The sequence below is a fragment of the Gossypium arboreum genome, chromosome 11, assembly GCF_025698485.1.
Source record: "Gossypium arboreum isolate Shixiya-1 chromosome 11, ASM2569848v2, whole genome shotgun sequence".
Classification (NCBI taxonomy): Eukaryota; Viridiplantae; Streptophyta; class Magnoliopsida; order Malvales; family Malvaceae; genus Gossypium; species Gossypium arboreum.
In genome coordinates this window covers 58,408,788-58,480,876 of record NC_069080.1, presented here as the reverse complement: position 1 = coordinate 58,480,876, position 72,089 = coordinate 58,408,788, and the positions used below count along the sequence as shown (strand labels likewise).

General features: G+C 34.6%; 1 protein-coding gene and 1 non-coding gene across 2 annotated transcripts; one reads left to right on the top strand and one right to left on the bottom strand.

Annotated features, from left to right (window-relative positions):
- The first annotated feature begins 54,728 nt into the window (after positions 1-54,728).
- On the top strand, positions 54,729-54,835 carry LOC128284696 (small nucleolar RNA R71). The gene has a single exon (XR_008275119.1). It is a non-coding gene; the product is annotated as a small nucleolar RNA R71 (small nucleolar RNA).
- Positions 54,836-62,900: 8,065 nt separating this feature from the next.
- On the bottom strand, positions 62,901-65,761 carry LOC108470864 (probable mitochondrial adenine nucleotide transporter BTL3). The gene is made up of 5 exons (XM_017772362.2): positions 65,580-65,761; positions 64,992-65,451; positions 64,506-64,809; positions 63,330-63,800; positions 62,901-63,103 (listed from the first exon to the last, which is right to left on the bottom strand). Exons 2-5 carry the CDS (start codon positions 65,438-65,440, stop codon positions 63,029-63,031), a joined length of 1,299 nt encoding a protein of 432 aa, XP_017627851.1. The 5' UTR covers positions 65,441-65,451; positions 65,580-65,761; the 3' UTR covers positions 62,901-63,028.
- Between the last annotated feature and the right edge of the window lie 6,328 nt (positions 65,762-72,089).

Genomic DNA, 72,089 nt, shown 5'->3' with positions numbered 1-72,089 from the left:
ATAAAGAAATGGAAAAAGAAAAAATGGTCTCATGCATGCCCCATTGTCAGTGTATTGAGGAAGAGAAAAGAAAAAATTTGTTCATCCATTTTTCATTCTCTCTTGATCGAAAATACTAGAGGGGAAGGGAGGAATTTTGCTTCATGCTTGGTTTGGAAGAGGATTAGGAAGAGGTTTGGCTATACTTGCATCAAGATTAAGCTCAAGAGCAAAGGGAACTAGATCCAGACAAAGGGAAGGAAAAAGTGGTCGAATAGCCATTGAAATCGTTCGACGACATCCTAGGTAAGTTCTTGAGTAATAGAGCTTAAATTCGAATTGATTAGATCATGTTTAAAGCAAATTAAAATCATGCTCTTTGTGTGTGGCTATTGAGCGAAATTGCAAGTGTGAAAAGTGCCTTGTGTTTGAGTTTTGCTAGTGAAAATGAAATACTGAATGTGTCATAATTTATTGATAATTGTGCTCGATTATTGAATGATGTCCGGGCTAAGTCCGAAGGCTTTGTGCTAAGTGACTATATCAGACTAGGATCCGAAGGCATTCGTGCGAGTTAATAAATCCGGGCTAAGCCCAAGGCATTTGTGCAAGTTACTAAACCGGGTTAAGTCCCAAAGGCATTCGATGCGAGTCACTATAACCGGGCTTCGTCCGAAGGCATTTGAGCGAGTCGTTATATCCGGTTACATTCGAAGGTACGTGATTCGAGAATGAGCGATCTTGCTGTAAAATTTTCAGTTAATACGCTTGAAAAATTCCAGCAATGAGGTATGTTCGTATGTGCTTGAATTAGTTGATTCCTTGAATAATATTCGCTCAGTCGAGTAATGAGTTTCCGGTATTTGGCTAAGATGATCCCTTATGTATGAACATAGGGGTTGGAATGTGAAATGAGTAGGATATTGAGAATTTGTGCATATGAAATTATCCGTTAGCTTTATGAATGCTATGCTTTTGTTCTGCTGGAATTTCTTGCTCAAACTTACTAAGCATAAATTGCTTATTCCGTTTTCTCTGTTTCTTTGTTTATAGATTTTGGCTCGTCAGCTATCGGACTCGGGATTTTTGGAAGTCAAAGTCTCCCACACTATCAAAGCCCCCATTTTGGTACAATTTTGGTTGAACTTTGAAATGGCATGTATAGGACTACCCTTTTGTTGAAGGTCATGTACCTTTCGGTTTGTGTAAACTTGGATAGCCATGCGAAAATGGCTTATATCGTTTTAGCATAGTACCATAATCGTTTGTATGTTGATCATTATGAGGCATGGAATTGTTTTGAAACGATTAGCCATTGGAATGGTTAATCATGATCACACTTTGTGCTATGTATGCAAAAAGGGCCAATTGAATCATGGAAATCATGAAATAGGTAAAGCCTACCTTAAAGGCAGATGCTGACAGCAGCAGTGATGTGGATGTGAAAAATCACTAAAAATAGTAGGAATGGTATTAAATAGTTAATAAATTATTTAAATGAACTTTTATGAATCTACTTTCATATGGAAGAAACGAAACGGTCATATGAGTTATATGTTAAGAGATATTAAAGTTCTCGTGAAACAGGGCCAGAACAGTTTCTGGATCCCCTGTTCCGAGTTTGGAAATTCATTGTAAATTAACCAGAGATAATTAGGAGTCATGCCATATATGTATAGATTCCTCTCTGAGTCTAGTTTCTATAGAAACAAACGGCATCAGTATTAAATCCCTGTACAAGGAGATATTTAATTCGTAACGAACGAAGGTCAGTGTAGTCGAACCCTGGAATAGGGGAGACTTTAACTAATAAACTGTACTAATTGGCTCGACCAAAAATTCTAGAAAAAAATCTGTAGATGGAAATATGAGTCTATTTTCGGGGAAAAATTACGAAAAAAATTTTTGAGCTTTGAAACTCAAGATATGATTTCTAAGGCGACAGTGACGCAGTGACCAGCTAGTCTGGAAATTTCTAAATGGACTATGAAAATAGTTAAGTCTGTGTGCACCTTGTGTCCGATTCCGGTAACGGACTCGGGTACGGGGTGTTACAATGTGGCCGGAAATCACCCACCCTCTCCCTCTCTCTTTTTTTTCTTTCCTTTCAAGTGCAAAAATGATCTTTTTTTTGAAGAAAATGGGCCTTTTATAGCCCTCCAAAACGACGTCATCTTGGGGTTGGCCATTAAACCCCAAAACAACGTCGTTTTGACTTGGACTGGATCGACCCGACCCGACCCTCCTAGGATCCGCGTGTTTTTTAATGAAAGGGCTAATTGCACTTTTAGCCCTTTCGCTTTTTTATTTATTTTACAATTAAGTAATTTTTTATTTTTAATTTGGTCCCGAAGTTTGTCGCAATTTTCAATTTAGTCCCCGCTGATGTACTGCGTTTTGATGGGAAGGAATAATTACTGTTTCGGTCCCCCTATTAGATCACATCTTATTTCAACATCGATATTAGTTTTTTCTTTTTATTTTTATTCATTTTTTTTATTTCAATAAATAAGGCAACTCGCCGATTTAACATTAAGTCGTAGATTTCATCGCTATGTTGGGTGAATATCAATCGGCTTGTGTTAAAAACGGAACGTCCTTTTCAAAAGAAAACGAAATTATAAAAATTCTCGTGTTTTGATCGGATCATGATTAAATGTCACATTGAACTCGTATTTTTGAAAATTAAGACAACACATGTTTAACGAGATGCCAATTTTGGGCGTCGCGAGGGTGCTAATACCTTCCTCGTGCGTAACCGACTCCCGAACCCTATTTTTTTCTCTGGCTTTAAACGTAGACCTAAACTCGTCCTTCTTTTTGTTTAAAAAATAAATTTTCTTTTGAAAAAGAGGATTTATTAGGTGTCCGATCACACCTAGGAAAAATGATCGGTAGCGACTCCCTTTTTTAATAAAATAAACCCGACCCGCTCCAACTTCAGGATCCGCATGTTTTCATTGGAGGGGCTATTTGCGCATTTAGCCCCTCCGCTTTTTTATTACTTTGCAATTAAGTCATTTTTATATTTAATTTGGCCCTAAAATTTGTCGCGGTTTTCAATTTAATCCTAACTGATGCTATGTGTTTTAGAAAGGGGGTTATTGCACTTTAAGCCCTCCATTGTTTCATGCGTGTTTAAATAAGCCCTTTTTATTTTTAATTTGCCCCAAAACTTCGTTTTTAATTTGAATTTAGTCCCTTTTTTAAATTAAGTTGATTTTTATATTATATTTGCTATTTTAATTTTTAATATTAGTTCCAATAATATTATATATATACTTTTAAATACACTCTTTTATTTTCTATTATTATAAATATTAATATTTTCCTTGCGTTATTATTATATCGTATCGTCCCTTTTTATTATCATATCATTATGTACACATTATTTATATTATTTTTACTACTATTATTATGTCTATTATTAGTATTAGTATTATAATTACTATTATTACACTTATATACATATATATTTATATGTAAAGTTATCAATGGTTATTTTATCATCATCTTAATATTAATATGTATTTATTTTTAACATATATATGTATATATTTATGAGGTATTATTAATAATTGTTTTGTAATATTATTATTATTTCTAATGTGTATGTATTATATATATTTTATACATTTTATATATATTATATGTATATTTATTATATTTTTATGTATATATTTTAATATCATATTATTCATATATTTTTATATTATGTAAATATTTTCAATACTACATTATGTATATATTTTTGTCTATATTGTATACATACTTTTAATACTCAATACTATTATCATAAATATGTTCTTGATATATGTATGTATTGTTGTAGGCCAATTTTAACCCATTTACATCAAAACCCAATTTAGCCTTACCTGACCCACCAAAATTAAACCCAAAACCCAAAATCTTAACTACCTAAAGCCCAATTTACATCAAAACCCCAATGACCCAAACCCTAAGCCCAAATCAAAATAAAAAAACCCTAGCCCACAACCTAAACTTTTCTCAACTAAATCCTAGCCTTTGCCACCACCAACTCCACTAACCATACTTGCTTCACCACCAACTCCACTAGCCACACTTGCTGCACTACCTACTCCACTAGCCACACTTGCTCCACCACCACTTGTACCTACAAATGAAGACATAAATAATAAAAAAAAATATTTTGTAAATGGCTATATAAGCCTTCTCATATTTTGTATTTAAAGAGAGAGAAAAAAGTTTTTGGAGAGAATGTTATTGTAAAGGATTTTTGGAGAGGTTTTTTGGAGAGTAATCAAGTAGAAGAGTTATTGTAAAGGCTAGTTTTTTGGAGAGGCTGGTTCTTTTTTTTGGAGATTAATCGAAGATCAAAGCAAAAGAGGTTCCTTTGTCTATTCTCGTTTTAAGTTCTTTGTTTGTTTATTGTTTTCGTTTTAATTTTTTTTATACGAAAGTAAAAATAAAAGAAAGAAGCTTACCCATTTTAGAATTACCGAAAAAGGGTTTTTTTTAAGGTCCACTCGAGGTGTACGGTGGCGCTAATCTGGCGATCGGCAGTGATCTGGCGACCGGACGGTGACCGGCCTTGTGGCCGGAAATCACCCACCCTCTCCCTCTCTCTCTTTTTTCTTTCCTTTCAAGTGCAAAAATGATCTTTTTTTTGAAGAAAATGGGCCTTTTATAGCCCTCCAAAACGACGTCATCTTGGGGTTGGCCATTAAACCCCAAAACAACGTCGTTTTGACTTGGACTGGATCGACCCGACCCGACCCTCCTAGGATCCGTGTGTTTTTTAACGGAAGGGCTAATAGCGCTTTTAGCCCTTCCGCTTTTTTATTTACTTTGCAATTAAGTCATTTTTTATTTTTAATTTGGTCCCGAAGTTTGTCGCAATTTTCAATTTAGTCCCCGCTGATGTACTGCGTTTTGATGGGAAGGAATAATTACTGTTTCGGTCCCCCTATCAGATCACATCTTATTTCAACATCGATATTAGTTTTTTCTTTTTATTTTTATTCATTGTTTTTATTTCAATAAATAAGGCAACGCACCGATTTAACATTAAGTCGTAGATTTCATCGCTATATTGGGTGAATATCAATCGGCTTGTGTTAAAAACGGAACGTCCTTTTCAAAAGAAATCGAAATTATAAAAATTCTCATGTTTTGATCGGATCATGATTAAATGTCACATTGAACTCGTATTTTTGAAAATTAAGACAACACATGTTTAACGAGATACCAATTTTGGGCGTCGCGAGGGTGCTAATACCTTCCTCGTGCGTAACCGACTCCCGAACCCTATTTATTTCTTTGGCTTTAAACGTAGACCTAAACTCGGCTTTCTTTTTGTTTAAAAAATAAATTTTCTTTTGAAAAAGAGGATTTATTAGGTGTCCGATCACACCTAGGAAAAAGGATCGGTGGCGACTCCCTTTTTTAATAAAATCAAAAGTCGGTTTTTAAATTTCCAATAAATCGCCTCAATTAGTGACCAAAAGAAGAAATTTTTACGTCGCTACACTAACTAAATACTGTATTTTTAAAACTGTAGATCTATGTTAAACTCTAGACTTTTGGGAATTCATTATGAGCACTCGAGGTAGGTCGCATCGAGCTACTCAAGTTGAGTTGCCTGCAACTCAGTATAATACTCCAATTCCTGAGGCAAACTATAGAGAGGACTCATCTGCCTCTAGTGGCGAAAATTATGATAGGGGTGACAATGCGTTGTCTCATGCAATGCTGAGAGTACTTCAGAGGGTTGTTGGAATCCATTCCTCATCAAATAGTCGTGGATCAGTTATTGAAAGGCTCCGGGCTAATAGATCTGAGTTGTTCAGCAGTGTGGCTAGAACAACCCCGACTATAGCCGAATATTTTTGGCACAAAAATAGCGTCAAAATAGCTGTTATATCAACCAAAATTCAGATGAGAGAGAAAAAAGTCCACATTAGATTAGTTTTAGCCTTGGGTTTCTTTAGTTTTCTCTTAACTTTTCTTTCTCTTCTTCTGGGGTTTCTTATTTTCATTTCCTTAACTATAGATTTAACATTTTTCCGCAAATTTTTCTCTTATTTTAGTTGTTCTTAGTGTTAGTTAAGTTAGTCATTGCCGTAGTTTAGGTTTATATGCACTTCTAGTCCCTATAGCTTGGTTGTAAGACATTTTTAGCTTTAGTTTAATGTATTTCAATTTCTTTCACTTTGCACCGGTTAAAGTCTGTTCTTTTCATGTTTATTGCTTTAGATTTTCATTTGTTTTTTGCAATTTAGTCACAACATATGATAAGTTTGATTTTATTTTTTATTTTTTTGCACCACTAAGCATTGTTTGCTCATTGTGCAAATTTATTTTCCATGCATAGATAGCTGAAGTTTTGATATCTTGGAGCTCAAGAAACGTCGAAAAAGGGAATATTAGTTATAATCCTCAAATTATATGAGTCTTTGGTACTTTTATTTAGTTTTGGGCATATATAGGAACTTTTTAAGTGCGTTTTGTTTAAAAATGGTTGTGTCGAATTACTATGTTGAATTTGATTTTTAGATACATGTTTGGTTTGTTGATGCCATGTTCAAGCTTTTATTTCAACTTTGGAATTTAATTTGATGTTATGTAGATTCTTTTTATGCACAAGTTTTACTTAAATAGCATAATTTTAATATATTGTGTTAGTAAGCATGAAATTTGGTGTTTTGAACTTAATTTGATATGTCAAATGTGCATATATGGTTACCATGCATGTTTTTTCAAGTTTTAGTATGCTTTGGATGTTATTTGAATGGCCTCTAAGCTGTCAAATTTTTGCACATTACTAGATTTTTAGGATGAGGTATTGGAACCTTGTACCCAAGTAGTGGTATTTTTTATGAGGTATCAATACATAGCTTAAAAGTATCGATACATGCATACTTGTATCGATACATTGTATCTTTGATTGATACATGGACCTTAAAGTCAAAATTGTTCCAAATTTCTAGTACATGTATCGGTACACAGAGACTAAGTATCAATACTTGATCAGAATGTTGCTTAAAAGCCTTTTTTTGGTTGAATTCTTGCTTGACTATTATTTTTTACCCTTGGCACTTCTACTAACATGGCCTATACATGTTGTTTGCAAGCGATTTTGATTGTTTTAACCAATGTGGCATCATACAACTCATCATCTTTCAGGTCAAGTGTATGATGTTATATAAAAACACATTTAAAATACTATGAAAATGAAAAAAAACTTAGAAACATGGATTCAAAAAGTTAACTAATAGCAAAACAAATTTTAATATTTCTAAAAATAATTATTTAAATTATTACTAATTTTTAATAGGTTTAATTTTTGGCTTGATTAGAATTAAATAATAAAATTTTTAATTTGAAAATAAAGTTTTGAAATTTTGAAATACTATAAAAATTAAAATTAAAATTAAAGTCGGTTAGTTTTTAAAATTCTTTTAAAAATTCGAGTAATGGTTTATAAAATGAAAAATACAGTTAAAATATTATTTTACTACTTAAAAGACATATATAAAAATTTTAAAACATATATTAAAATATATTTAGCTATTCATTTAAATTTAAAAGTTTTCAAAAAGAAAAGAAAAATAGCATCCAAATTTTAAATTTTTATATGTGAACCTATCTACTTGACCTTTAAATATTTTCAATATATCAATTTTTTTTGAAATTAAAACAACATATATCAAATTTAAAATTAATTTTTTATCTTTAAACATTTTATCTTAAAATTAAAAATATATGTAACCGATTCCATTTGAAAATTTAAAATTAAATTTTTAGTTATAAAAATGCACTATTTATTATAAAATAAAAAGAGAAAATAAATAATAAAGAAAATAGGAGAGTAAAAGAAATAGTGTATTTTATTGATCAATGGGATAATTACAAGACTTCTTCAAAGTCTATATTTATAGGCATAAGAAGTATAAATGAAGTAAAGATCTAATTCTAATGACTATTAGAATTTAAAGTAAATCAAAATTTATCTTGATCTTGATGGACATTTACTTAATAAGATATTTGTAGACACTCAATTTTGTCCGAGCCCAAAAATAAGTCCAAAAACAAAAATATAATAAACCCCCCAAAAAAATGAAGTCCAAGTTCAGTCCAGAATTACAAATATAATTTGGCCCGATCAGAATGGCCCATTACTTGAAAAGATTTAAGGTCCATCTACAAGCTTGACTTATATGGAAATATAATCTTCAATGATATGTAATCTTAGATATGATACAATCTTAGATATGATTGCAATCTTAGATTTGATATGCAATCTTAGATATTATACAATCTTAGATATGATTGCAATCTTAGATATGATATGCAATCTTAGAAGATATGATATTGTAATCTTAGAGATTTAATTTGTAGATACCTTTTAATCTTAACCATTGATGTAATTGATCTATACCGTTGGATTTGAGGAGGTTCAACTATAAATAGAGGCGTCTCCCTTCATTGTAAATCACTTGAGTTTTGGGAAGCAATAAGAATTCTTGAGAGCATTCACTCAAATTTCTCTCCCTCTTGCGTTCTTACTCTTTGTGGTTTGTTCTTATTTTATTCTTCATCTATCTTAGTTTTTCAACCCTTTTTTTATTTTAATTTCTTCATTTTTCAAATATGTATATTTATTCCTATCTTTTATACATTTGATTATGTATTTTATATATTATAATATTTAACCTTTTATATAGTTTATTTTCAAATATATATTTTCTATGCATGTATATGTATTATATTATCATTTCATGTATTTTGAACTATTGCATTATATTTTTATAATTTGTAAATGTTCTATTTATTCTTTTTTTTAGTATGATTTTTTTCATTAAACATATGTTCATGTTATTTAGTTTTATCTTAATGATATTATTTATGTTTGTATGGACATGTTAGAATATTTTGTACATCTATGCTTCATGATGCATTAATATGTCATCCTAAAATGTCATTTAAAATAATATTCCAAGGTTTTTTAAAAAAATAAAAGGCAATGCTTGATGTTTGGAAACTTGAGAAAGGTAGTGCCCTAACTTCTTGGGTTGCGACTTTTCTCGTTGAATTCAAATAGTCAAGCACCCTTCAAGTGATTTTGATTTTCAAAACTTAAACAATTATTTGAGATTTCAAAACATAGTGTCCTAACTTATTGGATATGGCGTTTTGTTGTTTCGAGATAGAAATTTTCGAAAGACGAGCTTAGTTTCGAAGGTTTTAAAATGTTGCATCCTAACTTACTGGATGTGATGTTTTGACTCGTTTAAAATAAGTGAGCCTTAATTTTCAAAATTGAGACATTCTAATTAAAAGAGGTTTGCATCTTAAAACTTTCAAATTTCTGACATTAAAGACACTTGATAATCAATTAGGTACCAATTTTTGGGCGTTACGAGGGTGCTAATCCTTCCTTGTACGTAACCGACTCCTAAATCTGTTTTCTCGACTTTCGTAGACCAAAATTAATGTTTTAAAACAAAACATTTTATAAGGTGATCCAATCACACCCAAAAAGATTGGTGGCGACTCCCATTTTCGTTTTTCTTAAAGTCGATTCTCATTTTCCAAAACTCGATTTAAAAATGGTTTCGACAATATTCATAACATTCTCCCTTGGATTTCATTGGTAAATAATGTGTCTCGTTAAAACCTTACTAACATAAAAACCCTGTGGGAAAAAATTTCCTAATGAAGGAAAAAGAGTATACATATCTTTAATATGCATAATATGTTGTCTCATTAAAAATCTTACTAGAAAAACCCAATGAGACAAAACCTCATTAAGGGAAAAAGAGTACAATGCGTATTTACTCTCCTTCATGAAAACATCACATACTTTCTCATATCCTACGTATTCAATCTTGATTACTAGTCTTTCAAATGACTATTTGAATGTATTGCTAAGCATTTATATCGCCATTCTTTTGAAAGTCATGAGTGACGGAAAATTTTGGGGAAATATATTTTGATCTCTTCAAGAGTTTCAACAACAATAATGGGAAAATTTAATCATGATTCTTCTATAAAAATATAAATAGGTATTTTGGATTATCTTATAAACCTCTTTCAACTATTATTCACTCAGTCAAATTTACCACATATGTTCAAATTATTTCAATTCATATAAATGAACAATTTCCCGAGAATTTCAATATGTTTCTAGCATTCTAAATCCTTCAAGCATTTTAATATAAACTTTCTATATAATTATTCATAAAAGTTTGTAACGACAACCATACAACCATTAGACGCAAGTTAAATCTTTTATGAATTGTCAGTTTAATAATATATCTAAAGATTATTGTATTCACCACAAAAGAATATTATATCTTTTCAAAATCAATGTCAGAGCTTAGCGAAAAACTTCATATTTTATTCCGTTTTACAAAACTACTTCATTTGCACCCTCACTGATTTTATACCTTTAGATATTTGGACTACTAGTCCAAAAACTCCACAAAATTAATTGTACTTGAGTTGCATCTTTCTATTTTGACCAATCTATTTGATATCTATATTTCTCAATATATTTATTCAATATCCTCCTTTTATTTCATTATTTTAACCATAATATTGCATGCTAAATCATTGTCGACAAGTTTTATTATTGGTTCGATATTTTCTCGAATTGACATAACTTATCGAGATCTCTTATTTTCACTATTTTAATCTTCAATTTTAGGTACCTGAATTTCTTCTAGAGTTTTACTTATTAGTTATGTCTTGAGTCTCTTCTGGAGCACCTGCCTTCACTATATGATCATCTAGATTTGTTATTTTCTTTTATGAGAATTTTCATATTTGGAACTTATAATGAATTATCCTTGTTGAACTTTTGATTCAAATTAATCTCCCCTGTAACACCCCTAACCCCTATCCATCGCCGAAATGGGTTACGAGGTATTACCAGACGAGACACAGCTTTCTGGCAATCACAATCATACTCATGCATACGACTCAAATACCAAGCAATTGTAACATAAATAATCAATTTAACATCTTTATAAATCATATCATAACCATTTAATTAAGATATGTCCAATATAAAGTTATAAGCAAATAATGCCAAACATATCATTTTGATACAAAGCATATGTGCATATCAAAGTCAAATTTTAACTTAACTCAAAAAAAAAAAAAAACATTTCAAGAATCAAATCCAAAAGCCAAACATAATATACCCTTCTCATTCGTAAATCACAAATAAACCTATATGCATTATATAAAGTAACCATTTTAACTATCACTTTAATTTACCAAACCAACTCAATAACCATATAATTGGCTAAGTGCAAATTTAAGCATAAAACTCAATTTCCCTTACACGCCAAATCAAAATTACAAACCCAACAAAAACTTAAAAGTCATATACGAATGTCCTTAATATTTCATTACCAATCTGAATACACAAACCTCATATACTAAATATACAACTCAATTTTATGACATAATTTTTACATCGATACATTAACCGAAAATAAATAACTAATATAACAAATATTCATGTGCCGAATTAACCACAACCCATCAAATAATATACAACTATTTTAGCCTTTAAGAAATCATTCCATAATCATCATGAATCATACAAATATCTCACTCATTCAAATGTTCAAAATGTGCACACTTAACCAATACAATTCGAAATAAATTAATCACTATACAATTGGCTATAAATTCACCATTTAATTCATTACAAGCCGAATCATACAACTCATCACACTTGCAAATCAATCTATATATTAAGCTTACTAAATGAGCTATTTATAAAACATTCACTTTGCAACCAACCACTTCCAACCATATTCACCTACAAATATGTTTCCTAGCCGAATATGTCAATCACAACAATATATCAACCACATCATTTAATCAACCATGTAAACATGCTTGGCAAGATAAACAAGCCATTTCCGCATGGCTTTTTAACATATATACATATCAAAATCAAATATGTCCAAAGGATAATATACCTTATACATGCCATAAGTTCACATTTAAAACTTTTAAAAGTACCAAAAATAAACGATAGTGCAATTGACTTTACTGATGATCCCCGAGCATGTAACGATCTCCAAAATCTATAAAACAAAGAAAAATATACACACAAAGTAAGCTAACTTAGCTTAGTAAGCCTTAAGCAAATAAACAACTCAAAAGCATTATGAACTCAATTTAACTAAATTAATACATAATTTCTTAATTCCATTTAATATCAAACTTACAATTTCATAAACATTATATACTTTCATATATAACCTTATCTTGGTGAATATAAATACATATATCCATCATCAAGAATCATTTAATTCAAAGCCACAATATCATTACATAACCGATATATATATATATATATATATATATATATATATAAATCAAATTTCAATATCACATACTTATTCATTAAACCACATATAGCTTCTTATATACACAAACATCACCATTAGCATCCAACTTATATCACATGTCAATAACCAACTTACCTTACTTTCAAGTAGGCAAATAATTTTACGTACTTGTTCTCTTTAACCTGATTTCGCATTCATTCGTAACTTATCATTGCCCATTAAACCATTCAGAATTGTATAGGATACTCAGATAATCACATATATCGTACAATGCCAACGTCCCAAACGTGGTCTTACATGCAATCACATATCGATAAATTAATGCCACTATCCCAGACAATGTCTTACACAAATCAAATATGATGCCGATGTCCTAGACATGGTCTTACACGTAATCACATATTGATGCCAACGTCCCAGACGTGGTCTTACATGAGAACACATATCAAAATCCTATGTCATGACATATGTATCCTAGCTAATCCTAAGGTTCATACGGGGCTTTCGGATGTTGTAACTCGATCGAATTGAACTTGAACATATTCTTCTCAAGCATATTCACATTCGACAATTGCATTATAAACTCATAGAAATTCAAATAAGCATGTTAATTTTACATATAGTAATAATTAAAAATGTTTACTTGCCTACAGACTTACCTTGAATATCGACGAACGATGTCAATTGGCTATTCAAGTATTTTTATTTTCCCCCGATCTAAATCTGATTTCTTTTGTTCTTGATCTATACAATTTCAAATTAAGCTCATTCAAACACAATTTCATTCAATTTAATACAACAACACATAAATGGGAAAATTACCATTTTACCCCTAATATTTCACACTTTTACAAATTAATCCAATTTGCATAAAACACAAAATACACAAAATTTCAATACAACATGCTTAGGTCGAATGTTCATCTTATTCATATAAATCCATACATTTCATTTATTTCACATTTTAGTCCCTAAATTTATAATTTTTTGCAATTTAGCCCTAATTATTCAAATTCATCAAAAATTCCAATACAGCACATATTAATCCAAAACATATCTTTCATAATTCATCATCAAACATCACAAAACACAATTATTCATCAATGGCATAACTCAAAATATTCATCAAAATAAAAAATTCAAGCATGGGTCGGATAGTACTCAAAGCAACGATCTCAAAAACATAAAAATTATCAAAAATCGAAACCACACTAACCTTGAATCAAGCTTGAGAATGGCCGAATATCACAAAGCTTTTGTTTCTTTTGTTTCTTTTTATTTTCGGTCAAAATATGAACATGAATTTTAATTATGTTATATTTATCATATATATTATTTACCTTTTTACATATTTAACCTTTTAAACTTAATAACAAAAACATGCATAATAAGGGTACATTCGGCCATCACTTAGTCTAAAGGGTTATTTGCAATATAAATGCTTCAATTTACAAATCCATTAAATATTCGGTCCTTATAAAATAAACTATTAAGTTTTCAATTTACGCGATTAAATCATTTTTCTTAATTAGACACTCAAACGTCAAAATTAAATTATAAAAATTTCAAAGGCATAAATTCACACAAGATAAACACAAAAAATAATTTTTGAATATTTTTCTGACTCGAATTTGTGGTCCCGAAATCACTGTTTCGATTAAGGTCTAAATCAGGCTGTTACATCCCCCTTAACTCATTACAAGTTATTATTTCTCTCCCTCTAATGTCAAGAAAACTATCGAATCAAAATAGTAATCACAAATCATGTCATAATTGAATCTCCAGTACATTTAAAATAAATAATAATACAATGAGACTCGTAATTAATATATATTTTCAACTTCTTTTGAGGATTCACTCATCTTTGTGCGTTGTGGTGAAGCAATTGGAATATTTACGCACATACAAAAATTCAAAGATGAGAAATATTTAGCTCTTGACCAAAAACTAATTGTAATGGAGAGTATTTATAACTTATTGGCTTGATGTGTACAATACGTAAATCAACATAATCTCATGTTGAAATAGGAAGTTTAGTTCTCATAAGTAATGGTTTAAATATTAATCAGAGACGTTCAATTAATAATTTCTCTAAACCATAATGCACATAAATAACAAACTTTTACAGAAAAATTTCAAACTCAATCAATAAAAGACTAAGATATAAACTCATCAGTATTAGCAAGATGAACTGTCTTAATTGCATAATCTAAAATTAATTATTTAAACAAGCAATCTTACAAACGATAGGTTGCAAGTTGATAACGTAAGTGATTATTTTGTAGATGCATCTTCTAAAATCATATAATATCAAAATCATCCACATGGTGGATGAATGGGCCCATATTCATTTCAGAAATGCAAGACATTAAATCTCAATTTTAGCTAGTGAGTTTCTAAAAAGCAATTTTCAACAAGCAACAAATTAGAATTCTTTAAATTAAAGAATCTTTTGGTTATTTAACGAATGTCCATATGAATTCTCAATTAATTTTCGAATCATAATAGATCCGAAAGGGCCTAACCAATCATGTAAAATAGTAAAAGTATGTAGTTCTACAAACTGCTGGTTTGTAGTAAAATGCGCCTCAATTGCACTAATATGTGTATAATACAAACTTGATGAAAAGCAGGTAGTCTTTCTAAAATATATTTCTTTCCACATTCAACATTTGTAATATATAAATATTCAATATTTTCTCATTCATAGTCTCAATATGATATCCATCATACAAATATCTTTAAAACTCAATAAATTTCTTTGAGACTTAATGGAAAATAAAGCATCATCAATGACAAATTTTGTACCTTTAGGTAATAATATAATAGTTCTTCCAGAGCCTTCAACTAATTTTGTACTATCAAATATTAGAATAATATTTATTTGTTTCAATACCAAATAAGATAAATATTTTCTATTTGTAATGATAGAATTCATTACTACATTCTTGATGGTCGCTAAAACTAACTAAAAATTCGACTAAGGCAAGCGCACCTATCGAACAGTAGTATAGTTATGGTGAGACCGGAAATATCGTATCCACGAGGACTAAAAGTACTAGTAATTACTATCTTTTTATTATCTAGCCTAACAATTAAGAGAATTTTTAATCTAATACTAATTATCTAATTAACTAAGATTGCGACAGAGATTAAAGTTGAAAAATACTTTTGGAAAACCAATGGAGAAGACAATACCCAAGGAAGAATTCACCTAGACTTCACTTATTACCTCTGAATTATACGATTTATTCACTTGACTTAATCCGTAGGAATCCCTAATTTATGTTAATATCTCTCTCGAGAATAAAAAAAACTGACTCTAGGTTGATTAATCGAAATCTCCTTCTAATTAAAACCCCTATTGTCGCATTAACTCTGTCGAAACGATTTTTAAATCGTGTTTTAGGAAAATGGGAATCGACTTTAAAAACGAAAACAGGAGTCGCCACCAATCTTTTTAGGTGTGATTGGATCACCTTTAAAACATTTTGTTTTAAAATCATTAGTTTTGGTCTACGAAATCAAAAAATGGGTTCGGGATCGGTTACGTATGAGGAAGGGTTAGCACCCTCACAACGCCCAAAGATTGGTACCCAATTGATTATCAAGTGTCTTTAATGTCGGAGATTCAAAAATTTTAAGATACAATCCTTTTTAGAATGTTTTTAATTTTTTTGAAAATTAGAGTTCACTTGTATCAACGTATTGATACTAAGTTAGCTTTTTAGAAATCCCTATCTCGAAACAACAAAACGCTATATCCAATAAGTTAGGACATATTGCTTTGCAATCCTAAGACGATTGCTTACATTTTGCAAATATTTAAGAACTAAGAAGGGTACTTGATTATTCGAACTTAACGAGAAAAGTTGCAACCCAATAAGTTAGGGCACTACTTTCTCAAAATTTCGAACACCAAGCATTGCCTTTATGTTTTTTGAAAACTTTGGGGCCTTATTTTAAAAAATGATGTGTTATGAATTGTATTTTATTATAAATCATACATAATAACATATTATTGTAATAGGTAAATAATACATGCATTTAAGCAGAATGGTGACAATAATATAAAGATCGTGCATTAGATACATACATATAAAAATCATATATTCATAGCAAATATTAACAATATGCATACAAATATATATATATATATATATATATATATATATATATATATAACATGTATTGAGAAATGAATAAACAAAAGCATACAAACATACAAAGTTATAATTAAATAATGCATGATATACAAAAGTAATAAAATAATACATGACATACAAAAAGAGTACTACAATATTAATGTACATGTTCATGAAATGTAAGGTCAAATAATAAAGATAAGATAATATATAACACATGATATATGGAATATATATATATATATATATATATATAAAATGAAATGAGTTATTATTTAACAAAGTGTACATATAATACAAATAAAGACATAATATTTAATAATAATCTTAAAATAGTATTTGCTATACAATATATAAAGCATAATAACAAAATATTTATAAAAGAATAATAAATATCTATTGGGTTTAAAAATATATAAAAGTATGTAAAAGAATTTATAAAATAACACATAATCATAAAAATATCATTTTAAAATAATACATAATAAATAAATAACTAATAATTTAATATGTGTATAATATGAGCTAAAAATATAATTTAATTTACAAATTTTAAAATTTTAAATAATATAATGAATAACATAAATAATATAATAGATAATATATGTTATATATGCCACAAAAAGTAATATAGAATAAAAATACAAAAATGTCGTATAATAAAATATAATTTAAATATATATAGGAAATAAGAAAGATAATTGATATAATATAAAATAACGAAAAGATATATGTAAGAACAATGTATATAGATATATAATACAAGTAAGATATATTAATAATATAAAATAATAATGTAAAATAATAATAATAATTTTGAACAATAAGATATAATAAATAATAATAATATATATAGTAAAATAATTTTATAATGTACAATATAATAAATAAGGTAAAAACATATATATATATATATATATATATAAAATATAGGGCTAAATTGAAAGTTTAGTAAAATTATGGGGCAAATTTAAAAGAAATAAAAATGGATTAAGGCCTTAATTAAAACGTGCGCAAAACAAAAGGGACTCATTAGGGAAATTTCCCTATTTTCAAAACGACATCGTTTTCCTCAATGTGGTTTTAAAACACTGTGAAGGTTAAATTGAAACGAAATTGAAACAATATGGATAAACTATAAATAAATATTAATAAAATTATGAATAATAAAAAACAGGTGGACCAAATGAGCAATTAGCCCAATTCTTAAAAACACGCGGATCCTCCCTGGGTAATCGGGTCAACACGTGGATCCTGGGGCTTCAAAACATCGTCGTTTTAAGCTTATCAGACTAAGCTAAAACGGTGTCGTTTTGTTAGGGCTATATAAGCCAAAACTAAAGCCTAAAAATCATTTGGAATATCGTTTTAAGAAAAAAAAAACAAATAATCCTCTGAAGAGGACTAGAGGCCGGTCATCGAGGCTCTGTAGAATCTCCGTCCATCAGTTCCCACGCACCTACGCGCCGCCACGCACGGTGGTTAGAGGGTTAAAAACTCTCCCCACTTCAAGCGTAATACAGGTAACTTTCTTTCCTTTTTAAAACCTCAACGATTTCTGCTTAAAACAATTTATATATGCATGCTAAAATAAGAACAAGGTACACGATTAAATAACCTCTTAGAAACTGTTTGTATTTCTCTGAATCGAATATATGTAAGTATATTTTTATTCTGTAAAAAAAATCAGTCCCCCCTACACTGTTTGATTTCGGGCTTTCATAGCCACTACTGTTATTACATAAACTGGGAAAGAAATTTTCTTTCCATTTCTTGTCTGCGGTATCCACCATATCTTTGATTGTGATCTGCTGAAATCTTTTTATTTTAGTTTCCTTTTTTTGTTTTTCGTATCTGCTTTGTTTCTTTCCTTTCTTTGCAGGTGCTCGCGAAAAATCCGGTAATGGAAGGGTCGCTGGCGTTGATGGATGCCTGAAGTCTGGCGGTGGTGTCAGTGAAGCGCTGATTGGTAACTGAGGAGTCGTCCAGGCTGTGCTGAGAAGGCTCATTAATGGCCTCGATTTTGAGGAATTCAACAGACACTCCCCAAGGCTTCCAGAAGCTGCTGCGGCGCTGTAGTCCTCAGGAAACCCTAGGGTTTTCTGTTTCCTTAAAGTTACTTGGGCTTTTGGGCCATTTCTGATTTGGGTTTGGTTTATTGGTATTCTGTTTGGGTTAAGGGTGTAAATGGGTCTGATGGGTAGTTTTAGTACTGCTGGGTGGTAACCGGGTTAATGGGTTTGAAATATTTGATTTTGGGCCCACTATTTGGGCTTTGTAACATGGACTTGGACTGTTAAATAAACAATTGTTTATTTATTTATTTAGTTTTCAGCCCGGTCAAATTTGGGCTCTTACAGCTGCCCCTCTTTGCTCATTGCTGTATAACAGGAATCGAGCAAAGATTTAGAAAGACCAAATGTAACACCCCATACCCGATACCGTTTCCGGAGTTGAACACGAGGTGTTAACGGACTTAATTCATTAATTAAACAGCTCATACAATTCATTTTAAAATTTCCAGACAAGCTGGCTAACTGCATCACAGTCGGTTTAAAAATCATATCTCGAGTTACGAAACTTGAAATCCAATTCCGTAAATTTTTCCTAAAACTAGACTCATATATATATCTACTAATTTTTTCTAGAATTTTGGTTGGGCCAATTAGTACAGTTTATTAGTTAAAGTCTCCCTGTTTCAGGGTTCAACTACTCTGACCTCTGTGTATTACAAATCAGATATCTCCTGTACAGAGCTTCAATGACTATGCCGTTTATCTCTAATAAAACTAGACTCAATAAGGAATCTTTACATATAAAGCATGACTTCTAATTATCTTTTAAAATTTATGGTGAATTTCCAAAGTCAGAACAGGGGATCCAGAAATCGCTCTGGCCCTGTTTCACAAAAATTTAAACATCTCATAAAATATAGCTCATATACCTGTTTCGCTTATTCCATATGAAAATAGACTCATCAAGATTCGATTCCATAACTTATTCATTATTTAATTCCATTTCTACTATTTTAGTGATTTTTCAAACTCAAGTCACTGCTGTTGTCTGAATCTATTTTATGGTAAATTTTACCTATTTCATGGTTTCCATGGATTAGCTAGCAATTTGACATACATAATACCAAATATGATCATGATTAGCCATTCAATGGCTAATCATTACCAAGCATTTCTATTTCCATACCACTCAATAACCATATCATAAGACCATATATACAAAATGATTATAATGCTATACATGCCATACTCAAAATATACAAGCCATTATGCCAAGATGGTATACGGATAGTGTGAGCATGCCTCCGACCGTTCCGATTTCCGAGCTGGCTTGTCAACACTACAAGGAATGAAAAGGAGGAGTAAGCATAAATGCTTAGTAAGCTCACATGCAAATAGCAAGTAACATAACCATATAAGCAAACATAAAACATCATTTGCATAATCATCACCAAGACATTCATATCACCTTTTCATTTATCATCTTACCATATTGTTGTTATATCGAGTTTTCAACCCGAGGGTTAAGTACATACCTGTTCAAAGTATCCATTTCACAACACTTACCAATCGTCCCTTTCATCTTGAGTATTCCTCCATTTGAGTAGAACTTTACCGTTGAACACATCGGAATATAATTGGATACATGGATAACTTGCACATAAGTGCCACATATGTAGCCAAGCTACCATGTAACCCGCCCATAAGTGAACTCGGACTCAACTCAACGAGCTCGGGCATTCGCATCCATAAGTGAACTCGGACTCAACTCAGCGAGTTCGGATGCCTAGTTACATCTCACGAACTCGAGACTCAACTCAACGAGTTGGACGCTCGCATCCATAAGTGAACTTGGACTCAACTCAACGAGTTCGGATGCCCAAATATCCCAGTGACATGTCACTTGTATCCTAATCCATTCACGAGGTTCAACGGGACCTTTTCCCAATCATGTGTCTCAACCATCTTCTACGGAATCTTGAAATCCGATACTCGGTAGTATTTCACATTTTCCAAGTATATCACATAATTTGACATATTATCAAACAATTATCACAAGTATAATATTTCATAATAATTATCATATCATTTAAAAACATTAAAACATTTAAAATAATAACTATGTTACCAACATTTACATATGAACTTACCTCGTATGCGAAAATGGCTATTTTACCATTTAGTCCACAACTTAGTATTTTCCCCATTTTAGCCCAATTTCAGTTTTCCTTGCTCTATCATTTAAAATATAGTCTAATTAGGACTCACATTATTCAAATTGACCCAAAATCATATTTTGGAAAAATTACAATTTGCCCTAAACTTTTGCATATTTACACTTTTGCCCCAAAGCTCGTAAATTAAAATTCAGCCTATTTTCTTATGTTTTATGACATGCTGATCATTTTTCCTTCTATGGCAACATCAAATTCTCACTCTAACATGTACTTATGACTATTAGGTATTTTTCCGATTAAGCCCTTTTGCTCGTTTTCACTTAAAACCGAGTAGCACACGTTGTCTAACATAATTTAAAACCTCATATTCTATCATAAAACACCAAAATACACAAATTTCACCTATGGGTATTTTTCCAAATATAAACCTAGGTTAAATTATTGCTAGCATAAGCTAAATCGAGCTCTAGGGACTCCAAAAGCGTAAAATCATTAAAAGCGAGGCTAGAGCAAACTTACAATCGAGCTTGGAAGCTTGAAAACCCTATCCATGGTTTCTCCTTGCTATATTCGGCCATGGGGTTGAAGATGAGCAAAATTGGCTTTTAATTTTGTATTTTAATTCATTTTACCCTAAATGACCAAAATGCCCTTACTACTAAACTTTCCAAAATTCCATCCATGTCCAATTTTTGTCCATAGACTTAGAAATTGGTAAAATTACTCTTTAAGGACCTCTAATTAATAATCTAATTCAATTTTATGCAAAATACTTCTAGAACACAAGTTTTGCAATTTATTCAATTTAGTCCCAAATTTCAAATTAAGCACTTTATGCATAAAATTTCTTCACGAAATTTTCACACAATCATGCAATCATATCATAGACCTTAAAATAATCATAAAATAATTATTTATATCTCGGATTTTGTGGTCATGAAACCACTATTCCGACTAGGCCCAAAATCAGGATATTACACCAAATTTGACCGATCTTATTATGGTCTTCAATCCGCTTCTTGCAAACCCGGGATTGTCATGTTGATATCTTTGATCTGTTCTTCGCCAAACACAGAGATGCCAAATCTGCTTCTTCGATTTGTTCTCCGATAATACAGAGATGACAAATCATCTTAGATTTGATTCATCATAAGCTCGTGAAAACTAAATCAGCTATGTCTTCGATTTGCTCCTTGTAAGCACAAGGATGCCAAATCATCTTGGATCTTGTTTCAGTCTAATCGTCTGAAGGTCAGATCTGCTATGTATCTGCTCTCTATTGAAGTAGAGATGCCAGACTTCGATTCATTCTCTGACAATACAGAGACGACAAATCATCTTAGATTTGCTTCATCGTAAACACGTGAAAGTCAAATCTGCTATATCTTCGATCTGCTCCCCGTGAATACGAGAGATAAGATCATCATCTTGGATCTGCTTGGCGTAAACATCGAAGGTGAGATCGCTATGTGTGCGCCTTAGTCAAAGTGGAAATGCCAGACTTCGATTTGTTCTCTGATAATACAAAGATGACAAATCATCTTGGATTTTCTTCATCGTAAGCACGTGAAAGCCAAATCAGCTATTTCTTCAATCTGCTCCCCGCCGAATACAGAGAGATAAGATCTGTCATCTTGGATCTGCTTCAGTGTAAACATCTGAAGGTGAAATCTGCTATGTGTCTGCCTTCTATCAAAGTGGAAATGCCAAACTTCGATTTGTTCTCTGACAATACAGAGACGACAAATCATCTTAGATTTGCTTCATCGTAAACACGTGAAAGCCAAATCAGCTATATCTTCGATCTGCTCCCCGCCGAATACAGAGAGATAAGATCTGTCATCTTCGATCTGCTTCAGCGTAAACATCTGAAGGTGAGATCTGCTATGCTGCGGCTTATTACCCTACTATTTTGGGGTTTAAAGCGTGCTGTTTCCGATAACCTGTAGAATGATTATGCCTGATAATTTAGGATGCTATGCTCGAAGTGATTCGAATGTTCCTAATTAAACATGTTATGATGCAAAATATTGTGAATATGACCCCTATCCTAGACGTCATCATTCATTCCTTCGTCTGTCTTTTCTTTTCTCAAAGTTTCATTCATGCTCAGCCTGTAAGCCGTCCTCCAATGCTACGATCCACTGAGGATGTCTGTAAGAACTGAATTATTGGCTTTGTCTATTTTCCTTTTGGACTAGAAGAAAGGAATTCCTCAAGTTCTTTCATCCCTTACTTAAGTGAATTTCTCGAACAAATGTCCTGTTTTAGTTTCTTGTGTTATCTAGAAATTTTAGAGTATGCGCAAAACTTCATTTGTGAACATATTAGTTCATCTATCATTATTTCAATGCAACATACTTAAAGAATAGTGAATAATGAATAAATTTTTAAGAATAATTAAATTTGAATGAATTATCAAAATATACAAAAAGGAATTAATCTGCTAGCCTATTTTCTAGAAGAAATAGAATCTAAAGATAGCAAACAAGATAGAAGTTAGATCCTCTAGATATCGCCGCTTGAGTGCCTATACACCAGCTCCATGAAGTCTTTCTTGAGTTCAAAATGTGTTTAAAAGATCCCAAGTACTCTGTTGATGCCTCAGTTTGCAGCATTCTTCGCTCTTTATAGCAAGATCATTGTGTACTCTTCAAAATTTGAGCTGCCCTTTCGGGTTTTCAACTCAAAACCCCTTTGGTCACAAGGTGCCCTTTGCGGGTTTTCACCTTAGATTCTCTTCTTCTTTAGACAAAGTATTTTTTAACTGAGTTCGAGTTCACTGGATTGGGTAAACTTTTCCCATCCATTTCTGCTAAGATCAATGCACCACCGGAGAAAACTTTCTTCACGACATACGGCCCTTCCCAATTCGGCATCCATTTTCCTCTAAAATCCTTTTAAATAGGAAGGATCTTTTTCAATACAAGGTCTCTCTCATGGAATTCTCTTGGTCAAACTTTCTTGTCATAGGCTCGTATCATTCGCTTCTGATACATCTGACCATGTCGAATGGCTTTTAGCCTATTTTCCTCAATCAAGTTCAACTGGTCATACCGGGATTGAACCCACTCAGTTCATCTAACTTTACCTCCATCAAAATTCAAAGAGAAGGTATTTCTACTTCATAGGTAATATTGCTTCCATCCCATAAACTAGCGAGAATGGAGTTGCCCCAGTAGAGGTTCTGACAGATGTTTGATAGGCTAGGAGTGCAAATGGCAACTTCTCATGCCAATCTCTATAGGTCTCAGTCATCTTCCCTACTATTTTCTTAATATTCTTGTTGGCAGCTTCCACTGCCCCATTCATTTTTGGACGATAGGGAGAAGAATTGTGATGCTTGATCTTGAACTGGTCGCAAACTTCCGCTATCATTTTGTTATTTAAGTTCAATGCATTGTCAGATATGATCTTCTCAGGCATTCCATATCGACAAATGATCTCCTTCTTCAAGAATCGACTCACAGCTGACATAGTAACATTCGCATAAGAAGTAGCCTCTACCCATTTTGTGAAGTAGTCAATTACTACAAAGATAAACCGATGTCCATTCGAAGCTTTTGGTGATATTGGTCCAATGACATCCATGCCCCACATGGAAAAGGGCCATGGAGAACTCATAACATGTGAAGGTGAAGGTGGTACATGAATTTTATCCCCATAAATCTGGCACTTATGGCATTTCTTGGTGTATTTGATACAGTCCCCTTCCATAGTGGCCCAATAATAGCCAAACCTCATGATTTGCCTTGCCATCGTGAACCCATTTGCATGCGTCCCGCATACACCTTCATGAACTTCTTCTAAAATTAGCTTAGCTTCCAAAGCATCGACACATCTTAAAAGTACTTGGTCTTTTCGTCTTTTGTACAGGATATCTCCATCTAAAACATAGTCGCAAGCTAACCTCCTCAAAGTTCATTTGTCATTTTCACTGGTTTGTTCAGGGTATTTACGATCTCTCACATATCGCAATATATCTTGATACTAGGGGTTATTGTCATTTCCTTTCCTCTCAATGTTACAGCAATGAGCTGGAGCCTCGTAAACACTCATTTGAATTGGCTTCATTTCTTCTTCTTTATTCGCCTTGATCATTGAGGCCAAGGTTGCTAAAGCATCTGCCATCTGATTTTTATCTCGTGGGAGATAATTGAAGGTGATGCTATCAAACTCCTCAAGTAACCCCAAAACTACCTTTCGATAACTAATCAATTTAGAATCCCTTGTCTCCCATTCGCCTCTAAGCTGATAAACAACCAACGCCGAATCTCCATATACTTCTAAGGTTTTTATACCTCGCTCTATAGCTGCTTGAAGTCCCATGATGCATGCTTCATATTCAGCCATATTGTTCGTACAATCAAAGTCCAACTTGCACGTAAAAGGATAATGATCACCATTCGGAGATACCAAGACTGCCCTAATTCCATTTCTGACTGCATTAGAAGCCCCATCAAAATTGAGTTTCCAAGAAGAATTTTCAGTCATTGCTATACACATCAACTCCTCATTTGGAAAATCGAAGTTCAATAGCTCATTATCCTTTAGAGCCCTACTGGCCAAGAAGTTCGTTACCGCACTTCCTTTTATAGCCTTCTGACTTATGTAGACTATATCAAATTCCGAAAGTAAAATTTGCCATCTCGCCATTCTTCCATTTAGAGCCGTTGACTCCATCATGTATTTCAACGGATCAAGTTTTGAGATGAGCCAAGTGGTATGGTATAGCATATACTGTCTTAATCTCTGAGTTGTCCAAATCAGCGCACAACACAACTTTTCAATTGGTGAATATCTCATCTCACAGTCAATGAATTTCTTACTGAGATAATAAATTGCCTTCTCCTTTTTCCCTAATTCGTCATGCTGGCCAAGCACACATCCCATAAATTCTTGAACAACGACAAGTATTAACGATGCATGCGGGCTTGGTGGAGACAATACCGGAGCATTCAACAAATACTGCTTGACCTTTTCAAAAGCATTCTGTCATTCCTCATCCCAAGTACCTTGTCTGAGTCGACTTCAATTCCTTTTTCACTGACTACGAAGCCTAATAACTTTCCTGATCTGGCTCCAAAAGTACACTTTGCTAGATTTAGTTTCAACTGAAATTTTCTCAACCTCAAGAACAATCTTCTCAAGACCTCAATGTGCTCTTTTTCTGTGCGCGACTTGGCAATCATATCATCAATATATACCTCAATATCCTTATGCATCATGTCGTGGAACAAGTTTACCATGGCCCGTTGGTATGTTGCCCCTGCGTTCTTTAATCCAAACGGCATTACTTTGTAGCAAAAAGTACCCCATAAGGTTATGAAGGTGGTTTTATCCATGTCCTCTGGATGCATCTTTATCTGATTGTATCCTGAGAAACCATCCATGAAGGAGAACAACGAATATCATGCTGTGTTGTCCACCAAAGTGTCAATGTGTGGTAAAGGAAAATTATCCTTTGGGCTTGCTTTGTTCAGGTCTCTGTAGTCAACACACATTCGTACCTTCCCATCCTTTTTAGGAATAGGCACAATGTTAGCTACCCATTCAGAGTACTTTACTTCTTGTAAGAATCCTGCATCGAACTGCTTCTTGACCTCATCCTTTATTTTCAAAACGATATCTGGCCTCATTTTTCGCAGCTTCTGTTGGACTGGCTTACAATCCTGTCTTATCGGAAGACGATGCACTACAATGTCGGTACTCAATCTGGGCATATCCTGATACGACCAGGCGAAGATATCCTTGAACTCTCAAAGCAACTCAACCAGACCATGCCTTGTGTCCTCACTAATTAGGGTTCCAATTTTCAACTCATTCCCTTCCTCTAGGGCTATATTCTCTATTGCCTCTTTCTCATGTGGCATGATTTGTTTCTCCTCTTGCTTTACCATTCTTAATAGATCGAGAGATACGTCACTATCTTCAAAATCCTAAGGTTCCTCTAAATACATGTCTTGCTCGCCATAGAAATTAGGAGTTGCAGTATCAGCGCTCATATTATTGATATCTAGGGACCTGTGGGGGTATGAAAGAATATACAAAGAATGAATGAATCAAAGAATGATTGTTTATGTGCTATGAATAAAAGAATAAGAATTGCCAGAATTTCAAGGAATATTGGTCGATAAAAATGAAACAATACTCGTTTAAATTGATAAAAGTTATGTTTTATTTAAATAATTATAGATGAACATAAGCCTATTTCACACATGTAATCTTATTACTCCTAGGCCCTAGAGTAACAAACATGTTTCGAGAATTACTCTGAAAAATTCCTAAAGACTATAGGAAGGCCTTCCGCAGTCCAATTGTTCAGAGAGCTCCCCGATTCGTAAGGGCGAATGCCCTCGAGGTTTTCTTGCCCCGATCCCTCATTGTGTTCAGCATTAACTTGATGACTTTCTTCTATCAACAATCCTCCTGACTTAAAGGATTTGGATATAGGTGGGAATGTCATCGGTTCCCACTCCACTTCTCTTCCATTCAAACGTGCTTTTCTTCTTGCTTGGCGCTTCTCCATTTCTTGCCTCCTTTGTTTATGGTGTGGCTTGAAACCCAAACCAAAACGATCCTTCTTCTCACTCAGTTTGGGATTTGAATCCCTCCTTCCAACTGTTTTTCTAGCCCTTTTCCTGGCAATGCTCCCTTCCCTATCATCATTTGTAGGGCCATCCTCGTGGCTCTAGACATTTTGGGTGCCGGCATCTCACTTCCTTCCGAAATGAAGGTGGCATTAATGATTTCTAAAGAGCGGAAAGAACATTCGATAGCCTCTTCATTGGCCTCAACATAAGGGGCCTTGCTGGTGACTGCCGCTATGATGTCCTCCTCCGCATTGATGGTTATTAAGTGTCCAGCTGTCACTAGCTTCAATTTTTGGTATAGTGAGGAGGGCACCGCTCCTGCCGAGTGTATCCATGGTCTCCCCAACAAACAATTATAGGAGGGCTTGATATCCATCACCAAGAAATTAACTTCATATGTATTCGGTCCAATCTCTAGAGGGATGTCAATTCGTCCCATCACTTTCCTTTCAGTTCCATCAAAGGCTCTCACCACATTGTGACATGTCTTCATATGTGAACTGTCAATAGGTAATCTGTTTAATGTGGATAATGGAAGGATGTTCAAAGTAGACCCATTATCAACAAGTACACTTGGAAGCGTGTATCCCTTGCACCGAGTAGTGATATACAAGGCCTTGGTTGACCCTATGCCCCCGGGTGGAATTTCATCATCATTGAAGTAGATGGAATTGTCAGCACTAATGTTGTTTACTAACCGGTCCATCTTGTTAATGGATATGTTATGGGTGACATATGTTTTGTTAAGCACCTTTAACAACGCATCCCGATGCACCTCTGAACTCAGGAGTAGGGCTAACACTGATATACGTGCCGGCTACTTGTGCAACTGCTCGACCACGCTATACTCGTTATGTTTCAGGAACTTTAGAAACTCCTTAGTTTCTTCCTCCTTTACCGGCTCATTGATGGGTACTTCAGTCTCTTTCTTCCTTTCAACCTCGGCATCTTTCGTCTTTGCGGGCTCCACTCTAATATTCCCCCTATCATAACGTTTCCTATTTTGTGTATGGGAACCTTCATTTTGCGTGCCCCTGGTCGTGCTAGCTATACTCTCCCCCTCAGGTATTGTTATATTGCAATCATAACTCCATGGCACCCTCCTATCATCCTTGTAAGGGAAAGGATTGGGTTTATGAATGACTATTTTGGGCCCAGTTTGCGACATCGCCTCATTATTCCCTGGCAAAGAAATAATAATTCTCGGTCGATGGGTTTCTTGTCGTTCATTCTCCAGCACACATATTTGTCCTTCATAAGAACTACCCTCAGAAACTTGTAGTTCTTTGTTAACCATAAGGCCTTGTACCATGGCCTTGAACTCTTCGCAATTTTGGATCATATGACCCACCTTTCCATAGAATTCACAATAGTTTTCCATTTCTTCTCTTCCTCTTCTAGAGGTCAACATACCTCTTTTCACCATCTCCTCCCATATTACTTTCATAAGTGTCTTTACCTCAGCAATATCTTCATTAACTTTTCCTTTCTTTATTTCATCGATGGCATTCACTCCTTGATTGCCATGCTTTGGTAACGGATTTTCAGTATTAGGGGTACTATCGAATTTCACCACCCCTATTTTGATGAGCCTCTCCATGACCTTCTTGAACCCAGTGCAGTTTTCAATTGAATGCCCCGATATTCCCGCGTGATATTTGCATTTAGCATTTGCATCATACCATTTAGGGTACGGTGGCTGCAGTGGTTTTAAGTAAAACGGAGCAATGGCATGTGCATCGTATAAGCTTTGATAAAGCTCACAATATGTCACAGGGATAGGAGTGAATTGCATCCTCTCCGAATTCTGTCTCGTACCCGATCCCAGTCTTTGAGTACTTCGGTGCTCACCCGTAGCGGCCTTAGGTTGTCCAACTGTGATTGCCCTAGAGTTGAAACTATTCATGTTATTCACCTCATTGTCTTTTCTCCTTGGGGCCGATCTTTTAGCCACTTCCCCCTCAATTTTACTGCCCCTCACGGCATTTTCAATCATCTCACCCGCCATAACTATATCCGCGAAACTTTTCGTGGTACTTCCAATCATATGTGTGATGAATGGCGTCTTCAAAGTATTAATAAATAACATGATGGTCTCTTTTTCCAACAATGGTGGTTGTACTTGCATTGCCACCTCCCTCCATCGTTGTGCATATTGCCTAAAATTTTCATTAGGCTTTTTCTCCATGTTTTGAAGTGTGATCCTAGCTGGCGTCATATCAGTCACATGGTTATACTGTTGCATGAAAGCCTGTGCAAGATCTCTCCATGAACCAATTCTTGCACGGCTCAATTGATTGTCCCATCTAGCCGCTGCTCCTACTAGGCTGTCCTGAAAACAATGGATCAATAATTGATCATTGTTCACATATCCAGTCATTCTCCTACAGAACATTGTTATGTGTGCCTCTGGGCAAGTAGTTCCGTTGTACTTTTCAAACTCTGGCATCTTAAATTTATGTGGAAGCACCAAATTTGGGACCAAACTTAGGTCTTTTGCATCAATCCCATGATGATTGCCAGCGCCTTCCAAAACCCTAAACTTCTCCTCTAACCATCGGCAACGATCTTCCAATTATTTCGCGGATTCAGTTGCCATTCTTTCCTTCTCCATCAAGTCCAGATCAGGAGTGATAGGGTTGACTGAACTATCACCCAAATTATTTCCCAACCCAGATGGGAAATTTACGGGGATTCCAGCATCAACTGGCCCATGTTGAGGCCTCACGGTGACAGATGGCCTTCTAGGAGGTGCCTCGGTTTGCAGTGGCACATGAGGTGGAGTAAAACCTGGAGGAGGATTCTCCTCTTCAGTGATTACCATGGGAGCTTTCCTTTATCAGTGGCTCTCAACAGCTGAGCCATTTCAGCTATCATGTTTCTCTGAACCTCTAGCATCTGTTCCCTCATTTCATTCTGTATTTTGGCCAACTGCTCTTGCATTTGATCTTGCATATCTTTTTGTAATTGCTCGAACCTTTGATCCATACTCTTAGTTTTAGTCTAAGTGCCTTTAGGATGCGTGATTTCCAAATTTTCTTTTCTACCTTCGGAAGTAAACTTTAACTAATCAAGGTCTTTCTATAACTTTGAATGCAAATGATGTGATGAAATGCTATGAGATGCAAATGCATGAATGCAAAAAAGAATATCGATTCTGGTTCAACTTCATTTAAAAAATATTATTTAGAAAAAGAATATCTTTACATATAAGAGGATTACAAATACGCTTTCGCCCTAAGGCCCAAAGCTTTAACTCTATCTAATAAAAAGGCTAACTCTCGTCCTACATCTGACGATAATGAATACATCAGACTCAATACATCAGCTCGAATTGCCAAGTCCTGTACATACTCAGCAACCTCTCGAATCTGGGTTATGGCTTCACCAATGACATGATCCCTCTCTCTGACCTGTCCTCTAGTCTGATGAATCTCTCCCTTCAGATAATCTTCTTGCGCCTCGAGCTGCTCTACTCGAAGTTCACCATCATGCAATGCCACTTCCAAATCTTCGACCTTGCTTTTTAGCTCTGTAACACCCCGTACCCGAGTCCGTTACCGGAGTCGAACACAAGGTGCACACAGACTTAACTTAGTTGTTTTCACAGTCCATAAAAAAATTTCCAGACAAGCTGGTTACTGCATCACTGTCTCCTTAAAAATCATATCTTGAGTTTCAAAACTTGAAAATCAGTTTTGTAATTTTTAACTGAAAATAGACTCATATGTCCATCTACATATTTTTTTCTAGAATTTTTGGTCGAGCCAATTAGTACAGTTTATTACTTAAAGTCTCCCATGTTACAGGGGTCGACTACACTGACCTTCACGTGTTACAACTTGAATATCTCCCTGTACAGGGCTTCAATACTGATGCTGTTTGTTTCTATAGAAACTAGACTCAAATAGGAATCTATACATATATTGAATGACTCCTAATTATCTCTGGTTAATTTATAGTGAATTTCCAAAGTTGGAACAGGGGATCCAGAAACTGTTCTGGCCCTGTTTCACAAGAACTTTAATATCCCTTTACATATAACTCATATGACCATTTCGTTTCTTCCATATGAAAGTAGATTCATCAAGGTTCTTTTACATAATTTATTCCCCATTTAATTCCATTCCTACAAATTTTAGTGATTTTTCAAACCCACACCACTGCTGCTGTTAGCATCTGTTTTCAAGGTAAACTTTACCTATTTCGTGGTTCCCATGGACCAACTAGAGTTTTGTCATACATAGGTCCACATATAATCATATTTAGCCATTCCAATGGCTGATCATTTGCCCAACACTTCCATTCCAGTCCATAGTCACATCATGAAACCATACATATATACATAAACACAAATGGTCTAATGCCATACTCCACTTCTACGAGCCATTTTCGCATGGCCGTACACACATACATCACAAAAAGTACTTGAAAAACAACAAAGGGTAGTCCTATACATGCCATTTCAAGGCTCAACCGAAATTGTACCAAAAGGGGCTTTGATAGTGTGGGAGACTTCAACTTCCAAAAATCCAGTCGATGGTGACGAGCCAAAATCTATAAAACAAAGAAACAAAAAGCGGAGTAAGCAATTTATGCTTAGTAAGTTTGAGCGAAGAATTTAAGCACAACCGAGGTATAGCATTCATATAACTAAGCGGATAATTCCGTATATACATACTTTCAAATCATTTCTACTTTACATTCCAACCCCTATGTTCATACATAAGGGATCATCTTAGCTAAACACCGGAGCTCATTACTCAAGCGGCGAATATTATTGAAGGAACTCAACTATTCCAATGCACATACGAACATACCTCATTGCTGGAATTTTTGCAAGTGTATTAACTGAAATTTTTACAGCAAGATTGCTCATTCTCGAATCACGTACCTTGAATTTAACGGATATAGCGACTAGCTCGATTGTCTTGGGACATTGCCCGATTATAGTGATTCGCACAATTGCCTTACGGAATTAGCCCGAATTTAGTAACTTCGCACGAATGCCTTGGGACTTAACCGGTTTTGGTAACTTCGCACAAATGCCTTGGGACTTAACCGGTTTTAGTCACTTAGCACAAAAGCCTTCGGGACTTAGCCGGATACCATTCGAATAACCAAGCACATATATCAACAAATCAATACACATTCTTATTACATTCTCATTACCAAAGCTCAAACACAAGACACTTATCATATTTACAATTTGGCTCAATAGCCACACACAAAGAGCATGATTTCAATTTGCTTAAAACATGATCTAATCAAATCATAATTTAAGCTCTATTACTCAAGAACTTACCTCGGATGTTGTCGAATGATTCCGATGGCTATTCGACCACTTTTTCCTTCCCTTTATCGGATTTAGCTCCCTTTGCTCTTGAGCTTAATTTAACAAGTAAATTGATTTAATCATTTGAGCATCGAAGAGGAATTCAAGGTACTTAGCCCACATATTTTCATTAGACATTAAAGTCACATATGTACGAAAATCATGAATCAACTCAACACATTAGTTAGTACTCTCCTTAGCGAATTTTCCAAGCCAAGAATAGGCATCAATATGCTTGCCTCTAACCGAATGCATGCACACCAATCCCCTCATGTGGCGAATATGCATGTCCATGTTGAGGCCAATTATACACTTAATACCACACATAAGCGGCATACATTTTACTAACTAACGCATTGCATATTGTAACTCAATACGCATCAATCATTTACTTCATAACGAAACATCATCATATGAAAATATATACCTTGAGATAGTTTATATGTCATACCAATACATCATGTGCAAACATATATATATATATATATATATATATGCTAGAGCCGAATCTCAAAGTTGATTATAACTAAACATGAACATAAATCCAAAACACAAATCTTACCTACCATGCAATAAGCATAAATTATACTTATGGATGTACCATGGCGAATACATCACAACACCATACCATTTCAATTTTGGTCATGGTTAAACAAAGAACTTAATGTCTCACTCAAAAATGCTAAAAAGAAAGTCCAAGAGCCATCAATCCACCATCACATGTATCATTAGCAAGCTTCATATTTAACATGCAATGGCATTAACACAAAATCCACCTTGGCCGAATACCACCCCCATGACATAGTAAGGATTTGAACCATGGCTAATAAGAACTCAAGCTAGCAACTAAAAACATGCATAAATCTCATGGCACAACCTCAACATACCTTAATCTAGATACAAGTATGGCCAAACCTCCTCCTAATCCTCTTCCAAACCAAGCATGAAGCAAAAACCCCTTCCTTCTTCCTTAGAATTTTCAGCTCAAAGAAATGAAAAAAAAGGATGAACAACAATTTTTTTTCTCTCTTTTCTTCAACTCACGGCAATGGGGGGGTAACACACACATTCTTTCTTTTTTTTTTTCTTCCCTTTCATTATTCAATTCCCATGCTCATTATTTTATTTTTTTCTTACATACACCATTGTCACAACATGTTTCATGACATGTTTTGCCCATAATCCTTGTCATGGCGGCCACTAGCTATTAGGGAAATTTGACATGCAAGTCCTCCCTTTTGATTACATGCACTATTAGGTCCTTATAGATTAGCCTATCACATTTCAAAAGTGTCACACAAGTCCTAATAACTGAATTCACATGAAATCAACTAAATCGAAGCTTGAAATTTTCACACATTCATAAATACATATTCTAGACAATAAACATTACGTTCAAACATTTCGGTGACTTCGGTTTAGCGGTCCGAAACCACTTCCCGACTAGGGTCAATTTTGGGCTGTCACAACTCTCCCCACTTAAGAAATTTTCGTCCCGAAAATCTTACCGTAAATAGGTTTGGGTATCGCTCTTTTATAGAATTCTCGGGTTCCCAAGTAGCTTCTTCCATCCGTGTTTGAGCCATAACACTTTTACTAACGGAACCCTTTTGTTTCGCAACTCCTTCACTTCACGAGCTAGGATACGAATCGGTTCTTCTTCATAACTCATATCGGCTTGAATTTCAACCTCTGATGGACTAATTACGTGCGGCGGATCAGATCTATAACGTCGAAGCATCGAAACATGAAAGACGTTGTGAATCTTTTCAAGTTCAGGGGGCAAAATCAAGCGATCATAATGGACCGACTCGTTCGGATATCTCATATGGCCCGATGAACCTCGGATTCAATTTGCCCTTGCGCCCAAATCTGAGTATCTTTTTCCAAGGCGAAACTTTAAGAAACACTTTATCTCCCACCTGATACTCAATGTCTTTTCGTTTCAGATCCGCGTACGACTTCTGACGATCGGAGGCTATCTTCAGATTTTCAAGGATTACTTTTACTTTCTGTTCAACATCTTTAATCAAATCCACCCCGAAAATTTTACTTTCACCGAGCTCGGTCCAAAACAATGGTGTACGGCATTTACGCCCGTACAAGGCCTCGTAAGGCACCATCTTAATACTTGATTGAAAACTATTGTTGTGGCGAATTCAATCAAAGGTAAATACCGTTCCCATGAACCTTGAACTCGAGGATGCAACATCTCAACATATCCTCAAGTATCTGAATTATCCGCTCGGATTGACCATCGGTTTAGGGGTGAAAAGCGGTGCTGAAATGCAACTTGGTACCCAAAGCTTCTTGCAATTTCTTCCAAAATCGCGAGGTGAATCTCGGATCTCTATCCGACACAATGAAATTGGTACCCGTGTAATCTCACAATCGAGAAGCGTACAATTCAGCTAGTTTATCCAATGAAAAATCCGTGCACGCGCGGGAATAAAGTGAGCCGACTTAGTCAGTCTATCAACAACAACCCAAATCGCATCCTTCTTGCTTGCTGACAATGGCAGTCCGGACACAAAGTCCATTGTGACTCGATCCCATTTCCACTCGGGTATCGTGATCGCCTGAAGTAACCCTGAAGGCACTTGATGTTCCGCTTTCACTTGTTGACATATTAAACATCTCGAAACAAAGTCGGAGATGTCTCGTTTCATACCATGCCACCAAAACCGACGTTTCAAATCGTTGTACACCTTCATACTCCCCGGGTGATTTGACATTCGGCTACAATGGGCTTCGTTCAGAATCATCGAAATGAGTTCCGAATTCCTTGGAACACACAGATGACTTCTGAACCTCAAACAATCATCATCATCAATTTGAAACTCCGATTCCTTTTTGAACACACTCACCCGTTTTGCAACCAACTCATCGTCGACTTTACGAGCTTCACGAATTTGATGAATCAATAATGGTTTGGCCTTTAATTGACTACTAACACATTGTCGGGTAGAAACAGACAAGTGTACATTCATCGTCTAAATAAAGCAAGCGGTGATTTCGGCTTAAGGCGTCCGCAACCACATTAGCCTTTCGAGTGATAATCAATGACAAGCTCATAATCCTTTAACAACTCGAGCCAACGTCTTTGTCGCAGATTCAAGTCTCTTTGAGTCATCAAATATTTGGGACTTTTGTGATCCGAAAATACATGGCACTTCTCCCCAAATAGGTAGTGTCGCCATATTTTCAAAGCGAATACGATGGCGACTAGTTCGAGATCATGGGTCGGATAATTTTTCTCATGTGGCTTTAATTGTCTCGGCGCATAGGCCACAACTCGACCTTCTTGCATCAATCGCAACCCAACCCAAGTAAGGAGGCGTCACTATAGATGACAAACTCTTTGCACGATTAAATTTGCACTAAAATTGGAGCTTCCATCAAATAAGTTTTCAGTTGATCAAAACTTTTCGACATTTTCCATCCATTCGAACTTAACATCTTTTGAAGTAGCCGTCATGGGTGTGGCTATCATCGAGAAACCTTTCACAAACCGTCGGTAGTAACGATAAGTCCCAAAAGCTCGAACCTCGATAATATTTCTGGAGGCTTCCGGTTAAGTATGGCTGAAATTTTGTAAAGATCGACTCGAATACCCGATCAGATACCACATGACCCAAGAAGCTAACCTCCCTTAACCAGAACTCACACTTGCTGAACTTAGCATACAACTGCTTATCCCGTAAAATTTGCAACACTAATCTCAGGTGTTCAGCATGTTCGGTCTCATCTCTTGAATAGACCAAGATGTCATCAATGAACACAACTACGAACCGGTCCAAATACTGTCTGAAGATCCGATTCATCAAATCCATAAATACCGCAGGGGCATTAGTGAGCCCGAACGGCATCACTAAGAACTCGTAGTGACCGTACCTCGTTCTGAAAGCAGTTTTGGGTACGTCCGAATCTCGAATCCGTAACTGATAATAACCCGATCTCAAATCTATCTTTGAAAACACTGAGGCTCCCTTTAGTTGATCAAACAAATCATCAATCGTGATAGCGGATATTTATTCTTTATTGTCACTTTATTCGGTGACGATAGTCAATACACAACCTCATGGTTCCGTCCTTCTTTTCACAAACAATCTTGGTACACCCCAAGGTGAGAAACTTGGTCGGCGAAACCTCTATCCGTCAATTCTTGCAACCGAGCTTTCAACTCTTTTAACTCGGTTGGTGCCATACGATACTGAGCTATCGAAATCGGCGTAGTCCGGTACAAGCTCAATACCAAACTCTATCTCTGAGCAGTGGCAAACCCAGTAATTCTTCGGAAAAACATCCGGTATTCACAAACCACCAAGCACATGATTCGGGTTTTATTTCTTACTCCTTATCATCAAGTACATACGCAAGGTATGCTTCGCACCCTTTCTTACATATTTCTAGGCCAACATTGATGATATTACGTTGGCAACCCTTTAAGTCCGTAGACTCAACTCGGATCATCTCGTTATTTTGCACCTCAAATCAATAGTCTTGCTTTTGCAATTCACAACCTCATCATGCACGGTCAACCAATCCAACCCAAGAATAACATCAAATTCATCGAGCGGCAAAAGCATCAAGTCCACGGAAAGCAGAACCTCAATTACTAGGGACATTTCTTACACACTTTGTCGACCCGACACGTAACGACCCAAGGATTTGACACCGAATTACGAACTCGATGAGACTCAATAGGTAAAGTCTTCTTTGGATGCTAAGGTTTCGCATATATAAGAGTGAGTAGAACCAGGGTCAATTAAAGCAATCACATTAGTATCAAAGAGAGTGAAAGTACCTGTAATAACATCTGGCGAGGAAGCATCCTCGCGTGCGCATATTGCATAAGCCCTAGCAGGAGCGCGAGCCTCGGATCTGGTCGTAGCATCTCTAGATCCTCTCTGACCACCACTAGCATTGCCCGTATTTCTAGATGGTCTACCTCGAGCGGTGGTAGCGCCCGGTTTCCCACTCGATCTACATTCATTCGAGACAACCTCGGGCAATCTTTAATGAAGTGGTCAATGATCCGCACTTGTAACAGAGGCGGTCACGGAATCTAAAACTTCCATAATGCCATTTGCCACAATCGACACTCCGTTACGTCTCGACGTTCATTCCCAACAGCGGCAAGAAGTGCCTCGTGTACCATTGTGGGGTCGGTCACGATCTCGTCTAAAAAGGCCGAAGTGCCTCTAGACCGCCCACATCATCACGAAATTTCTTGATACTGTTGAAGAGACTTTCCGAGGATCTTTTACGAAACTCTCCAGTTCCCACATCAACTTTTGTTTTTCTTTTCTAAGCTCTTGACTTTACAAGCTCGCTCGACAAGTACTACGAACTCTCGTATTTCAAGAATGCCAACGAACATTTTATATCTTCATTCAGCCCATCCTCGAGCGTTTACGCATGATAGCCTCGGACGAAATACATTCCGGCGTATCTACTAAGTCTAACAAATTTTCGCTCGTAATCGGTGGTGACATAGAACCTTGCTTAAGCTCAAGAAATTCCTTCCGTTTTGATCAACAAATCTCGGTGATATACTTTTTCGAAACTCGGTTTGGAAAAACTCCCAAGTTACTTGCTCTTGGGGCACAACAAGTCGAGTACTCAACCAATAGTAGGCGAATCGCGTAGCAAGGAGATAGTACACTTTAGGTATTCATCGGTGTACAAGATAGCTCATCGAGTGCCGGATAGTGTTGTCCAACCAAAATTCAGCTTGCTCGGCATCGTCGCTATCCGTAGCTTTAAATTCAGTAGCCCCATGTTTTTGGATTACATCAACTGGGGCTTATTTGACCTTATTTGGTCGATTCTGGGAGGTATTGTAGGTGTGAAATTTGTCTTTGTTGGGAATGGAGGTTGTGGAGCAGTAGTATTAGTTCGAATGTATTGGTTGAACCAATCATTTATCACGCTATAGAATGCTTGTCTAGCTTCATCATTTGGATTACTAGCATTAGGTTGAGAGTCCATGGTATTTGTCCCTTGTGAGGGAGCAGCGCTACACTCTCAAGATCATCAGCTACCGCTCGGTCGGGATCGGGATCCATTACTATAAATAAACACGTTCGCAAATGTCAGAAATCACCACACTATCAAATAATCACATAAAATGGCATGTATAGCTAGACCCAAACGCATTACGGTAGTCCTAGAATCGACTAAACTTTAGCTCTGATACCAATAAAATTGTAACACCCCATACCCGAGTCCGTTACCGGAGTCGAACACAAGGTGCACACAGACTTAGTTGTTTTCACAGTCTATAAAAAAATTTCCAGACAAGCTAGTTACTGCATCACTGTCGCCTTAAAAATCATATCTTGAGTTTCAAAACTCGAAAATCAGTTTCGTAATTTTTCCCTGAAACTAGACTCATATGTCGATCTACATATTTTTTTCTAGAATTTTTAGTCAAGCCAATTAGTATAGTTTATTAGTTAAAGTCTCCCATGTTACAGGGGTCGACTACACTGACCTTAGCGGGTTACAACTTGAATATCTCCCTGTACAGGGCTTCAATACTGATGACGTTTGTTTCTATAGAAACTAGACTCAAATATGAATCTATACATATATTGAATGACTCCTAATTATCTCTGGTTAATTTATAGTGAATTTCCAAAGTCGGAACAGGGGATCCAGAAACTGTTCTGGCCCTGTTTCACGAGACTTTAATATCTCTTTACATATAACTCATATGACCGTTTTGTTTCTTCCATATGAAAGTAGATTCATCAAGGTTCTTTTACATAATTTATTCCCCATTTAATTCCATTCCTACAAATTTTAGTGATTTTTCAAATCCACACCACTGCTGCTGTCAGCATCTGTTTTCAAGGTAAACTTTACCTATTTCGTGGTTCCCATGGACTAACTAGAGTTTTGTCATACATAGGTCCACATATAATCATATTTAGCCATTCCAATGGCTGATCATTTGCCCAACACTTCCATTCCAGTCCATAGTCACATCATGAAACCATACATAATACATAAACACAAATGGTCTAATGCCATACTCCACTTCTACGAGCCATTTTCGCATGGCCGTACACACATACATTACAAAAAGTACTTGAAAAACAACAAAGGGTAGTCCTATACATGCCATTTCAAAGCTCAACCAAAATTGTACCAAAAGGGGCTTTGATAGTGTGGCGAACTTCGACTTCAAAAATCCGAGTCCGATGGTGACGAGCCAAAATCTATAAAACAAAGAAACAAAGAAACAAAAAGCGGAGTAAGCAATTTATGCTTAGTAAGTTTGAGCGAAGAATTTAAGTACAACCGAGGTATAGCATTCATATAACTAAGCGGATAATTCCGTATATACATACTTTCAAATCATTTCTACTTTACATTCCAACCCCTATGTTCATACATAAGGGATCATCTTAGCCAAATCTAGGAAGCTCATTACTCAACCGAGCGAATATTATTGAAGGAACTCAACTATTCCAATGCACATACGAACATACCTCATTGCTGGAATTTTTGCAAGTGTATTAACTGAAATTTTTACAGCAAGATTGCTCATTCGAATCACGTACCTTGAATTTAACCGGATATAGCGACTAGCTCGATTGTCTTGGGACATTGCCGGTTATAGTGATTCGCACAATTGCCTTCTAGAATTAGCCCGGATTTAGTAACTTCATACGAATGCCTTGAGACTTAACCCGGTTTTGGTAACTCGCACAAATGCCTTCGGGACTTAACCCGGTTTTAGTCACTTAGCACAAAAGCCTTCGGGACTTAGCCCGGATACCATTCGAATAACCAAGCACATATATCAACAAATCAATACACATTCTTATTACATTCTCATTACCAAAGCTCAAACACAAGACACTTATCATATTTACAATTTCGGCTCAATAGCCACACACAAAGAGCATGATTTCGATTTGCTTAAAACATGATCTAATCAAATCATAATTTAAGCTCTATTACTCAAGAACTTACCTCGGATGTTGTCGAATGATTCCGATGGCTATTCGACCACTTTTTCCTTCCCTTTATCGGATTTAGCTCCCCTTTGCTCTTGAGCTTAATTTAACAAGTAAATTGATTTAATCATTTGAGCATCGAAGAGGAATTCAAGGTACTTAGCCCACATATTTTCATTAGACATTAAAGTCACATATGTACGGAAATCATGAATCAACTCAACACATTAGTTAGTACTCTCCTTAGCCGAATTTTCCAAGCCAAGAATAGGCATCAATATGCTTGCCTCTAACCGAATGCATGCACACCAATCCCCTCATGTGGCCGAATATGCATGTCCATGTTGAGGTCAATTATACACTTAATACCACACATAAGCGGCATACATTTTACTAACTAACGCATTCCATATTGTAACTCAATACGCATCAATCATTTACTTCATAACCAAACATCATCATATGAAAATATATACCTTGAGATAGTTTATATGTCATACCAATACATCATGTGCAAACATATATATATATATATATATATGCTAGAGCCGAATCTCAAAGTTGATTATAACTAAACATGAACATAAATCCAAAACACAAATCTTACCTACCATGCAATAAGCATAAATTATACTTATGGATGTACCATGGCGAATACATCACAACACCATACCATTTCAATTTTGGTCATGGTTAAACAAAGAACTTAATGTCTCACTCAAAAATGCTAAAAGAAAGTCCAAGAGCCATCAATCCACCATCACATGTATCATTAGCAAGCTTCATATTTAACATGCAATGGCATTAACACAAAATCCACCTTGGCGAATACCACCCCCATGACATAGCAAGGATTTGAACCATGGCTAATTAGAACTCAAGCTAGCAACTAAAAACATGCATAAATCTCATGGCACAACCTCAACATACCTTAATCTAGATACAAGTATGGCCAAACCTCCTCCTAATCCTCTTCCAAATCAAGCATGAAGCAAAACCCTTCCTTCTTCCTTAGAATTTTCAGCTCAAAGAAATGAAAAAAGGATGAACAACAATTTTTTTCTCTTTTCTTCAACTCACGGCAATGGGGGTAAACACACATTCTTTCTTTTTTTCTTCCTTTCATTATTCAATTCCCATGCTCATTATTTTATTTTTTCTTACATACACCATTATCACAACATGTTTCATGACATGTTTTGCCCATAATCCCTTGTCATGGCCGGCCACTAGCTATTAGGGGGGGAAATTTGACATGCAAGTCCTCCCTTTTGATTACATGCACTATTAGGTCCTTATAGATTAGCCTATCACATTTCAAAAGTGTCACACAAGTCCTAATAACTGAATTCACATGAAATCGACTAAATCGAAGCTTGAAATTTTCACACATTTATAAATACATATTCTAGACAATAAATATTACGTTCAAACATTTCGGTGACTCTGTTTAGCGGCCCCGAAACCACTTCCCGACTAGGGTCAATTTTGGGCTGTCACAAGCTCCCTCAACTCGACCGCAGAATTATGGTTTTGGTGCCAACGTAAAGATCTTCCAAGCTCAGTTACCTTAGTCTTAAATCCTCTATTCTCTTCCTCTAAGGCCAAATTTTGCACCTGCATTTCTTAGAACTTCCTCTCCCAATACTCGTCTCTAGCCTTTTCCTCTTGGACCTCTTTCTGCAACTGATCTGAAGATCCTCCTACTCTCGCTCTCTTCAAGGATACTTGTGCCCTTTTGTAATACTCCTTTAGATCATCTCGATCTTCCTCAATCTTCCTTCTTTCTTTTCTCTCTTTCTTGACCTCCATCTTTTGAACATTGACGTCCAAACTCAAGTACATCTTTTCTTCCCCGAGATTTTCTATCCTCTTCTCGAACTCCAAGTTCTTTCTCTCGAACTCCTGCTTCATAATTTCTTACTCTGAGGGCCCTACTTGCAAATATTCCTCTATCGGTCGAGCTCCTTCCACGATTGGCTTGGGGATGTTATCGTTAACCCTTCTGTCTCTCCATTCAACATATTCTAGTGTGGTTGCAAGACTAATAGCTACTCCTTTCAATCGACAAGTCTTTTTCCAAGCACTAGAAACTTCACTAACAATCCTCTTGTAATCGGCTCCACTATATACGAACTCACTTTGAGCCAACCCCTGAGTCGTTGGTATAAACTGTCTCAATCCATGCTGCCTCAGCACGAGCAAAGGGGCATAACCAATGGCACCCCAAATTTCCAACAGGGGGACCCAATCAAAACTACCGCATCGGTAAAGAACCTCACCAAGAATCATCCACAGAGCCCTCCACTCGACATCTTTCGACTGAAGGTTCTGAAGTAGCGCTATCCAATTCTCTTCTGGAACATCAACTCTCCTAGTTGAAGCTACTATGTCTTTCAACGGTGAATAATCCTCGAAGAAAACCCGACAAACCACCCTATCTATCAACTGGAAATGACTATAGAACCAAGCCAAAAGTAACTGAGCACACCCTATAAACCTGCCAGCACCAGCCCTCCTACATGCACCTAAAGACCTGAATGTCTCAGCCAAAATTGCGGGGACAGAAGTGACCTTTTTACTGGGTCGATGAAAAAGCTCCGTGGTTGCCTCATCCACATATCCCAAAGCCCTAGGGAAAACCATTAATCCATACAAACTTAAGGCAAAAACATCTACCTTCTTCGTCTCATCAGGGTGTGTCAGGATCAAATTTTTCAAAGCGTCCCACGAAATGCACTTGTACTCACCCTTATCTTTAATTCGGGCCGTGGCCCACTGCTCGCTCATCCCTGTAATAATCATCAGTTTCTTCCAAAAGGTAGGGACACAAGCAGCTTGAGAATAGATCCTATCATTTTGAAACTTAGGACAACGAAGCAAGGCAGTGTACTCCTCCATAGTAAGTACCAAGTCTACTTCCCCAAAAGTGAAACAACTGTACGTCGGGTTCCAAAACTGAGCAAGGGCTCGAAATAAGTGCTCATCTACCTGAACATCGAGCAAGTGAGGTAAGTCTCCATAATTATTGTAGAATAACTGCCTGGTCTTTTTGCCCCACTGATCCCAAATCTCCTGAAGCTCTTGGAGATTATTCTGCGTGACACTAATACGAGTGTAATCTGACAGCTCTGACACGTATCCCATAGCTATACTATCTCCCTTTTCTAGTTGAATTTGCTCAGACCATCTATGGACGTTGGCGTTGCCTTCCACTCTATCAAGAAGTTTGTTCTCCATAATAAAACTTCCTAACTTAGAAACTAACCGTGAATCGATACCTTTCAAATGCAACATGACTTGCACAAAAAGAAAAGAGATAGTCAGTATCACATGATATCAATAAATTTCAACGATAATTCATAAGGGTAATATCTAAAGTTTAAACCTAACTAGGTTGGGCTCTTATGGTTTTCCGATATGAGGTTGGTTCTAAGTTTGAGGTACCTGAACCAGCAGATTCCTCGATTCTCACCCATTATAGGCTCATTTGAATCGAGTTCAGTTCAGGGGAATACATTTCCCTATGGCTACACGGAGATGAAAATCTCACGAAACCATAAGTACGGATGTATTTCGAAAGTGATCCACTATCCTGCACGGAGGCGAAAACCTCACGAAGGTGTAGTTTCTCACTCGTACTTAAGGGTGTGACCACAACGGTCATGCAAATGCAATGCGTATCAGAATATATAACATATGAAATAATACAAACACATGTAATGCAAAGAAGATTGAATTTTAAAATTTTTCAAATTTTTGACATTAAGAAAAAAGGTAATCAATTATACGGCTTGACTCTCTTATTAGTCCCCAGTGGAGTCACCAAGCTGTCGAAACCATTTTTAAATTGTGTTTTAGGAAAATGGGAATCGACTTTAAAAACGAAAACAGGAGTCGCCACCAATCTTTTTAGGTGTGATTGGATCACCTTTAAAACATTTTGTTTTAAAATCATTAGTTTTGGTCTACGAAATCAGAAAATGGGTTTGAGAGTCGGTTACGTACGAGGAAGGGTTAGCACCCTCGTAACGCCCAAAGATTGGTACCCAATTGATTATCAAGTGTCTTTAATGTCGGAGATCGAAAATTTTAAGATACAATCCTTTTTAGAATGTTTTTAATTTTTTTGAAAATTAGAGTTCACTTGTATCAACGTATTGATACTAAGTTAGCTTTTTAGAAATCCCTATCTCGAAACAACAAAACGCTATATCCAATAAGTTAGGACATATTGCTTTGCAATCCTAAGACAGGTGCTCACATTTTGCAAATATTTAAGAACTAAGAAGGGGTACTTGATTATTCGAACTTAACGAGAAAAGTTGCAACCCAATAAGTTAGGGCACTACTTTCTCGAAATTTCCGAACACCAAGCATTGCCTTTATGTTTTTTTGAAAACTTTGGGGCCTTATTTTTAAAAAAATGATGTGTTATGAATTGTATTATATTATAAATCATACATAATAACATATTATTGTAGTAGGTAAATAATACATGCATTTAAACAGAATGGTGACAATAATATAAAGATCGTGCATTAGATACATACATATAAAATCATATATTCATAGCAAATATTAACAATATGCAAACAAAGATATATATATATATATATATATAACATGTATTGAGAAATGAATAAACAAAAGCATACAAACATACAAAGTTATAATTAAATAATGCATGATATACAAAAAGTAATAAAATAATGCATGACATACAAAAAGAGTACTACAATATTAATGTACATGTTCATGAAATGTAAGGTCAAATAATAAAGATAAGATAATATATAACACATGATATATGCATATATATATATATATATATATATATATATATACATAATGAAATGAGTTATTATTAACAAAGTGTACATATAATACAAATAAAGACATAATATTTAATAATAATCTTAAAATAGTATTTGCTATACAATAAATAAAGCATAATAACAAAATATTTATAAAAGAATAATAAATATATATTGGGTTTAAAAATATATAAAAGTATGTAAAAGAATTTATAAAATAACACATAATCATGAAAATATCATTTTAAAATAATACATAATAAATAAATAACTAATAATTTAATCATGTATAATATGAGCTAAAAATATAATTTAATTTACAAATTTTAAAATTTTAAATAATATAATGAATAACATAAATAATATAATAGATAATATATGTTATATATGCCACAAAAAAGTAATATAGAATAAAAATACAACAAATGTCGTATAATAAAATATAATTTAAATATATATAGGAAATAAGAAAGATAATTGATATAATATAAAATAACGAAAAGATATATGTAAGAACAATGTATATAGATATATAATACAAGTAAGATATATTAATAATATAAAATAATAATGTAAAATAATAATAATAATTTGTGAACAATAAGATATAATAAATAATAATAATATATATAGTAAAATAATTTTATAATGTACAATATAAAAATAAGGTAAAAAACATATATATAAAAAATATAGGGCTAAATTGAAAGTTTAGTAAAATTATGGGGCAAATTTAAGAGAAATAAAAATGGATTAAGGCCTTAATTAAAACGCCCGCAAAACAAAAGGGACTCATTGGGGAAATTTCCCTATTTTCAAAACGACATCGTTTCCCTCAATGTGGTTTTAAAACACTGTGAAGGTTAAATTGAAACGAAATTGAAACAATAGGGATAAATTATAAATAAATATTAATAAAATTATGAATAATAAAAAACAGGTGGACCAAATGAGCAATTAACCCAATTCTTAAAAACACGCGGATCCTCCCCGGGTAATCGGGTCAACACGCGGATCCTGGGACTTCAAAACATCGTCGTTTTAAGCTTATCAGACTAAGCTAAAACGGTGTCGTTTTGTTAGGGCTATATAAGCCAAAACTAAAGCCTAAAAATCATTTGGAATATCGTTTTAAGAAAAAAAAAACAAAGAATCCTCTGAAGAGGACTAGAGGCCGGTCATCGGGGCTCTGTGGAATCTCCGTCCATCAGTTCCCAAGCACCTATGCGCCGCCACACACGGTGGTCGGAGGGTTAAAAACTCTCCCCACTTCAAGCGTAATACAGGTAACTTTCTTTCCTTTTTAAAACCTTAACGATTTTTGCTTAAAACAATTTATATATGCATGCTAAAATAAGAACAAGGTACACGATTAAATCACCTCTTAGAAACTGTTTGTATTTCTCTGAATTGAATATCTATAAGTATATTTTTATTCTGTAAAAAAAATCGGTCCCCCCTACACTGTTTGATTTCGGGCTTTTATAGCCACTACTTTTATTACAGAAACTGGGAAAGAAATTTTCTTTCCATTTCTTGTCTACGGTATCCACCATATCTTTGATTGTGATCTGCTGAAATCTTTTTATTTTAGTTTCCTTTTTTTTTTTTTCGTATCTGCTGTGTTTCTTTCCTTTTTTGCAAGTGCTCGCGAAAAATCCAGTAATGGAAGGGTTGCTGGTGTTGATGGAGGCCTGAAGTCTGGCAATGGTGTCGGTGAAGCGCTAATTGGTAACTGAGGAGTCGTCTAGGCTATGCTGAGAAGGATCATTAATGGCCTCGATTTTGGGGAATTCAACAGACACTCCCCAAGGCTTTCAGAAGCTGCTGTGGCGCTGTAGTCCTCAGGAAACCCTAGGGTTTCCTGTTTCCTTAAAGTTACTTAGGCTTTTGGGCCATTTCTGATTTGGGTTTGTTTTATTGGTATTTTGTTTGGGTTAAGGGTGTAAATGGGTTTGCTGGGTAGTTTTAGGTCTCTTTGGGTAGTGCTTAGGGTTAATGGAGTGCGAAATATTTGATTTTGGGCCCACTGTTTGGGCTTTGTAACATGGACTTGGATTGTTAAATAAACAATTGTTTATTTATTTATTTAGTTTTCAGCCCAGTCAAATTTGGGCTCTTACAAACTCGATCTATGGATTCCCTTATTAGATTTGACTCTAATCCGGCAGATTTATGTCGTCCTATCTCTAGGATTGCATGCAACTCCGCTTAGTTATGAACGATCTACTCTTAAATAGGGACTTTTGCTCCACTGAATAAGCACATCAAAAACCTGAATTAATATCCTGGAATATTAAAGCAAGGGTTAAATCTCACAATTAAGAATAAGAACAAGTATTTATCATATAATTCAAAGAGTAATAAGATTCGTCTTAGGGTTTCATCTCCCTTAGGTATTTAGGGAGTTTAGTTCATAATAATGGAAAACATCTCAAAAATTGGAAAACAATAAAACATAAAGATACCGAAAGAATTTCTAGGAAATTGGATGGAAATTTTCAGTCTTGATGTAGATCCTCCTTCTGAGCTAATCCTGATGGCTGTTCTTGAGTGTTTTCTGCATTCTATTCTATGTGTCCCCCTTGATCCTCTTCTACCATGTTTAAATAGACTTTGGAATGCCCAAAATAGCCCAAAATTAGCCTTTTTCCTAATAGAATTAGACCTAGGTTTAATAGGGACACGGTCGTATGCCACGCCCGTGTGAAGGTGCTCAAGCCGTGTATAATACTGAGTTGGTTTTAGTCGACATGGCCATGACACACAGGCGTGTGTCCTGCCCGTGTGCCTCACACGGGTGTGTGGTTTACCCGTGTGGAAGTGCCTAGGCCGTGTGAAACACTGAATTAGGCCCATTTTGTCCATTTTTTGCCCGTTTCTTACTCTTTTCGCCTTCCTATGCTCACCTAAGTATAAAACATGAATTTAAAGGATTAGGAGCATCGAATTCAATGAAACCAAGGAAAAATCATCCATAAATATGTCAAGCATGGGGTAAAAATATGTATATATTATGGTTTATCAAATACCCCCACACTTAAGCATTTGCTTGTCCTCAAGCAAAATCCTCAACTCACAATTAAAATAAATTCTTCTCAACTTATAATTCTCATAAACTATGTTTCAAAATAATCCACAAGTAATCATACATTGAGAATTCAACTAAAAGAACATTAAAGCTTCAAATAATCCAAGTTGAGTATTTCAATCATAAAATCATAGGTATCCCCCTTTATCTACGTAATCACCTTTAATTCCAAATTGACAAGGTTGACATCCTTACTAATGATTCACTCAAATCACTCAAAGTGTTTAAGGTTCAATAATTAAGCATTCAATAGCCAAACATGAAAAGTTATTACCATAGGCTTGCATGAAATTCAAATCTCCACCACTTTAAAATGAGATGATACACAAATCAAAAGGTCTTTAAAGGATTGTAACGGGGCTTGGATTAAAGGTGTTGACAAAGGCTGAAAAAGACGGTTAGAATCGAGATCGACTTGATAAAATTACCTCACTGGAAAAATAAACTAACATTAAATAATTACATCAATCACATTTATTAAAAATGAACATGAACTTCTTCGCAGAATATGGAATTAAATACTTAAGCTCAAAACAAAGAACTAATAATAATATGTATGTATTTTTTTTAAGAATAAGAACAATAATGAGAGAGAATTATACAATTGAAATGAAAGAACATAGTTAGGCAATTAACCAAATCAAATCTCGACAAAAAGGGAATCAATAAAATAGGAAAATTTTTCAATGAATCAAAAAGTATGATATAAGGGTTAAAATTTAGGGTAAAATAAAAGAATGATTTGTTAGGCTCAAAAGGGTTCACTAAGGGTTAATGATGAAGGTAGGCTTTTTGTGGGGTAAGTGGGTTAAAACCTAAGTGTCTTTATCATCTCAGTATATCAAATCAAAAGTGTGGTCTCGACATGTATAATTGAAGCGAGTTCTAGAATGACAATTCAATATTGACACACTCATAACCAATAAAATAAGTGAGCAAGAAAGATATATGCTCTAAAAGGCTCAAAATCTCATGAAAATTATGGGTATTTGATGTCAATCCTATAAATTCAAAACTCAAGATAATACCTCAATTCAGGGGAACAACCTAGTAATTTTAATTCTCAAAAATTTCAACTTATCATGCTTGATTTTCTAATGTCTTAAAGTTTAAAAAATCAATGCACAATTACCTATGATTTAATTCAAAACATATCAATAAAAATCATAAATCAATCAGAATTCACTCTAATAATAAGATGAGAAAATTATTTGAGAACAAGATAAAAATTCAAAGATTTTCTGATAATCATCTAAATAATCTCCCCACACTTAAGATGTACATTGTCCTCAATGTACAAAGATAAATAATCACAATATAAGCATCATATCAGAGGAGAGGGAGACAAACGGAACTGCCCTGAATTTTTGGATGAAATCCTTGGAATACCGAAAGCGAGAATTGTAGATAAGGCCAATGAAAGGCATGATTCTGAGTTACTAATCGAGTACTCGATAATAACTAAAAAGATAAACATAGTTCAAAATATAAAACATAAGTCTTCAACAATAAATAAATGAAAATTAAAATTAAAATTAAAATTAAAATTACTAATAATACTAAAATAAAAGGACTCAAAGGTCCTCATCATCGGAAGCCTCGTGGGTCGACGATGCTGAAAGAGAGATGTGGAGGTAGTGGCAAATCTGTCGAAGAGTGGCATCGATGCTGTGGAACTGCTCAAAACACTGCTGCTCGAAGTGAGTGAGTCACTTGGATATATCTGTCACAGTCGCAGCAGAAGGTCAGTGACTCGGTGGTGGTGGTGGGTGTGGGTCCTTCTGAGGGGGAGGGACATCATCAGTAATGTCCTCTGGCTCATCCTGGTCATTAGAATGGATGAGTCTATACTAAGAGGGGTTGAATCCATGGTGTCGCTCTATCGTCCTCATGTGGATCATACTAGATATTTCTTGAGGAGACATCTGGCCTACTAGTGTGAGTGTCGATGACATCTCTAGAGTGCCGATAAGGCCGAAGTGTCGATCGAGGTGAGTTACGTAGGGGCCAAGACAGATAGGGCCCCTCCTATGATGGTCTGTCTGTTGGCGAAATGCAAGGGCAATAAAGTATGCCAAATCAAATACATGACCAGCCGCCATGCTCCAAAGATAATATGCGTCAGTAGTGCTTACAAATCCTGTGCTCTCTCTCTCCTGGCAGTCAATGTATGAGCTAATAAGGTGTAGATGTATCGTAGAGCCGGAGAAAGAGATGTCACCTTCGAGCGACTCGGGTCATAACGAATCTGACTAGCTGTGAGATCAGTCCAATAGCATGAAGGTGAATAATGGATGTGACGGTGGAGGTGAAGAAAGTTATCGGCACCTATAAATTCGTCGATGTAAATGCCCAAAGCTACGCCAAACTCAGGGATGTTCATCTGTCACAATAAGCCACCAAGTTGGAAAGTGATAGTACCGGCTTTGTCATGGGTATTCATCACATGCTATAGATGGAACGTAGTGAAAAACTCCAAGGTGAGCTCTGAATAGATGAGCTTGATAATCGCAAAGAACCAATCCCATGGGGCAGTGGTAATGAAAGCACGAACCTCATCAACTAGACCGACCTGCTCCAATGCAGTCCAGTCAATACGTCGGCCCACTCCCAGCGGTCGCACGTGCAAAAGCTGAAACAAGTCGTCCTGTGGGCCTGACGAGAATCAAATCAGAGGGTGATGATCTTCAGTCGCGGCGCTCGAGGAGGTTGCGCCGGAACCCTTTTGCTTTTTTGAAACGGGGATGGCAGTCTTCTTGCCTAGTGTGTTCGTCATGATGTGCCTGAAAAATAAATAATATATGAGTAAAAAGCATCACCAAATATTTAAATTAAGGATTGAAACAGTAGAGTGCAAGAAGCCCAAAGAACCAATCAATATATATGAATATCCAAGCATGTATGATTAAAATAGTAAATGAAGGAATGGTATAAGAAAGGGCAAAAGCAAATAATACTAATAATAATGATGAAAAATATCAAATATTTAAAATAAACTAATGAGTGAGCAAAAACAAAACTCCTAAATAACTAAACCTAATATTAGAAACAGATGAAAATAGGAAAAATGAACCATGAAGTGAACTAATTAATAATTTTATATGAATCAATCACATTAATAAATATAACCACAAGACAGAGTAACTAAGAAAAATCTTGATAAACAATAAGTAATAATCGAAGTAAGAATTAAGGGACTAAAGAAATAAGAAAAATAAAATAAAATAAAATAAAATAAAATAAAATAAAATAAAACTTAGAATAAAAAAATAATAGTAACACGTTAGAGCAAAAAAAGGGGCATCGACTGAATGGTGGACGGAGGTGTGGAGGTACGGTCAGTGTTGGGGAAATGGGGAGGCACGGGCTTGGGGGTTTTAGGTCTTGGCTATGCGTCTTGAAGGAAGGCGGGGGTGGGGCGGTTCTTGGAGGGCAATGCGTGTGGAGTGGGTTGGTTAGTGTGTGTAAGGTGTGAAGGTAGGGGGAATCAGTGGTGCGGGGTTAGGGATGGAGTGGAGGATCGGATGGGGGGTGGAAGAGGAAAAGAAAGGGAAAGAAAAGTTGGGGGAAGGAAGAAAAGAAAAGAAAGAGGAAGGGGAAGCTAGGGGATTCCACCGGTGAGGAAAACGGCTAGTGGCCGGTGGTGAGGGGTTGCGGCGGCGGCTAAGAGGGTTTGAGGAAGAAGAAGATAAAATGAAAATTAGGTTTTTAGGGGGTTAAAATAGGGGCAAGGTCGTGTTAAGGCCCCGTGTTGGGCCACACGGCCGTGTCACACGCCCATGTGCGTCGCAACAATTTAATGACTATTCGTCACACGGCCTAGGACACGCCCGTATGTCCAGGCCGTGTGCAATGTTGTTCGCTTCTTCCACGCCCGTATGGTATCCCACATACCCGTGTATCTGAACACATGGCCGTGTGCCTTACCCGTGTAACTCTCTGACTTGTTTAAAATTTTTAAAAAATTTAGCTCTAGTTTTCACACGACCTAGGACATGCCCGTGTGTCCAGGCTAGGTGGTCTGCAAGGTCGTGTCGCACACCCGTGTGGCTCTATCGCAAGCCATGTGGCTCGATACTTGGGGATTTTTAGCCCTATTTTCATACGTCCAAGGACACGTCTGTGTGCCCAGGCTGTGTGGGTCACTGTTCCTGCATAAAAAACATGAAAAATAGATAAAATAAATAGGTTAGTGGTGTCAGTGCTCGGGTTACCTCCCGAGAAGCGCTTATTTAAAGTCTAAGCTCGACTTACCTCAATTTTGTGTTGTCATGGTGGTTTGAGGAGTTGAAACTCCTCACCTCTGTTATCAATTTTATCAAGATAAGGTCTGAGTCGAGTATTATTTACCTTGAAAGCTCCAAAGTTAATATGTGTTACCTCGACTGTACCATGTGGGAAGATATTCAGTACCGTGAAGGGAATCATTCTGTCTGTATCGTGCTCTGAAGTAGCAATTCTAGGGTCCTTTTCATCTAACAATACTTTGTCCCCAACCTTAAATTGCGTTGTTTCATTCCTACGCCTGTCGTGGTGCCGCTTTGATTTATCATGTGCTTTTGGTTTCTCCTTGACATGTGTTCGCCATTCGTCTAGTTCATCGAGCTGAAGCCTTTGTTCTTCGTGAGTCACTCTGTTTTTGTTGCATGGATTAGAATGAGGTGCCATCACGTTCTTCCTAGGGGACTCCTGCAAAAGAGTTTGATTTGCAACATTATTCAAATTAACCAAACTTAAACAATCATCTCGATTACTAGATATTTTAGCAGAATCACGAGCTTGAAGTTTAACCGTGTCATCACCTACACGAAGTATCATTTCACCTATGCCAACATCGATGATAGTTCTAGCAGTTGCTAAAAAGGGTTTTCCTAAAATTAAAGGTAAGTCACTATCCCCGTCCATGTCTAGAACAACAAAGTCAACTGGGAATATAAATTTATCAATTTTGACTAGCACGTCTTCAATAATACCCCTAGGAAATCTAATTGTTTTATCTGCCAATTGAATGCTTATCCTAGTTTGTTTGGGTTTCCCAAGACCTAGTTGTTTAAACATTTTATAGGGCATGACATTAATACTTGCCCCTAAATTAGCCAAAGCATTGTTGACAATTCAACTACCAATTAAGCAAGGAATCATAAAACTCCCTGGATCCTTCAACTTGTTGGGTAGCCTATTCTGTAGAATGGCTGAGCAAACTACGTTCAACTCCACATGTGACGCATCATCTAACTTTCACTTATTTGCTAAAAGCTTCTTTAAAAATTTAACTACGTTTGGCATCTGCGAAAGAGCTTCAATAAACGGTAAGTTAATATGTAATTATTTTAATAATTTAAGGAATTTGTTGAATTGTTCATCTGTGTGGTCTTTCCTTGTCACATTGGGGTATGGCACACAAAGTTTATACTCTTTACTTACATCAACCTTACCGTTATCTACCACATTGTCCTGCCTCAGTTTCTGTTCATCCTCAACTAACCCTTCATCATTGTGCATAGTAATGGCATGAAGCTGCTCCCTTGGGTTAGTTTCAGTATTACTTGGTAGGTCATCTTGTGGTCGTTCAGAGATCAACTTAACAAGCTGTCCTATTTGAGTTTCGAGCCCTTGAATCAACGCTTGTTGATTCTTAAGTGCTGTTTCGGTATTCTGAAAACGAGTTTTTGACGCTGAGATGAATTTTGTAAGCATCTCTTCAAGGTTCAGTTTCTTCTCTTATTGGTAAGGTGGTTGTTGAAAACCTGGAGGATGTTGTAGCCTTTGATTTCCCTGACCACCCCACGAGAAATTGGAATGGTTCCTCCAACCTGCATTATAAGTGTTACTATACAGGTTATTTTGAGGTTTAGAATTATTACCCATATAGTGGACTTGTTCCTCATTGGTGCTAAGGTTGAAGGACGGATAATCTGTATTGTGCACTCCTCCTCCGTTTAAATCACACCTCATCATCGGATGTACCTGAGTAGAACCATACAAACCATCAATCTTTTTATTTAAAAGTTCTACCTGGTTAGAGAGCATAGCGACCGCGTCGAGGTTGAAAACACCAGCTGCTTTTGTCGACTTTGTTCTCATGACTTGCCACTGATAGTTATTCAGTGACATCTCTTTAATAAATTCATAAGCCTCTTCAGGTGTTTTGTTGTTTAAAGTTCCACCGGCGGCTGCGTCGATTAGTTGCCTTGTTGAGGGGTTCACACCGTTGTAAAAAGTTTGAACCTATAGCCATAGAGGTAACCCATGGTGAGGGAACCTTCTTAATAAGTCTTTGTATCTCTCCCATGCATCATAAAGAGTTTCTAGATCCATCTGCACAAAAGAAGAGATATAATTCCTTAATTTAGCCATTTTAGCTGGCGAAAAATATTTAAGTACAAATTTTTTTGTCATTTGTTCCCAAGTGGTGATTGACCCTTGTGGTAACTACTATTCCCAAGAGACATGTCAGATCCAGGGCATCCCAATTCGATTGAATGGGATGACAGTTTCTCATTCCTAATCTGTAAAATAATAATTTCGATCAAATCACACATCGCAGTATACTAGACCCTCTAGCAAATGCTTATCCATTAAGCGGGGAAAATCCTATTTAAAAAGCAAAAAGATTATGCTTCGACTCTAGCGGTAGGGATGGATATATCACAAAATTGGACTTTTTTTATTCTTCCCTATTTTTTTTGTTTGGCTTTTCAGGAAAACAAAATACAAAAAAATCCATTTTTTGATTTATTTCATTTATTCCATGACCAGAACAGGAGGGGATACATGTTACACCACGATTTTGAAAGTCTTTATTTCGATTTGATATATGAGATGAATCCAGTATTTCGATTTCTTGCTTATTTTGTTACTGAATTATTCTAAAGCTACTCGATTAGCTACGGCACCTGGTGCATTTCCCCAAGGGTGTCCTAAAGTTCCTCCACCGAATTGTAGTACGGAATCATCTCCAAAGATCTCGGTCAAAGTAGGCATATGCCAAACGTGAATACCCCCCGAAGCTACGGGCAGAACACCTAGCTTGGGTTAGCAGGTAGTCTACTAGATAGACATTATCGAATAGCACCATTTGATGAGAGATATGAACGACGGATCAGTCGACCAGATCTACGAATCTATTCTAACTATCAACAAATTCCTAGGATTTTAGGCGGGATGGGGATTGTAATGTTCAACCACTATTTAGCCTTATTCCTCAATGAAAAGGGTAATAACCGAAGGCGAATGGCATCATCGAAATTGCCATTGATCTTAAAGGTGTCGCAGAATTCCAGGAAATTTGCCAAATGAGTGTTTGGATCCTCGTCCTGCAAAACATCAAACTGAACAAACTGTTGTATAATTTGAATCGTGTTAAGTTTCAGTTCAAAATTATTTGTAGCAACAGCAAGTTGTTCCTATTAAATTAGGTTTAGCATAATCATACATAGTACGAGGAGCAGGATTTTGATCTATTGGATTTACAGCAACCACAGAAGGTAGCGGATTATTCTGATTATCAGCCATCTCCTCGGTTGTAGTATGGATATCGTCCTCTTAGTCATAAACTAGAGACACCTACCAGAGCAAATAAAAGAAAAATTAGAAAAGAAAAATTAAACTAAAAACAAAAAAGTAAATCGCAACAAAAGTAAAAAAAAAAAGGCTAAAGTAATAAAAATCAAATGTTCCTAATATCTTAGTCCCCGGCAATGGCGCCAAAAACTTGATGGTCGGTAAAACTAACTAAAAATTCGACTAAGGCAAGCACACCTATCGAACAATAGTATAGTTATGGTAAGACCGGAAATATCGTATCCACGAGGACTAAAAGTACTAGTATTTACTATCTTTTATTATCTAGCCTAACAATTAAGAGAATTTTTAATCTAAAACTAATTATGTAATTAACTATGATTGCGACAGAGATTAAAGTTGGAAAATACTTTTGGAAAACCGATGGAGAAGACAATACCTAAGGAAGAATTCACCTAGACTTCACTTATTACCTCTGAATTATACGATTTATTCACTTGACTTAATCCGTAGAAATCCCTGATTTATGTTAATATCTCTCTCGAGACTAAAAACAACTGACTTTAGGTTGATTAATCGAAATCTCTTTCTAATTAAAACCCCTATTGTCGCATTAACTCGATCTATGGATTCCCTTATTAGATTTGACTCTAATCCGGAAGATTTATGTCGTTGTATCTCTAGGATTGCATGCAACTCCGCTTAATTATGAATGATCTACTCTTAAACAGGGACTTTTGTTCCACTGAATAGGCATATCAAAAACCTGAATTAATATCCTGGAATATTAAAGCAAGGGTTAAATCTCACAATTAAGAATAAGAACAAGTATTTATCATATAATTCAAAGAGTAATAAGATTCGTCTTAGGTTTCATCTCCCTTAGGTATTTAGGGAGTTTAGTTCATAATAATGGAAAACATCTTAAAAATTGGAAAACAACAAAACATAAAGAAACCCAAAGAACTTCTAGGAAATTGGATGAAAATCTTCAGTCTTGATGTAGATCCTCCTTCTGAGCTAATCCCAGTGGTTGTTCTTGAGTGTTTTCTGCCTTCTATTCTCTGTGTCCTAGTTGATCCTCTTCTACCTCGTTTAAATAGACTTTGGAATGCCCAAAATAGCCCAAAATTAGCCTTTTTCGAATAGAATTAGACCTAGGTTTAATAGGGACACGGCCGTGTGCCACGCCCGTGTGAAGGCGCTCAAGCCGTGTATAATACTTAGTTGGTTTTTAGTCAACACGGCCATGACACACGGACGTGTGGTTTACCCATATGGAAGTGACTAGGCCGTGTGAAACACTGAATTAGGCCCATTTTGTCTGTTTTTGGCCCATTTTTTGCTCTTTTCGCCTTCCTATGCTCACCTAAGTATAAAACATGAATTTAAAGGATTAAGAGCATTGAATTCAATGAAACCAAGGAAAAATCATCCATAAATATGCCAAGCATGGGGTAAAAATATGTATATATTATGGTTTATCAATTCTAATATCATTCCTCAAAGAATATTAACAGAAACAAAATATTTAGGCATACGCCACATATGTTGTAACACTCCTAACCCGTATCCGTTGCCGGAATAAGGTTATGAGGTATTACTTGACTGAACAAAACTTCTATAAGGTCAAAGATACTCACTATCAAAACATAACCGAATATCTAATAACAAATTAACTACTGTCAAGTTATAACTAAAACATTTCACCACATTAGTTCAATTATAAGGCTTCTCTAAACAAAATGAGCAAGCTATCTTCGCATGGCTATAATGTATACAAAGTCGAAATATCATTCTACCTATAGTCTATCCTATACATGCCTTAAACCATGATGATATACAATCTTCTCAACTCACATAATGACTCGATAGTGTGATGATATCTCCGGCCCTTCCAACTCGAGCTAAAGTATAAACCTATAAGAAATGGAAAAGAGACCACGGAGTAAGCTTCAATGCTTAGTAAGTTTTAAGCAATGCAAACAATTAATTTACTTATAGATCGATTATTTCAAATTTTCAAGAAATCATTCCTAGATAATTGCCATTTTGGCCAAGTATCCATGAACATAATGCATATTTAGCAAATTCACCTCACTTGAATCTGAACTCAATTAAAACCAAATATTGAAATCACAAATAAGATCATAAGAACTCGAAAAGCATCTCATTAACAAGTTTTAACCATGTTTGCAACAAAATCACAAATTCACTACAAGCTGTCTTCCCGAGCAACAGTCACTAAATTATTTATAACTGGAGATAAGAAACTCCAAATCAAGTTCCATTAATTTTCCCTGAAAATAGACTCATATATCTTCCATCCATCAAATTTTCATAATTTTTTGTTTTACCAATCAATACCAGATTTTTATTCAAGTTTCCCCTGTTTCACTGTTTGACTATTCTGACCACTCTTCACTACGAATCAGTTTTCTCATTATACAGAATTCAAAATATGTTATTGTTTATTTCATTTGAAACTAGACTCATTAAGGAGTCTAAAACTAGACTCATTAAGGAGTCTAAGGATATAAATTTTATCTTATAAACATTTTTGTACCATTTATAATGATTTTCTGAGAACAGAACAGGGGACCTCAAAGTCATTTTGACTCTATTCCACGCCACTTCAAATATCTCATTATTGGCAATTCTTTTGCTCACACAGTTTCTTTTATAAGAAACTATACTGATTAAGATTTCATGACATAATTTATTCAGCTTCTAACTCAACTCTCACAATTTATGGTGATTTTTCGAAATCACATTACTGCTGCTGTCCCAAGTAGATTTATTACCCATTCTTGCATTCATATTATTTAACATGTATATCACCAAATCAATCTCATATAACCTTTCACCATAACCGAATACACACATACACATATGAGATTTTCACATATACTTCTCATTTCTCAATCATGATTCAATTCCGATCAATCTAACATATAAAAGTATATAATACATACCTGACCAACTTAATGTATTTAACATATTCAATGGTAGATTACTACGAACATTCGAAATCATAATCTTACTCCAATCATCGGCATTAAGTCTGCTAGGTTTAAAACCTAAATCCAATCACCACCACAAAGCATGCGGGACTTTAAGCCCGAATATAATACCAGCACAAAGCCTACGGGACTTTAGCCCGGATATAACACCAGCACGAATGCCTTCGGGACTTAGCGGATATAACACCAGCACGAATGCCTTGGATGAGCCGGATATAACACCAGCACGAATGCCTTGGAATTAGCCGGATATAACACCACCACGAATGCCTTGAGACTTAGCCGGATATAACACCAAGCACGAATGCCTTCGGGACTTAGCCCGGATATAATTCTTCATTATCATGCACATATATATATATATATATATATATATATATATATATGTATCATAACACATTAGCATTTTATTTGCATTACTTGAACACAAGCACAACGTGCTTATCAACCATTCCACTTTCGGCTCAATAGCCACATACAAAGAACACGATTTCGTTTCGCTATCCAACATGATTTCTATAACCATTCGCTACAAGTCATATACACAAATTATTTATCCCACTACGTAATTCAAGTAGAACCAATAGGTCAGAATTTATTTATTATGCTTATATACCATGATTTTATCAAATCATAAGCTAAGTTTCATTACTCAAAGACTTACCTTGGTATATTCGAACGGTTGTAGATTGGCTACTCTATTGCTTTCTCTTTTCCCCTATCCAACTTCCTTGCTCTTGAGCTTAATAAATGCAAATAGATTTGTTTAATATCTTAACCAATATTGTTTACTTATTATTCACATTCGGCAATCACATAACAAATTCAATATGTATTATAATTTATAAATATGCCATGATTCAAATTTCGTACATATTTATAACCGAAAATGGCAAGAACTTATCAAGCCATGATAGTCACTTATAACTCAAACTCAAAATGATCATAAAACCCTAATAACCGATCATTCAACTTATACTAGTTTCGCATACACAAGCAAAACTCGCATAGTTTAGCTTGTTTTCTTATACACTAGTTTAACCACTACGATTATTACCAAATAAATCACATTCAATTAACACTACCCATTTACATATACATCAACTATCAAATTCTCACTCCTTAGCTAATGCCGAATGCTTATATAAGCCCTAAGCCATATTTACACATTTATCAACTTTCCAATTCAACTGAATACCAAAAATTAATGTCATTTAAATAGCCAACACCAAAATATTTGTTCAAAAGGACCTAGCCGAACACCTCACTTAGTTAAAAGTTCCACACAAAACACTAGTAGCCAACTCAATTTCATCCTTAATATTTCTTATGACAAAATTTATCAAAATTCAATAAGAAATACATTAAATTCCATGACCGAATTTGCATTTCACCATAATAGCCACTTGCCATAAAACAATTAAGCCACAATCATTTAATTTACCTAGCTTAGACTTAGATTAATAATTATCTAAATTATTTAAACATTCAACACAAACTCTTCTTTAATTAAGCACATATTCGACAAGGAAAAATGGTAATTTAGCAAACCTTAGTTTAACATATAATTTGTTTATAACACATTTTAAGCATTCTTTTCATGCCAGTCAAGCATAAAACACATACATTACTCAAATATAACCAAGTTCATATTCGGCAATAGCATCCAACATGATAGCCGATTCTTCCCACTTAGCATCTAATGCATACATATGATCATTTGTTTGGCTCAAACGCCCATCCACCATGATTCGTCCAAATTAATATGAAACAACAACCATATTATTTATTGACTACTATGGCCGAAAGCTTTATTCATTCCCAAAATCAAAAATTTAACATGGGTCAAATAAAGAAGTTGGTAACTAACTCAAAAATTAACTAAAATTTCAAGAATTAACATAAACTTTTTACCTTAGTTTAAGCCTAGGATGACCGAGTGGTGTTTCTCCCCTATTCTTCCTTCACATTCGGCTTAGAAGAAACAAAGATGAACACTTAGTTTTCTTCACCCATTTACCCCCTTTTTTAATTATTATTATTCTATAATATAAAGCCATTTAATTAGAATAATGCTAATAGAAAATTCATATATTATATATTAACTAGTAACATGGCCGGCCACTATCTAAAATGGGTAATTTGACATGCAAAACCATTCTTTTCAATACATGCATTAATAGACCATTATAAAATTAACCTATCACATTTCAAAAGTGTCTCACATAAGTCCTATTTAATAAATTCACATACAAATGATCAAATCAAAGCATGAAACTTTTACACATGCATTATCTCATATAATAGACATGAAATTTAACATTTAATTATTTTCATGACTCGGTTTTGTGGTCCCGAAACCACTTCCCGACTAGGGTCAAATTAGGGCTATTACATACGTGGCCAATAATTTTTCATATCACATTGATAACATAAGTTATCTTTACCATTTGAAGAGTTATCTTGAGAATTCTCATTGTTATCTTATTTATTACTATGTTCCCACTTTTAGTGGTCCATAATTTTATCTTTTATTTTCTTTATATTTGCATTCTCTTCGGGGAATGCAACAAATCTTGTAGGACAAACTTCTAAACGCCTCTATTGATTATTTATTTCATAATCATCATCGCAAACATGCGTGAATTTCAAATCAGAATCTATCTATTTATGTTGTCATAATTAGTCTCCAGTTATAATAAACATGATATAATAAATAAATCATAATAAAATATACCTAAAGATCTTTAACATTACCGTCATTATCCACATAAGAATTATATAAATTTCTTTGCATAATGATTACCCAAAGTGTGCTGACCCCAATTAAATACTGAAATAGTAGTAGCTCTAAAAGGCAATCAACAACTTGAGCAACAAATTTAGGGTGACCATATTATAAAATAAAATAGAATCATGTTGACAACGTGTTATAAAATAATAAAAAAGTAAAGAACAAAGAAAATAGAATAGTAAAAGAGAGAGCGTATTTTATTAATTAATGGGATAATTACAATGCTTATTCAAAGTCTCTATTTATAGGCATAAGAAGTATAAATGAAGTAGAGATCTAATAATAATGACTATTAGAATTTAAAGTAAATCAAAACTTATCTTGATCTCAATGGACATCCACTTAATAAGATATTCATAACACTATCAAATTTAAAATTCTAAAAATAATTTTATATATCCTAAACAAAGGTTTTCATGGGTCGAGTCAAGCCCATGCAAGGTATCTAGACCAATTTTTCAAGTCCGATTCTGACTCGGCCCGAATAATGAGCTTACTTTTTTACCAAAGCCTGGCCTAATTTTAGAAAGGTAAAACTTGAGCTCGACCTAGCCCCTACCATATTTGACCTTGTTAGATTATTTTTATTTAAAAATATTTGTTTTACAAAATATAATATACTAAATGCATTAAAAGAAACTAAAATAAAATTTTCTAACACATTAAAAATATTTATATTAAAAACCATTACCATAAATATAATAATTGTTTTATTGTATTAAATATAATTTTTAAATTTTGATTTTTCCAATTGGGTTAGTTAGATGGATAAGTTTTTTTAAGTTTTGAGTAACAAGTTAATTATTATTGGACTAGTAATTTAATATAAATATATAATTATTATTTAATATATATAATTAATATAATTATTTTTATAACATAATATATTCGAGTAAAAATTGAGATCGGGTGGAAAACATCTTGCTCATGGCCCGGCTCATAAAAAATAGGTCTTAAATTTTACCTAAACCCATTTTTCAGACAAACCTCAAGCTTAGACAAATAACCTAATCATATCTAATCCTAAATAATGAAAATGAATTATTATGTTTTACAATTCTTTCAATAATATCACTTATTAAAAGAGAATCATATCAACTGAAATAACTGCATTAAACGAGAATCATGATTGTCCACGTGTTATTTGGTAAATTTGAAGTTGACAACGTTCCTCTTAGAATTTCAATAAAAGGATATAATGTTCTATGCCGACTCCACCTTTAGAACTAGCTTCATAAACTCGTAAACCAAGTAACTTATGGCTGCTGATGGTAACACCTGTACATGATGAACTGAATTAAGTTAGAAAATGCTGAGACTAATAAACTTAAAATCACAGATTACTATAATCCAAGTCAAGAAATCAAGCATGGGTTAATTTCCCTGTACAAAATTCTGCAGTTAATTGCATTAAAAGATGTAGAAAATGCACATCATGCATGCACGTGTGCGTTTATGTGAGTTTAACATACATAACATGTATGTATATACGTATATTTCGTACCTGCAATATGCTGGGAATGAGTCCTGCATAAAGAGCATGCATTCCACCACCTTCCTCAACTATCTTCACACAAGTCGCGAATGCACTTAACTTAGTCGCACGGACTTGCATTTGGAGATGCCTTCTCACAACTTCGAATGGATATGTAGCAGCCTCGGAACATGCACCAGCAATTGCCCCGTATAATAATGTTCTAATAGGACCTAACTCTAATTGCTCAAATGCATTCAGTTCCAGAACACCTCGCTCCATGTCTTGAATTCTTTTTCTCCCCTCAGGTGAATGAAGATAGGCTGACTTCAACATATCATAAACGCCATAGAAGACTGCACCTGAAGGTGCCATACTTATAATCGTGGGCACTAGTCCCTTATAAAGAGAAAAGAACCCTTCAGTTTGAACCATGTGACGAAAAGTTCCAAACAAACCACCCAGCGCCTCCCCGCCTGGAGCTACCATTACTGTCCTTATCTGCAATTGTCAATTACAGTGAGACTTGGCTATGATTAGAACTGGAAATTCCCTAATCAAAGAAAGTACCACACAGTTATCTCGATAGTAACCAAAGTAACCAACACTATCAGAAATTTCTACATCATGTGGGATAAGTATAAGGGAATAGAATTTTCAAGAAGGCATAGACATCGAATTGGAAAGAATCTAATAGAACAACTGAAATAAGTACAAGAAATGGAACAGGTTGCAAATAATTTTAGCTGACTTGCATCCAACCAAACCTTTGTGTAGAAGTTGCTAATGAATTTTAAAATCACCAGAGTCATGGTCTTAAGTGTTTTAAACAGGGCACTAATATCTCACATCATCCTTTCAATTAGACAGCAATTCATCCGAATCCCATAACTCCAATCCTTATCACATAATTTTAAGCATAATATTGCAAAAAACTACAAGTTTCAGTTTCAGACACCGAAATCCCGCATTATAGCCAATCTTTTGATGAATGTGAGAGGGCAAGAAGTAAACTTGCCAAAGCATGCTACTTCTAGTCCTATCCTAGCTTCACAGATCATGCAGCCAAATCTAAAAACATATACTAAGAACACTTGAAAACAAGAAGATACCGAGTTCCGCAAAATCCAACACCACTACCAGGCCACACACAAAAGGGAAGGCTAACATGTAACCAGATTAATGAAATCCTTAAATTTCACATACGGTGTCCAATGGTAAGCAAAGCAAAGTAGCAGTAATCCCAGCAGCAGCACCAGCAAGAAACCTCTCGAAATTTGAGGCTTCTTCTTTTCCAGATAATTTCAGTTGTTGATTTCTATATGTATCATAAGCATAAAAGTTGATAGCCTTGAAAGGAGCCGTGCGAAGTATATTGACAAAATTCCCTTTCCAAAAACCTATCAACCCTTCAGAGACTGCAATGGATTTAATTAGTTCAATGAAGTGTTTCTTTTCACCACGAAGAATGTACTCCAACTTCAATCTCTCCAGAGGAGCAATCAAAGTCCTGTTACAAAAGGAAACAATTATTGGAGCTACAAAAAAAATTTTAACAAGCATTTTTTTTGGTCATTTAATGCTACATAATCTGATATAAACAAATCTTCCATCGTTTTCTTTCTCAACAAGATTTTCACATAATAAAATAAATCTCAATATAACCCACAAATAATAGCATAGAGAGAAAACCTTGAAACCATAGCAGCAACAGCACCAGCCCAAAGATGTTTGGTGGTATTTAAAGCCCCTGATCCCTTCTTTTCTTTCTCCTCTTCCACCATTTCCACTTCTTCCAAATTCTTATCCCCGTTTTGGCCCCAACTTTCTCCTGATTCTCCAACATAACCCTCCTCTCTCGATAAACTCACCGATAAAAACCAGCCCACTCTGCCCCTACCATCTCCCCTTGACTTCACAAAACGCAGCGTTTTAGTACTCTTCCCCCCACCCAAAAAGCACAAATTGTCATCTTTATCAACAGAACATTTCTGGGCCTTCAATGAAATGAAGGAAACGAACGAGGAAGGCAGTGTTTGGTCGTTGAGAAACAAACCACCCAATAAAAACGGACGACCGGTATTCCACTGTCGTGAAGCCCTGATCGTGTCAATAAACAAACAGCTATTTGGACCGTACATTGCAGCAAAATCTAAAAAGCAAAAACAAAAGCTCCAATTATTAGAGGGAAAAAAGAAACAAACTTTGGCAAATTAGTGACGAAGAAGAAGAAGAATAGGGCATGAATATATGATGAGATAGTGAGGACTAAGATGTGACCAAGATTTTCCGACTTGGCCTTCCATGATCGAGCCTGCCACTCTCGCTTTGCTTTTTAATCCAGTTTTGATCTTCTTCTGTTCTTTTTTAATCCGCTTTACTTTAAGGCGGGGGTTTTAGAACAGCATACGAGGGGAGGTCCAATGATTTTTCATTTTGGTGAAATAGAGACCTAGCATGTAACACGTGCATTTTCTTTCCATTTTTAAAATATATTTTTAGAATGGGTAATTTGCACTTTAGATCATTGAATTTTGTTTTAAATTTTCATATACATCATAAATCTTTAAATTCTTTTATACATATAAATATTTAATAAAATAAAATTAGATCATTTATGTAACACCCTAAAATTATTATACCATAAAATTAGTAATAAATCGAGATTGTATATAACTGATTGCTTGATAAATTGAAATACGAAAAATAAAATAGATAAAAAAGAAGTTTGAGTGATGAAATAAGAAGAATATTGTGATACATTAATTTGAGCCAGAGGCTAAATCGTAATGATGTGAAAAGTTTTGGGATTCAAGTATGATAATCTGAAATTTGAAGGATTGAAATGTAAACTGAGAAAAATTGAAGGACCAAAAGAGAAAATAATCCAACTTCTTATGACATGAAATTGGTGTGTAGGACCAAATTGAATAATCGAAAAAATATGAGGGACTAAATTATAATTTTACCAAAAATAAGAAGTGATTCAATGATGGAATTTTGTAGAAACATGAAAGGTAAAATGGTCATTACCCAAAATATATAATTATACGGTGCAAAAATTAAAGAAAAAAAGTGTTGAAATATGATTAGTTAACTATTTTATTATTATTTTATTATAGGATATTTTATATTAAATTGTAATATTTTATTATGAGATAATTGCATGGAAACATGAAAAAAATCTTCGTGCTTCCAAGGCCGCTTATATATATGTACAAAGGGGTTCTCATTTCTTTATAATTTAGTCCCTTATCATGAAATCTCACTTTTTCTCCTAAATTCCTTAAAAATACCCATTGCCACCCAAAAGGAGAAGTGAAGTAGACATACTAAAGAGTTTAGAATAACATCTTGAAAGAAAGAAATTGAAAGTGGAAGTGGATAAAGATGTGGAAAATTTGAAGAGATTAAAGAGACAAGGTAAGTACTTTAAGAATTTTACTTTATTTAATTTTTAATCAAAGTATAGATTATGCTAAATAGTTGAATTATTTATTAATAAACTAATATTAAGTAATGAATTGATTTGGTATATTGAAATAATAGTAAAAGGACTAAATTGTTAAGTGTACAAAAGTTTATGTTTGAAATCAAGTATTATGATAGAGAGTTTAAATGAATGTTAAGTATTAAAGAATTAATTACAAAGTGATGTTAAGGTGAAATTATAGTAAATAATGAATTTCCATGATGTCAAGGACTAAATTGTAAGCTTTGTGAAACTTAGAATTAAAATAATTGCGGTGAAGTGCATAAAATCAAATATCGATGTAAGAAATTATAATGAATTATTTGATTAAAGTGTTATGTGATAGTGAAATTGAATGAAAAGTGAAGTTAGAAGGACAATTAAAATAATTCTTGAGTTTTTGTAATGTTAAGGACTAGATTGCAAAATAATTAAAAATGACTACAAGTATTAAAAACACGAGAAAGTGATTTCTAGTATAGATATTTATTATATTTTGGTGTGTTCATAAAGTGAGAAAGAAGAAAAAGTAATGGAAATACTATTAACTATGAAAAGAAAGTGACATGAATTTTAGTATGTAAAGTAAAGTGTATTTAAGTTTACATGTAAGTTTTAAGGGCTATATAAAATAATAATCAAAAGTATAATTTTATGAACAACCAAATGATCTTATATAAAAAATCTGTAACAGCCCATTTTTAGTGCAATCGAAACAGTAGTTTCGGGACAACAAATTCGAGCTAGAAAGAAAATTTATTTTAATAGATTTATATGATCTGCATTATGATAGGAATGTCATATGAAAATTCTGATAAGAAAATTTTACCAATTATATGCTTAATTACGAAAAGGACTAAATTGTATAAAATGTAAAAGTTGAATTCTAGTAGCTAGAAGGATCAAATAGCTATGGAATTCAAAACTTGACGTCAAACTTGACGTCCTTATATGGTAATTAGACCATTAATGAAAAGTTAGTATATATTTTTGGATGATTCATCCATAGAAATTTAGAAAAATCGTAAGGACTAAATTGGAAATAGAATTAATTAAAAGATGATAGTAGAAAATATCATCTTAGTTTCATCATCTTCTCTAAAATTTGCATGGGAACCCTAGGAGAGAGAAAGGAAACTAATCAAGCTTAATTGGGTAAGTATTCTTGTCTCGTTTTTAGTAATTTTTATATTTTTGATATCGGGATAACCTAATCTATCTAGATTGGTGATCAATTTGAAAAGTTATCAAAGTATAGAAATTTTTCCATGGATGAATATATTGAAAATTTGAAATTCATGGTAGAAAATGAAAGGTTGTTGATAGATAAACAACTTTTACAAAGTGAATTTTGATGAAATTGTGATTTAGGGACTAAATTGTGAAGTTGTAAAAATTGAAGAAAAATTCTAAATTTTGTGAAATATATGTGCTGTAAAAGTTATACTAAAATTTCAGTTAGGCTTAGAATAAGGATTAAATTGCATGAATTTCATTTTTCGAGCCTAAGGATGAAATTGGAATTTATGAAAGTTTGGGGGTAAAATGGAAATTTTGCCTAGAGTGTAAAATGAATTCAATTGAATATAAATTGTATTAAATTGATGATTAAATTCATTTATATAGATCTAGATAACTCAAATTCGAAGCTAGATCGAGGAAAGGAGAAAGTTTTAGATTAGTAGATTCTCTTATACGAACTATAATCGAGGTAAGTTCGTGTAACTTAATTATGCATGTTAATATGTTTCAATTGAATGTTGTATATGATTAGAATGTGGTATATATTTATGTGATTTATATGAATGTTATAAATACATGAAATGATTACATGATTAGAAATGTATTTAAAATGTTAAGTCTCGCTGGAATAATGAAAATCGATGGATAAGTATGATTTCCCATTTTTGAATGTGATTTTGCATATGTTGCAGATAGGATTTAGCTCGAACGAGTAATCCTGATATAGCCCTCTCGAGCATCCTGATCAGTAGTGATTTAGCATCTGTTGCGCACTATCGCAGCTCTTTGTGAGCGTCCTGTTACATGTTTCGGTCGGTTGTGATCCAGAATATAGTGCGGACACAAACATAGCTCTATGTGAGCGTCCTGATTTGAACTCTTAGGAGTTTCTTAACATGGCTCACTTGAACTCCGTGTTACCTTATCTGGTGCTCCTTGATATTATCTCTTTGGAGATATCTAATAAGCTTTATGAGCTCTCTGAATAAAACTCTTATAAGTTTATTGATTAGCTCGGATAAGTGTCCTGATACATGATTACATGGCTCATCTCAGCATCTTGATATATGGCTTGAGAGTGTGCTTCCTGAATAAGTGCCCTATTGGGTACCATTGATTATGAATTGACGGATTACGGATTTGAACACCTTGAGTGTGCTATTTGAGTATCCATCATTATTTCAATAATTCAATGGATAAAACTCTTTACATGAGAAAAATGATGAGATAAATAGAAATATGCCTTGGATGCTTTTGAATTATTTGATGAAGGGTTATATGATGAGCTCATTTATGCTTGTTTGATGTACAAATGTATTATATGACTAACTTGCTTGATTGAGTATATGTGTTTAGGTAAACTTGTCAAATTGATGAAAAGCATGTTAATTGTATGCTTAACATTAATAAATATAATTGGTAAGTTTTAATTCCTGTTATACGAACTTACGAAGCATTAAATGCTTACTAGGTTTTATTTCTCTGTTTTATAGTGCTCGAAAGCTCGTGAAGGTTGGAGATCGGTTGGAGCATCATCACACTATCCACTAGTTTGTTTTGGTATAAATAGTAAACTTATTTTGGTATAATGGCATGTATAAGTAACTTGACCATTGTTGGCATATAAATGTAGTTTGTAAACTAGCCATTGGAATGGCTAGTAATGATTTGTTTTGGTATATTTATAAGGTTATATTATGACAAATATCTATGTGTTAAGTATTTTAAGTATGGTTGATCAAGTTATGCTTAACATATAAGTTAAACAAGGGTAAGAATGTAAACTTGAATGCATATGATAAAATATCATATTAAATGTTAGAATTGGCTTGGATTTAATGCTTGAATTGGCTAGTATATACCTGTAAGTTTTGGTGTAGGTTATTGACAAATTTGAGTGAGAAATAAAGTTAGGAAATGACTTTATTTTGTCCACACGGGTGTGTGTCTTAACCGTGTGTGAGACACGGCCTGACACATGGGCATGTGGTTTGGCCGTGTGTCCCCTGCATCTTAAATTTGAGAAACAGAATGCTCAAAATTGAGCACACATGCCCAGAACACGAGCGTGTATCTTGGTTGTGTGAAACCTGCACTTAATTTTGGAAAAATTAAATTAACCACACAACCTAGCACACAGGCATGTGGCTGGCCATGTGGCACAAGTCAGAGAGTTACACGGGGTTGAACACTGCCTACAGCACGAGCGTGTGTGCCCTGTATCTAGGAAATTTTTTGAAAATTTCGTGAAAAAAAATTATTTGAGTTCCCGATTTAGTCCCGACTCGATTCTAATGTTTATATTGGGCCTCAAAGGTCCATTCAATGGACAATATGATTAGTTTTGGATATGAATAGTAATTTACATGAATTATGTGAAATTACTCTAGTAATGTTCCGTAACCCTATTCCGGCGATGAATACGGGTTAGGGGTGTTACAGAATCTAATAGCTTGATAAGAGAAATAAGTGTTAAATGTTGATACGAGTGATAATAAATAAAACTTTCACTCAAACAGTTTTAGACAACAGTAGTAGTTCAACTTTGAAAGTATACCAAAAATTGTAGAAATCAATTTAGAGGTTGAATTAAATATGAAATTAAATATTATTGAGTCTAGTTTAGCATAAAAGAAACTTTTCAAGTAAAGGAATAGTAAATTATGAGATATATGAATTTTGTGAAACAATGTCGAATGATTTGAATTCTCCTATTTTGACTTTGAAAATTTATTTCAAATTTTACAAAAAAATTAGGATATGAAATTTATATGCTTAAAATATTTATGAATTTACTTTTAAGGAAACAAACAGAAAAATTAAATAAGTCTCGTCTTGAAAGATAACTAATTTTTAGTGAAGAAAGGTCAAACTACCTAGCAGCATAACATTAGAAAACTAAAACAATTTACTGTATTAATTGGAATAAGAGAAAATTTCAAAATTTTAATGGTAAAAATTTCATTGAGTCTGGATTAAAAAACAGCAAGCATATCTTAATTTGGAACATTATAGAACAATATATAAATAATTTAGTGACTGCTATTCAAGTGGACAGTTTTGCTAAAATTATGTAAATAGTAAAATTGAAATTAATGTTGCATATAGGCATACAATACTAAAACCAATAAATTCTCATTTAATTACATGTACATAAAGGATAAGGAATGAAGAGGGGAGGAGGAAAAATAGTAGAAACGTGTGATGCTAAGAAATTATTATAAATGATAGAATTATAAATACATAAGAATAGTTTAAGTGAATTGTTAAGACATTAAGTGAATAATTGTAATATGATGTATTAATGGATATATTTGTAAAAATTTGATAATTGTGTTAATCTTATAAATTTGATCTAGAAACATATGGTATAGAAATTTGAAATAGCTACATGTGAATGATATGTAGAGTGACATTGGTAGAATTGTGGTATATAAATTTGATTGTAAGTGACAAAAACAAAAGTGATAGAATGGAAATCAATTCGGTTGCAACAACAGGTTTACCACATCACTATGAGTGAAGATAGTGAGTGACATCGCAATGACAGCTTGGGGTTTTGAGAACTTTGTAATTTAGTCCCTATTCAATTACAAACTATTACAAGAGTTGTCAAAAGCTTAAATTGAATTTAAATAAGTTTTTCAATTGAGTTGTAAACGCTAATTGATATTAATAGTGCTATTAAAATAATAAGTGAATTGAATTTAACACTAGTTGCTCCAACAATGAATGTTGTAATAGCCTAATTTTTAGTGGTGTTGAAAACAGTGATTTGAGATCACTAAATCCGACAAGTAAGTTTGAAAATTTAATAAATTAATATTTATGAGTCAAGTGTGATTTTAGAAATATTCTTAAACTAGAGAATTTTGTGATTTAAAAGAATTTATTAGGTAAGTTGGATTAAAAACGAGGTATCGAGACCTTGATTTTATAAACCAAGCCATAAATTTTTTTATATATATTTAAAAAGTGTCACTAAGTTAGTATTAAAATTTCGTTAGAAAATTTTAACGTTTTGATGGTTAATTAATTAAAAAGGACTAAATTGAAAAAGGTGCAAAATTTGCTCA

Bases quoted from the DNA above. Each gene is read 5' to 3' on its own strand.
- LOC108470864 (XM_017772362.2), bottom strand. From the start codon at position 65,440: ATGTACGGTCCAAATAGCTGTTTGTTTATTGACACGATCAGGGCTTCA. The intron at 64,810-64,991 runs GTTTTCTCTCTA...CTTTTGTAACAG, and splicing joins GTTGCTGCTATGGTTTCAAG to GACTTTGATTGCTCCTCTGG. The intron at 63,104-63,329 runs GTACGAAATATA...CATCATGTACAG, and splicing joins TCATTCCCAGCATATTGCAG to GTGTTACCATCAGCAGCCAT.